Source organism: Zingiber officinale, chromosome 9A (assembly GCF_018446385.1).
Source record: "Zingiber officinale cultivar Zhangliang chromosome 9A, Zo_v1.1, whole genome shotgun sequence".
NCBI lineage: Eukaryota > Viridiplantae > Streptophyta > Magnoliopsida > Zingiberales > Zingiberaceae > Zingiber > Zingiber officinale.
The window spans coordinates 44989765-45061853 of NC_056002.1; positions in this window are offsets into that span (position 1 = coordinate 44989765).

The window sequence follows — 72089 nt, forward strand, 5'->3', positions numbered from 1 at the left end:
CCTTCAAGCAACCGACCACCAAGTGCTTCTCCTCTTCTTCTTCTTCCTCTCCAAGCAATCGGCCACAAGGATATAGCAACCCTTGATGCCGCCAGTCCTAAGGAAGCAAAAGAGGTGACAAGATGAAGGTGGTGCCACCGGCCACAAGAAAGAAGAAAGGAAAGGAGCATGACCGACCACCAAGGAAATAGAGAGGGAATAAGAATAGGTTGTCTATCCATGAGACACTCTCTCTCACTCTTTTATAATCCTTGGTCTTGGTAAAAAAGAAAAGTTTAATTAAAACTTCTTTTTAATCTTTTTATGGCCGGCCACATCATGGTATACTAAAAAGGAAAAACTTTTACAACAAAAATTAAAGCTTCATTTTAAACAATGATGTTTACAAAAGGGAAAGTTTTAAACATAATTAAAACTTCCTTATTTGTTGCCTCACTCTAAAAGAGGAAATTTTAATAACAATTAAAGTCTCTCTTTTAAATTTCCTATTGTACATGGCAATAAAGGAAAGTTTTAAAAATTAATTTCTCTCTTTTAAAACATGTAGACAACTACAAAAAAAGAAAGATTAATTAAAACTTCTTTTTTTAAATCATGGTTATATAAAAGGAAAGTTTTATAAAAAATTAAAATATTTCTTTTAAACATTATAGATAACTACAAATAAGAAAAGATTTTAACAAAATTAAAATCTCTCTTTAATCTTTTGTAGATAGCTATAAAAGGAAAGATTTAAAATCTAAAACTCTTTTTTTAAAACCATGAGGATGACTATAAAAGGAAATTTTAAAAATAAAATTTCTCTTTTAAATCCCTTTCATGAATGGCTATAAAAGGAAAAATTTTAACAAAAATTAAAATATCCTTTAATCTATGTGGTATGCCCCATGCTTGGACACCAAGCATGATTTGGCCGGCCACTACTTGGGTTCCAAGCCTATACTTGGTCGGCCCCCTTGCTCCAAGCAAGGTTGTGTCCAACCCATTACTTGGATAAGAAGTGGACTTAGTGGATACAAGGTTTTATAGAAGCTACAACAGGGACCGAGAGGAGAAATTGATTTTGGTCTCCTGATGAGCTTGAGCTTCCTGTGTTTGCCCCGAACACCCAACTCAAGTTCATCAATAATAACTCATACCACTAAAGAGTTATTATTGAACTACCACACCAATCTCAAATTACATTATGGGTTTCTTCTTATTATGAGTGCATTAATCTCCCTATGTTTAAGATATAGAATGTCCACTAATTAAATGAGTTACTGACAACTCACTTAATTAATATCTAGCTCCAAGAGTAGTACCACTCAACTTCATTGTCATGCCGCACTAGGTTCACCTACAGGGTTTACATGACAATCCTTATAAGCTCCTCAAGGGGACATTATCAACCTAGATTATTAGGACACAGTTTCATTCTATAATCAACAACACACCATATAAATAATATCATTTCCCAACTTATTGGGTCTATTGATTTAACGAGCTAAATCACACCCTTTGATAAATTAAAGAAATAAATATTAAATATACATGCTTGTTATTATATCATAATTAAGAGCACGTACTTCCTTAATAACTTGGTTTTTTTTTCTTATATAGTCAGTATAAAAGAAACTACCTCAAATGGTCATGCTCAATACACTCATAGTATACTAGTGTAATTTTATAGTCTAGATAAACTAATATCAAATTACACTACAACCACTCCAATGGTTTGTCTATTCCATCTTGGTTGTGAGCTACTATTTATAATTTATAAGGATCTGATAACATGATCTTCTGTATGTCTCCTCACACCACGTTATCTACAATATAAATTAAATGGACAACTACACTTAGTATAAATGTATACATTTGACCAATGTGATTCTTATTTCTAAATAAATGTTTATACAAAAGCTAAACTTTTAATATACATTCCAACAATCTCCCACTTATACTAAAAGACTATGTTGTCATATACCCTGCCACACATCTGATTCCCAACCCCTCAATATGCCCATCAAAAGCTCTTACCTTAAGGGTGTCAGTGAAAGGATCTTCTAGGTTATCATCTGATACAATCTAGGTGACAACAACTTCTCCTCGTTTATACGATATCTCATATTAGGTGGTACTTGCGCTCAATGTGTTTACTTGCCTTATGGACTCATGATTTCTTCGAGTTTGCTACCGCACCACTATTATCACAATAAATTGTAATAATTTTTGGGCAAACTAGGAATCATATCTAAGTCCATCATGAAGTTTCTGAGTCATATAACTTCTATGGCTGCCTCAAAGGCTGTCATATACTCAGCTTCCATAGTGGAGTCCGGAAAATCACTTATGCTTAACACTCCTCCATAGCTATGGCTTCCCCTCCTAAAGTAAACACAAAAACCCTAAAGTTTACTTACTATTATCCCTATCAGATTGAAAATCCGAATCCGTGTAACCCACAGGGAGCAAATCGTCTGCCTTGTAAGCTAGCATATAATCTCTAGTCCCTCTCAGGTACTTTAATATATGCTTTACGACAGTCCAATGTCCTTGTCTTGAGTTACTTTGATATCTACTAACCATGCCCACGGCAAAATAGATATCCAGTCTCGTACATAACATCACATACATTAGGCTTCCTATAGCATAAGGAACTGCCTTCATTTCCTCTATCTTTTGATGTCTTAGGAGACATCTCTTTAGATAAAGATACTCCATGCCGAAAAGATAGAAAACCTTTCTTGGAGTCTTGCATGCTAAAACGAGCTAGGATAATTTCGATATATGAAGCTTGGGATAAGGACAACATTCTTTTCTTGCGATCTCTTATTACTTTGATCCCAAGAATATGCCCACATTCTCCCAAGTCCTTCATATCGAATTGCTTGAACAACCATACCCTTACTTCTGACATCACTTTGATATTGTTGCCAACTATCAAAATGTCATCTACGTATAGTACAAGAAATATCACCACGTTTTTGTCACACTTCTTATATACACAACTCATCCGGACACTGAATGAATCCATAAGACTTGGATAACTTCATTAAACCGGATGTTCCAAGATCTCGAAGCTTGCTTCAGTCCAGAAATAGACCAATTGAGCTTACATATAATATGCTCTTTGTCCTTTGCAATGAATCCCTCTGGTTGCTACATATGGATGCTTTCTTCAAGACTTCCATTAAGGAAAGCTGTCTTGACATCCATTTACCAAATCTCATAATCCATATGAGAAGCAATAGATAAAAGTATCTGGATAGACTTAAGCATAGCTACCGGTGAAAAGGTTTCCTCATAATCGATTCCCTCTTTCTGAGTATACCCCTTCGCAACAAGCCTTGCTTTGAAGGTTTCCACCTTCCCATCTATCCCTCTTTTTCTTTTGTAGATCTATTCACACTCAATGGCTTTTACACCATTTGATGGCTCTACAAGCTCTCAGACTTGATTAGAATACATAGATTCTATTTCTGTATTCATTGCTCTTTGCCAAGATGCTGCATCTTTATCTTGGAGTGCTTCGTCATATATCTAGGGATTAGGTTCATGTTCACCAGGGATCAAGTCTAAAGACTCTCTCAAAATATGAATCTTTCAGGTTGCCTAACAACCCTCCCACTACGACGAGGTATTATCTGTAATTGTGCATCATTTGTGACACGTGTTGCAGTTTCTTGTGGTATCTCATCTTGTACTATTGGTACTAGATTAGACGTGTCCTTTATTATTTCCTTAAGAATAATTTTACTCATAGACTTGTGGTTCATAACATAGTCCTCTTCTAAAAATCGGGCATTGGTGCCAACAATGACCTTCTGATCTTTAGGACTATAAATAAATGTTTATACAAAAATCTAGGCTTTTAGTATACATTCCAACAGCCAGCACATCCAATGTAAATCATAGGTTTAGGTTCTTTTACCTCAGTGAAGGGGGGGGGGGGGGGAGGGCAAGAGGAAAAAGAGATGTGCCGATGAAAGAAGAAAAAAAAAGAAAGTAAAAGCGCTAAAATTATTGATAAAAAAATTTATATTGTAGTTATTTTTTAAGCCAAAACAAGTAAAATCTTATATTATAGTTATTTAAAATGGAAAAAACTCAAATTATTTTTTTAATGCATTAACTAATAAGGATAAAATTGAAAATTTATTTGATTCCTATTATTGACGTTGATTTAAACCAAACACCGATAATGCAATCTTGATTTTCATTTCTATTGGCCCCATAATCAAATTCATTACCATTCCGATTCACAAATCTAAACCCAACACCCCCTAATATTTGATGCACAAAGGGGGATTTATGTTATTGGATATAGATTAATTGTGTAGATCTAATAATCCAATTTATTAATATTGATGAACTGTTAATGGATTATGGTCTTTGTGTTAATAGTCCTATAGGATGACATTTGGTACAAAAGGAGAAGTCAAAATCAATTACGCATGTTCTGATTTCTTAACTCTTCTTCTTCCTTCACTCTTTCCCATTGAGATCAAGATCCCATTGTTGTCCAAATCCCGTAGAAGACTTCTACTACATTTGCAAGAATTGCTCTAGTGACAAGGGACAATGACTCTTACGATGGATCCAAGTCAGCTTTCGCTTGCCATTGCATTCGATTTTTTAATGCATCCTATTTTTGACAATTTGATATATATACATCGATTTAGCGTTCAATTCGAGTTTTCCCATTGAATATAGAATTGAATATAGAATATAGAATTGGATATGCATCCTATTTTCCCATTGAATATAGAATTGGAAAACCCTAGGATATAACCTAGATTTCGAGTTTTTTTTGCATCATCCGCGAAGAACATGAATAACAATGAAAATTTAGGTCTTTTCTAGTTGAAAATTCATGTGTAGAAATCAATTTTTCTAATATTAATCGACCGATAGAATTCACCAATTGATTAAATAGCATAAAATTAGACACGAAATGGGATGGAATTGATTGAGTAGTTTGACTGGTGTTCACTAGTCAATTGTTATAAGGACTAATCCATTTATAGTCCCAGAGATGCATACAGAACGTGTCAAAATTGATTGGATAGTTCAACTAGTAATAACTAGTATTTTGACATATTATTCTGTTCTTATACTTAACGTTCTTAATCCTTTCGTATGTTTAAATCATTCGTGATATCATATTTTAAAAGTAGGATTTATCTTGAACTCATTATGATATTTCTTTACATTGATGACATTAATTCTTAAAATGTGAACTTTGTTTTGTAAGGTATTAAGATGAGCCATAGACTCGAGTCAAACCGAATTAATTTTAGCCCAAGGAGTTCTTCAAGAAGAAGTTCAGTTCATTTTGATCCGATTCAGTCCAAACCATTCAACGGTTCATCTCCACTACAAAAAAGGACATTTGCGACTAATTTTATTAAAAAAATTCATCACAAAAAAATTACAACGAAAAGTTTTTCATCAGAAATAAGTTGTCACCAAATTCCTTGATAAAAGAATACAAATTCGTCACATATTTGGCAATAGACTTGTTTTTCATCGCAAAATTCATTGTAATTTTGTGATTAAAATAAAATTTGTCACACAATTCAAATCGAAATTCAACTTGTCCCAAATGCAAATCTGTGATGAAAAAAAATTCATTGTAGATTTACAATGTAAATGGATTCGCCACAGATTTGAAACGAAAATTGATTTGTTGCAAATTTATGATGAAATTTGTTTTAGTCATAAATCGACAACGAATCCATTTTCGTCACAAATTTGTGACAAAAACAAATTTTGTCATAGATTTGTGATAAATTACTGTAGTTATAATAATTCTATAACGAAATTTGTTTGTCGTAAAATTTATTACAAAACTCAATTTTTTTTTTCACAGAATCAGTCCGTTTCTGCATTCTATCATGTGTATACAGACAAACATGTATATTTCAAATAAGATACACAATTCCAATTCAAACATACACATATACAACAGACATATGCATTGACACATCCCGCGGGTAAGGTTGTCCGACGAAAATCGGGCAGCACGTCCCTTGTAGCAGTGACAAATGAAATATGTGTTGGAACCCCAAGGTTGTTTTGGTGTGATCAACAAGTTAAGTTAGGTCCTGTGTGTTTCTAACCTTGTGTCTAAGTGTGCAAGAGCTTAGGAGAACAGGTAGTCGAGCAGAAGACTCAGCTAGCGAGAAGGACGGTAGTCCGAGGGACGAGGTGCTGCGGAAGAGTACACCGGCGGACGAGAAGGAAACGTGCGGTGGTTCCGAGGGACGAAAGCCATAGTAGAAGATTGCTCGGGGAGCAAGAGACGCAGCTAGCGAGAAGGACGGCACGTGGTGCATCCGAGGGACGAAGACTGCGGATGAGTACGCCGCCGGACGAGAAGGAAACAAGCGGTAATTCCGAGGGACGAGAAGCCGGAGGGAAGCCCGCTCGAGAAGACCGAAAGTTGGGTTCGGGTGAGCCCTTTTCCGGATGGCAGAGATCACCCAAGCGAGCGGATCCGGAGGAGAAGAACCGGAACGAGACGGGACTGAACCAGAGAAGAGGTCCCGGACGAAAAAGTCAACACTTGTTGACTTTGGGCTCCGGGGCGCCCGGAACCCTTCCGGGCGCCCGGACCCTGATTTTGACCAGGATCACGATTTACGCGATTTGAACATTGGGGGATAAAGTTTTATCCCCCCAGGGCGCCCGGAACCCTTCTAGGCACCCCGACCAAGGCTATAAATATAGCCTTGGTTCAGAAGCTTTTCATCAATTCAGAACAACTCATTGTAACAACACTTGTACGCTCTCTCTAGTTTAGCTTCTCTAGTTGTGCGCTTCACTGTTGTAAAAGGCTTCTCCGCCCGAAGGAGATAATAGTACGACATTTTACTTGGATTAACAACCTCCCCGGTTGTAACCAAGTCAACTTCCTGTGAGCCTTTACTTTCTGTTTTCTGTTTATTTTATTATTCTGTAAGTGTTCTGTTGAAAGTTCGAGAAGGGTCTTTGTTTATTTTTTTTAGGGCTATTCAACCCCCCTTATAGTCGGCCCAACGGTCCTACAATATGTATACATTGCCCCAAGGCTACTCATAACCCAACAACAACCCACACGGCTGGATATAAAACACAACTATGTAGTTATATACACTGCTCACACGGCTGGAACAAAAAGAGCATAACCACACAGTTTTATAGTAAGCAGCCCATATAGCTGTAGCAAAACACAACTGAAGTCACAAAATAACAAATGCAAAATCACAATACAACTAACTGCGAGCCAACCCGGCTTGACATGACAACATCAAACCAAATACAAGATAACATAAAGCTAAACTTTATACAAAAGATACATATACATGAACAAGTCTAAAGCCAATAATGCGAATAGAAGCAATAACAGAAGAAGTCGCTCGATGTGACATGGGACTGGCAGACATGATCTCCAAGCAACTCCATAAATTCTTTACTTGCTACCTAGCTAAAAAAAACTAATTTATGGGGTGGTGAGTGCTGGGACTCAGTGGATAATAAACAAATAGTGCATGAACATAATAAAGAACTAGAGATACAAAGGTATACAACCTCATAGGGAAAATAGCAGATGCTACAGTGATATAATAATAAATGTCCATACCTGAAACCATATCCTAGGCTAGTAATAGAAGGTCAGGACTAGTAAAGATCAGCTACAATACTGCTCATAACTACAAAGATAACATGTGAGGTATATACATACTACTAACAAGTAAGGCAGTGTTGAGCCACATGCGACAGGTATATAACTCAATATATGTAAACATATCACATGGATACAATAAAACAACTGCATAAGTAAGTAATCAATAACATATGCAGGTATAATAATAACAACGTATGTACGGATGGTCACCCCGCTCACCCCTCTGCACCACGACCTATGTATGGTTGAGAGGTCTGATCAATGACAATTGTATAACACTCAAAGACTGTCACTACTCTCGAGTGACCGAGTGAACAGATGCTGAGTAGCTAACTAGCTACATAGTGAAAGAGGGCCCCTGTTGCTTGTATCTCCACCTACCACTACCCATGAGTGATCGAGTAGGATCGCTACAGAATAAGTGGTATCTCCTCCGGCTATCACTACCCATGAGTGGTCGAGTGTGCGGCGCTAAAACTGACTGACGACTCTCTCACACCATAAGAGACACAATGGTCGTCAGTATACATGCAATGATATGCTACAGAAATCAGGTATACTACAGTAAGCCAACATGCTCAATAAGGTATATAAATAAACAGCAAACAAAGCAAGTAAATCTGGTATCTAGTATCTGCTAAATATCATGGATGGTAAACAAAAGACTGTATAGATACGGATCCGATCAGCTCAAATATCATGTGGATAAGTAACAAGCTCAGAAAAAATACAAGTAGAGTCAAGGTAAATACAATTACTATCCAAATATAGCTCATGCACTAAGGTCAAAGAACTAAATGTTGGAGATCTTTTATGGTCGGCTATAAGGAGGGTTGGATAGACAATGCCCCCAAATCAATCACTTCTTACGTATTTGTTAGCACAGCGGAATACAAACAATATAAACACAAATACATAAGCTAAATACAAAGAAGAAACAAGCAAACCACTACACGTTGTTTAAGGTGGTTCAGAGATAAGACTCCTATTCCACGGTTGTCCGTAAGGTGGACGATCTCGATCCGTCGGTGAATGACTCCTCGGCAAACTCCAGCTAGTTCACGTAGCTTCTTGTGGGTGGAGAAATCTCACCACAACTCTCACAAGAACACTTGAGATGCTAGGGCATAGGGAGACTACTAATAGAGGTTAACCACCTCTATTTCGTCAACCTTAACCAAGCTTCCAAACCTTGGTTATATATGCCACAGGTTGGAAAATCCCAACTACCAGTCGACTGGTAAAAGTATCAGTCGACTGCCCTATGTGGATATTTGACAGTTACAATCCAACGGCTCGATATCAGCTGCTCCAGTCAACTATACCAATCGACTATACTAGTCGACTGTCATTTCCATCAGTCGACTGATACCCCTAGTACAGCCTCTCAACAATCGAACCCTTATTCTTACGACTCACTTGACTCTTCGTTACAACCTTGACCTCTTGCTTTCAAGCCTACTTCCTTTGGCTCTCGTCCCCAATGTTATCCTTTGTGTATGCCTTGAAGTTGCTTCCCTTGGCTCTTGTCCTTGCTGTCTTGTCCACGGTCCCTCGGATGCTCCATCCTTCATTGGACCTGAAGCCATAGTTGAGTCATATGTGTATCCTGCAAACCTACACACACACATACACATATCAAATACAAGGGTGAACATAACTTAAACTCTTTTCCCAAACACCAAAATACATAGTCGCACGGATCATTAGGATTGCTCCAACACTAAACAATCAAGGTAAAAAGTACTCGCCTTTATCTGTCGATCGTTCTAAGTAATACCATGTCGAGATACCCATCTTGAATCAAAGTCCTGAAAATCACATGATGTCTAGTTTAGCTAATCACACTATATATCAACTAGCTAAACTTAGTTCCCAAAACTAATAAGATAACCCACCATTTGCAATAATTATTAGTCAACCCTAATCATTGGTTTACCTCAATTAATCCAATTGATGAATCCTTAATTACAATTCATTCAATTCTACCAACCAGAAATCGCATAAATTCAACCCATCACCACTAATCACAATATCAATCTAATGATTCTGATAACAATCATGAATACTTCTAAATCAACCAATCCACTAATCAATCCAACTAATCCATTATCTCTTATCACCATAATTAATTCCGATTCCATAATCAATCACAACAGGCTTAAATTAATCATCCAGCATCCTATTTGATTTCTTAATCTAACCTAATACAGAATGTAATCAATCTATACTGAGCAAAACTTACCCAACCTAGGAACAGTTGTGCAGAAATGGATCTCCCCCTTTGAATCGCTAATGTTGCACTCCTTGAACAATTTGACCAAAACCTTCTCCCCGGAACAGAAGGTAGGATCAAGCATCAGTCACAAGGAGGAAGGTAGAGATAAAAGAACTCACTGTACCCTTTGTGGATTAAGAAACGCGTCTAGTGGCTATGATTTAGGGGATTCACATCGAAGCAGGGGTGCAATTTGATGGTCAGAGACGCAATGCACAAACGTGCAACAACGAGAGATCAAGGCTTGGGCTGGGATCTCCCCTCTTGGCCGAAGATCAACGACTCAAAGAGAGCCACGGCTAGATGGAACTCAGCGATCAGAGGAGAAGAAAGCAGCTCGGCCGACGGTAGATCGGGGCAAGATGAGCCTGCAATTGGAGTAGGAGAAGAGAGGTTCGGTCGGCTGTGGCAAAACTAGGGCACAACCCTCCAGCGATGGATGAGCTCAGTGGCGATCGAGAATAGGCTTTAATGTGGATCTATGCCAGAGATGAAGAAAGGAGGCTGGCTCTTATGGTCGTCGACGTCGTTAGTCGGTGGCCGACGATCGACGGATCGAAGCGACGCTAGTCACTCGATGGGGGAAGACAACGATCGGGAGAGAATAAGATGAGTCAATGATGAAGAGATGGGGAAGAGGGCGTCGGTGAGATGGGAGAAGGAAGAGATTCAACGATAAAAGATTTGGGAGAGAAGGCACAGTAAATAATGAGCATATATACTTTCGTGAAATTTGATTAAACTCTACGTTAACTCCTAAATTAACTCCCATGTAATATAGTTATTTCAAATAGGCTTTATCAATCTAATAGCTTTATCCCTTAAACGTATCATATGGACTCCGTCTAACTCTAGAAAATTTTTTAAAAATTTCTGACAAATCCAATAAGGTTATTCCTTTGATAATTGAGACAAAAATTGATTTGTCACAAATTTATGATGAAATTAGTTTTTGTCACAAATCGACAACGAATTTATTTTCGTCATAAATCTATGACAAAAACAAATTTGATCGTAGATTTGTGATAAATTATTGTAGTTATGATAATTCTATGACGAAATTTGTTCGTCGTAAAATTTACCGCAAAACTCAATTTTTTTTCATAGAATCGGTCCATTTCTACATTCTATCATGTGTATACAAACAAACCTATATATTTCAAATAAGATACACAATTCCAATTCAAACATACACATATACAACAGATATATGCATACAACATAAAAGATCCATATCAAATGATCCAATAACCAAGTTTAACAAGTCACCGTATACAAAATATTCAATAACCAAATTCAACAAGTCACCATATCCAAAATATCCCATAATAAACAACCTCAAAATGAGGGGAGAATACAAATCAAAATCATCATCCTCTTCTTCCTCGGTAGACACTTCCTTCTCTTTCCTTGCTTCCTCTTCTTCTTTTCCTACACCAGAAAATAAACAAACAAAAAGTATCATTCTTGATAAGAAAGAAAATCCTATAAACTAATACAAAACTAAATATGTAAAAACTTACTTCTTTCGACATGGATTTCAATTTCCACCATCTTCCTTGGCCTCACCAACCCTATTCAAAATAAATTAACAATACTAATAAAAAATACAATCAAATAATAAATGCTCAAAAACATTAATTCTGAGACAAATAGCATGCATACACAACAATTCGATCATCACAATCACCACCACCACCACCATCATCATCATTGTCACCATCATCACTAGAACCGGGAAGAATCTAACTTAGAGCGGAGCTTAACTAAAGATGTTGCATTATAAAGTTCTATTGTTGGCACAATTCACTAATTTCTTGATCTCTTTGCCTCATTTCCTGATCCCTTTGTAATATTATCCTCTTCAAATTATTAACTTATTCAGTCAAGTTATTTGTTTGTGCCTTTACTGCTAGTGTAGTGGAAGAAGATGTACCAGTTACAAGTTTTGCTCAAAGAACTCATTCCCAATATTCTTCTCCCTTTTGGTCTACCACTCGCCTCTAGCCATATACTCATATTATTACCAACAGAGGGCTTAGATCTGTCATTATCATCACCAGCACTCAAACTTCTCTATGCTAACTCTAGTTCATCAAATCTCTCTTGTATTATCATGAGAAAAATTAAAATAAATTTATAATAACAATATAGCTGAGTAATCCAATGTAGTTAATGTTGCTGTAGGAATCACCAGATGATTAAACCTAAGTTTTGATTATGGCAAAAGGTTCAAAGTTAAGGTTTCTTATTACTGTAACATGTTTGATTGAGTATGCAGGAAAGTCCTAAGTGATCTTAGGAAAGGTGAAAGTCCTAGTTGAGGCTAGGCAAAGAAAGCCCTAGTGGATACTAGGTAGGTGGAAAGTCCTAGCTGTGCAACGAAGTTCTGGTCTAGGGATTGGGAAAAGTCTTAGCAGGTCGAGGACGTCAGACAAAATTCTAGGGTCAAGGACACTAAGTGGAAGTCCTGAGGGTCGTAGACAGAGGCAAAAGATTGGACGGGTCGGGGTTCGGATGTCCATTGGAAAGTCCTGAGGTATCAGATGCTGAGCAAAAGTCCAGACGATTTGGAGGATCGATCTAGCAAAAAGTAATCTCTCCTAAGAGGAATAAGTGAGGACGTGCTCCCCGAAAAGGAAATAGTAGGCGTTGGCCTAACTTAGAGTTTCAGCGAAAGTCAAAGTTAGGATCAAACAATCCAAAGTCTATTAAAACTTATTCTGTATATATATTGTTATCTGGACTAACTCTTTTTTTGCAGGAAAGACAAAATTAGAAAAAGGTGGTTCGGGCTCCCAGAGTTGCTCCAGGCACCTAAGTAAGCTTTGATAAGGGAACACCCCCGGGCGGGTGCCTGGCCAGGCACCTTGGCAGTCCGGGCGCCCAGATAGGAAAAATATCATCTTCACATTGAGTTGGAGCGTGATGATTAGCTAATCCACGTCGGCGGTCCAGGCGCCTGGAGGGGGTCCGGGCTCCCGGACATGGATAAACTTCTAGATGAAGTTTCGATGAGAGCTCACCTCGTCAGCATAGTCCAGGTACTCGGGAGGGGGTCTAGGTGCCCGAATAAGGCTATAAAAGGAGGCTTCGACCAGTAGCTCAAGCACATCAATTCTAAGAAGTTTCTCTCCTACGCGCTATTCAAAAAATACTTCTACGAGGCCTAAACGCTGCTCTGACGACTATAGGATTTAAAATTGTTGGTATAATTTTATATTGGAGCAATCCCAATGGTCCGTGCGACCATGTGTTTTGGTGTTTGGGCAAAGGGTTTAAGTTAGGTTCACCCCTGTATTTGATATGTGTATGTGAGTGTGTAGGTTTGCAGGATACACATGTGACTCAGGTTGACGGCTTTGGGTCCAGTGAAGGATGGAGCATCCGAGGGACCATGGACAAGGCAACAAGGACAAGGGCCGAGGGAAGCGACTTCGAGGCATACGCGAAGGATGACATTGGGGATGAGCCACGAGCTTGTATGCATCTGAGGGACGAGAGCCAAAGGAAGCAGGCTTGAAGACAAGAGGTCAAGGTTGCAAAGAAGCGTCAACTGAGTCTAAGGGTGAGGATCCGAGTGCTAAGAGATTGTACTCGGGGTAAAATCCTAGGTTTAGGGTTTTACTGTAGTACTTACTATAACAGTCACTGTAACAATTACTGTAGCAGTAATGTAGCAGTTACTGTATCAGTCGACTGATGTTTTCATCAGTCGACCGGGTAGTCGACTGGGAGCGAACAGAATGATTCTATTTGCTCGACCAGTATGGAGCTGTCGACTGCTAGTTTTGACAGTCGACTGGTATTGAACCGTTGGGATGTAACGGTCGAATTTTCACAGAGGGCAGTCGACTGATGGTTTTAGCAGTCGATTGGTAGGCGGGGTTTTCCAACCCGTGGCCTATATAACCAAAGCTTGGGAGCTTGGTTATATTTGACGAAATTAGTGGTGGTAAACCCTAATTAGTAGTCTACTTGTTCTCAAGTGTTTGTGAGTGTTGTGGTGAGGTTTCTCCACCCACAAGGAGCTACTTGAGATAGATGGAGTTTGTCGGGGGCTAATACATCGACGAATCGGGATCGTCCACCTCAAGGACACGCCGTGGAGTAGGAGTCCTAATCTCCAAACCATGTTAAACGAACGTGTTAGCGGTTTGGTTTGCTTTCTTGTCTTTAGTTTAACTTTCTACTTGCTTTGTTTGCATTTCCGCTTGCGCACTAACATTATAGAAAGAAGCGATCGATTTGGGGGTGTCGTCTATCTAATCCCCCTTCAAGCTGGCCACCGACCCCCCTCACAAGTGGTATCAGAGTGAGGCCGCTCTCCATCGGACTAACCGCCAAGGAAGCTAAGAAGATGATTGGCTTAATAAATCCGCCGAAGTTCAAAAGAGGAAGCTTTTGGGACATCACCTTTTGGATGGTGAATATAAAAAACTTCTTCAAGACGGATTGGAACACAATGATGGTCGTCGAAGAGCCATTTGAAGTCCCGAAAGACAATAAGGGAAAGAAGCTCCGACCACGATATTGGACGGACGAGCAAACCTCACGATCAAAGGAAAACGATAAGGTAATATCAATTTTGGTAGATATTTTGCCTCCTAATGTGTTAAGTGATGTAGGTGAATACAAGAATGCTCACAATTTGTGGATCAAAGTAAAGAAAGTTCTAGGTAAAGAGCTTATTCCTACACAAGATGAAGAAAAATCCGAAGAAACGGATGAAGAAGCTCAAGTAGAGGAGGAGGAACCGGAAGGTGACGAGCACTCAACTTCCGAGGAGGAGAAGGATGAAGAAATGCCATCCACTAGTGTGGATGAAGAAACATCCTCAAGAGTTGAAGAAGAATTCAAGACAAGTGAAGAGGATGAAAAAGAGGTCTTGGAAGTGGTCAACCTAGAAAGCACCTCCACCGAAGTCAAGTCAAAGGACCACATTGTGTACTTCGGGTGCAATAAGAAGGGACACTACAAGAGTAGATGTCCTATGGGTAAGAAAGAGGTATCTCCTAAACTCAATTCAATTCATTTTGAATCTAATTTGAATTGTAGGAAGAAGAAGAAATGGCACATAGTGTGCTTCACGTGTGGTGAGTGGGGTCATTACCACGCAAAATGCCCAAAGAAGAAAGAAATCAAGAAGTTGGCGCATTTGAAGGAGGAGAAAAAGTGGAGGAAGAATGGAGGCTCAAGTCAAAGGGGAACTCCAAAGGTAAAGAGTAAGGTAAACCTAATTTAAATTTGAAATCAAATTTAAATTCATCCATGCATGCTAGAAATAATTGTTATTATTTATCCATGCATAATTTTGACTTTAGATATCATGATAGAAATAGGGTAATTATAGATCATAACCCTAGGAGACCAATTCATGATAAATTTAGAAATGGTAGACCTAAGGAGAACCATGACATTAATCCTAAGAAGGGGAGACATATACCTAGAAAGGGTAGGTCTAGGAATATCCATTGTGGACATGTTGATTCTAGGCTTAGGAACCTAGAAAGGGAAAATCAAGCTTTGAAGGCAAAGCTTGATCGTTTGGAGAAAAATCTAGAAAGATTCAATGTTAGATCTAAGGGTTTGGTCATGGTGTTGGGTAGTAAAAGACCCAACAATGATAGATCGGGTCTAGGATACCGATCTAGTGTCTCCAATGTTAAGGGAAAGTCTTATGCTAGAGTTGCATATGACTATAGCAAGGAGAAGTCAATAAATGGCAAGAGAAAGTCATTTAAAGGTAAGGAGAAATTAACCAAGGACAAGGTGTCCAAAGTTAAGAAAGTTAGGTTTGTAGGCCAAGTGTCACCGGAGGTGCACCGATGTGGCCTAGCCATTGTGAATAAGTCACCTAGGGAGGTGGCTAAGGCTAAAAGCTCTAGGGGGAGCTCAAAGAGTCAATTTGGGACCCATGACAAATGGATCTCAAGTGGATTTTACTTGGGAGTCTAGATTGGGTCATGGAATGTGCCAAGTGGTTTGGAGACGGACTTGAGTCTCAAACCTAGGGTTTTGGCACAATTGAGTTATGTTTCATACTTAGAAATATGACATTGAGGTCATATAGCATGATAATTGATTTTGGATGTATAGATGCCATATAAACCAATGCTAGGGATGTATTGTGGGTTAGTATGGGCAAATACATCAAGAGGAAGCCAAAACTAGGATTTTAGGTCAAGGTTCAATTAAACTTTTTAGCTAGTTTAGAGTTTTGTGTCAATCTTGAGATTTGTGATAAATATATTTTTGTATATATTTTTCCCAAGTAGACATTGATATAATGACCTCTTCACAAAATTTGAGAATTTTTGGAGGTCTGTGAAATTTCTGGTGCATTTCTGAAGTTGGTCAGGAAAGGCTAATTTTTCAGAAATAGCGTACCAGTCGATTGATACAGTTAGCAGTCGATTGGTAATAGTATTTTTGAACACAGAATGTCTCTGTAAGCTCATTTCGATAAGGGCAGTCGACTGGTACTTCTCGTAGCCAACTGATACTAGCCTGAAACTATTTTTCAGTGCTGTTCTTGACCGTGTCAACTCATTTAGATGTATGAGATTCATGGGGGATAAATACACGAGTTTAGGGTCAGTTGGATGATAAGTTTTCAACAATTGGGATATTGTTCGAAAGTTTTTTGGATGTTAGGCAAAGGGGGAGAAGTAAGGTTTAGTTGGGAAAACCTTAGTGTCTTTGCGTAGGGGGAGCCTTGTGATAGGTTCTTAAATATCCCTATTGGAAATTCCTAGCTCATTAGGGAGCATAGGTGTAGGGGAGCCTAAGGATAGGTTCAAATGCATGTTGCATTATTTTTCATTTGGCAGTGTAAGTCCAAGTGTGTAGCCTTGGCAACGTAAGTCCATTTAGCAGTGTAAGTCCAAGTGTGTAGCCTTGGCAACGTAAGTCCATTCAGCGGTGTAAGTCCAAGTGTGTAGCCTTGGCAACATAAGTCCATTGTTTTTAGCATGTTTATTTTCTACTTGTTTTCCCTAACTTAAACGTATTGCCAAACATTAAAAAGGGGGAGATTGTTGGAGCAATCCCAATGGTCCGTGCGACCATGTGTTTTGGTGTTTGGGTAAAGGGTTTAAGTTAGGTTCACCCTTGTATTTGATATGTGTATGTGAGTGTGTAAGTTTGCAGGATAAACATGTGACTCAGGTTGACGGCTTTGGGTCCGGTGAAGGATGGAGCATCCGAGGGACCGTGGACAAGGCAGCAAGGACAAGGGCCGAGGGAAGCGACTTCGAGGCATACGCGAAGGATGACATTGGGGACGAGCTGCAGGCTTGTATGCATCCGAGGGATGAGAGCCAAAGGAAGTAGGCTTAAAGGCAAGAGGTCAAGGTTGCAAAGAAGCATTAAGTGAGTCTAAGGGTGAGGGTCCGTGCTGAGAGATTGTACTCAGGGTAAAATCCTAGGTTTAGGGTTTTACTGTAGCAATTACTGTAGCAGTAATGTAGCAGTTACTGTATCAGTCAACTAATGTTTTCATCAGTCAACTGGTGAAGTCAACCGGGCAGTCGACTGGGAGCGAACAGAATGCTTCTATTCGCTCGACCAGTGTGGAGCAGTCGATTCCTAGTTTTAGCAGTTGACTGGTATCGAGCCGTTGGGATGTAACGGTCGAATTTTCATAGAGGGCAGTCGACTGATGGTTTTAGCAGTCGACTGGTAGGCGGGGTTTTCCAACCCGTGGCCTATATAACCAAAGCTTGGGAGCTTGGTTATAGTTAACGAAATTAGTGGTGGTAAACCCTAATTAGTAGTCTACTTGTTCTCAAGTGTTTGTGAGTATTATGGTGAGGTTTCTCCACCCACAAGGAGCTACTTGAGATAGCCGGAGTTTGTCGGGGGCTAATCCACCGACGGATCGGGATCGTCCACCTCAAGGACACGCCGTGGAGTAGGAGCCCTAATCTCCGAACCACGTTAAACGAATGTGTTAGTAGTTTGGTTTGCTTTTGTTGGTTAGACCTAAGAAAATCGTACCGGTTCGACTGTACAAAAATTTTTTTTACGAGTGTCAAACCTTTCCTTAAATAACCTATTGTGTTCTTTAGAAGTTAAATTAGGAATCGCAGACGGAACTTAACATCATTGATTCCAAATTTAACTTATCAGTTCTTAATTGTTTAGATTTGAATCGCAAGCGGAACTTAACACTATTGATTCAAATCTACCTAAGTTATTAATTCCATAAATATTAATTTTCAAAATTGGCTTCCAGGACTGCATGGCGAGGCACATGGCCTTCTTGGATATGTCAGCAACCACCACCGCCTAGGCAAAACCTTTTAAGGAAAGCTAATATTTATTTCCTTAAATAACTCTAGGTTAACCAAAAAGAACAATCGAATCACAAATTCGAAAAAGAAGAAAACACAAACTCGAAAAACTATTTCGAAAACTCTAGAATCATATGCCTCTTGTGTTTGGTATTTCCAAAAATAACAATACAAAGAAAACTAGTATGATGCGGAAAACAATTACTAGTTATACCTTTCTTTGTAAACAAAATAACCTCTTGATCTTCTACCGTATTCCTCTTCTAACCTCGGATGTTGTGTGGGCAACGATCTTCCGAGACGAGAACCACCAAGCACCTTCTTCTTCCTTCTAGGTTTCGGCCACCACAATTCTCTAAGAAAAGTAGAGGTCCGACCACCACCACCAAGCTCCAAGGGATGCAAGAAACAAAATCTCCTTTCTCTCCTTCTTTTCCTAGCTAGAACCAGCCACCATCAAGTGCACCAAGAGGGGTTGTCGCCGGCCACAAGAAGAAGAGAAGAGGGACAAGCTAAGGCCGGCCACCAAGGAGGAAAAGAGAGGAGAAGAATAATAGAGTCGTTAATCATGAAGGCACCTCTGCCCCTTCCTTTATAATCCTTGGTCTTGGCAAATAAGGAATTTTAAATAAAAAACTTCCTTAATTCTTTTGCCATGAAAAAGAAAATTTATTTAATTAAAAATAATTTTCTCTTCTCAATATACATGGCCGACCACTTATTTCCCCAAAACAAGGAGAGTTTTAATTAAAACAAAAATTAAAACTTCCTAATTTGTCTCCGGAAATTTATAAAAAATTTCTCCAATAATTTTCCCTTCATGGTGGTTTGTAAAAAGGAAATTTTATAAATTAAAATATTTCTTTTAAACATGTGGATAAAAAGAAAGTTATCTCTAAAAATTAAAATCTCTTTTAATCTACAAATAAGGAAAGATATCAAATCTTTTCTTAATCTTTTGTAGAAACTTATAAAAGAGAATATTTAATTTTTAAACTCTCTTTTAAATCATGAACATGGTTAAAAAGGAAAGTTTTCTCAAAATTAAAATCTACCTTTCAATCTACAAATAAGGAAAGATTTCAAATCTTTTTTTGATCTTTTGTAGAAAGCTATAAAAGGAAAGATTTAAATTTTAAACTTTCTTTTAAAACCATGATATCCACATAAGAAATAATTTTAACAAAAAACTTTTTTAATATGATGTGACCGGCCACCTAAGCTTGGGCTCCAAGCTATTGGCCGACCACCTTAAGGCTCAACCTTTAGGCTTGGTCGGCCCTAAGCTTGAGCTTCAAGCTTGGCTTGGCCGACCCCTATTGGTTGGGTAAGAAGGTGGGTATGTGGTGGGTATAAATCTCTATATATAAGAGGCTACGATAGGGACCGAGAGGAGGAATTGGTTTTGGTCTCCTGATGAAATTAAGCATCCCGTGTTCGCCCCGAACACATAACTTAATTTCATCAATAATAATTCATTCCACTAAAGAACTATTATTGAACTACCACACCAATCCCAAATTATATTTTTGGGCTCCTTATTATTATGAGTGTGTTAGTCTCCCTGTGTTTAAGATAATGAATGTCCATTAATTAAATGAGTTACTGACAACTCACTTAATTAATATCTTAGTCCAAGAATAGTACCACTCAACCTTATTGTCATGTCGGACTAAGTCCACCTGCAGGGTTTAACATGACAATCCTTATGAGCTCCTCTTGGGGTCATTCTCAACCTAGATTAGTAGGACACAGATTCCTTCTATAATCAACAATACACACTATAAGTGATGTCATTTCCCAACTTATCGAGCATATTGATTTATCGAGCTAAACCTCACCCTTTGATAAGTCAAAGAAATAAATATTAAATATACATGCTTGTTATTATATTAGGATTAAGAGCACACACTTCCATAATAACTAAGGTCTAGTTCTTTTATTAAGTCAGTATAAAAGAACTTACCTAAAATGGTCTTAATCAATACACTTAGAGTGTACTAGTGTAATTTATTAGTCAAGATAAACTAATACCTAATTACACTACGAATATTCCAATGGTTTGTTCCTTTCCATCTTAGTCGTGAGCAACTGTTTACAATTTATAAAGAACTGATAACATGATCTTCTATGTGTGACACCACATACCATGTTATCTACAATATAAATTAATTGAACAACTACATTTATCATAAATGTAGATATTTGGCCAATATGATTCTTATTTCTAGATAAATATTTATACCAAAAGCTAGGCTTTTAGTATACACTCTAACAATCTCCCACTTATACTAAAAGACTATGCTGCCATATCTGCTGCCATACATCTGATTCCCAACCCTTCAACATGCCCATCAAAAACTCTTGCCTTATGGGCCTTAGTGAAAAGATCTATAGGTCATCATCTGATGCAATTTAGGCGGCAACAACTTCTCCTCGTTTATACGATTTCTCGTATTGGGTGGTACTTGCGCTCTATTATGTTTACTTGCCTTATGAACTTATGGTTTCTTCGAGTTTGCTACTGCACCAAATTATTTTGGGCAAACCAGAAATCATATCTAAGTCTATCTTGAAGTATTTGAGCCATACAGCTTTTATGGCTACCTCAGAAGCTGTCATATACTCAGCTTCTATGGTGGAGTCCGAAAAAGCACCTATGCTTATCGTTCTTCCATAGTTATGACTTTACCTCCTAAAGTAAACACAAAACTCCGAGGTTGACTTACTATTGTCCCTTTCCGATTGGATGTTAAAATTCATGTAACTCACAGGGACCAAATTATCTGCCTTGTAAGCTAACATATAATCTCTAGTGCCTCTAAGGTACTTCAATATATGTTTTACCGTAGACAAATGTCCTTGTCCAGAGTTACTTTGATATCTGTTAACTATGTCCATGGCAAAACAGATATCCAGTCTCGTACACAACATTGCATACATTAGACTTCCTACAGCCGAAGCATAAGGAACTGCTTTCATGTCCTTTATTTCCTTTGATGTCTTAGGAGACATCTCTTTAGATAAAGCTACTCCATGCCTAAAAGGTAAGAAACCTTTCTTGGAGTTCTGCATACTAAAACGAGCTAAGATTGTTTCGATATATGAAGTTTGGGATAAGTAAAATATATTCTTTTCTTGCGATCCCTTTGATCCCAAGAATATATGCATTCTCCCAAGTCCTTCATATCAAATTGTTTGGACAACCATACCCTTACTTCTGACAACACTTTGATATTGTTTCCAACTGCCAAAAATGTTATCTACGTATAGTATAAGAAATACCACCACGTTTCCATCACACTCTTTGTATACACAAGACTCATTCGGTTATTAAATAAATCCAAAGGTCTAGATTACTTCATTAAACCAGATTTTCCAAGACCTTGAAGCTTTGCTTCAGTCCATAGACTGATTGAGCTTGCACACAAGATGCTTCTTTGTTCTTTGCAATGAACCCTTCTGGTTGCTTTATATGGATGTTTTCTTCAAGACTTCCATTAAGGAAAGCTGTCTTGACATCCACTCGCTAAATCTCATAGATAAAAGAATCCGGATAGACTTAAGCATGGCTACCGGTAAAAAGTTTCCTTTTTCAATTAGCCTTGCTTTGAAAGTTTCCACCTTCCCGTCTATCCTCTTTTCCTATTATAGACCTATTTTTACTTAATGGCTTTTACACTATTTGGTGATTCTACAAGCTCCCAGACTTTATTAGAATACATATATTCTAATTCTGTATTCATTGCATTTTGCAAAGATGTTGCATCTTTATCTTGGAGTGCTTCATCATATATCTGGGGATCAGGTTCATGTTTACTCGGGATCAAGTCCGAAGACTCTCCCAAAAACATGAATCTCTCAAGTTGTCTCACAACCCTCCCACTATGACGAGACACTGTTTATGTATCAATTGTGATACGTGTTGTAGTTTATTGTGATATTTCATCTTGTACAGTTGGTACTAGATTAGACATATCCTTTATTATTTTCTTAAGAACAAATTTACTTATGGGCTTATGGTTCATAGTATAGTCCTTTTCTAAAATCGGACATTGATACCAACAATGACCTTCCGATTTTAAGGACTACAAACCTCTTTTCGTTTTTCTAGGATAACTCACAAATAAGTGAACTCATGTCCAACTTTTCAGTGCCTCTCACGTGCTAGACCACCCAAATCCAAATATGCTTCAGACTAGACTTACGTCCATTCTACAATTCTGTGGGAGTATAGAGTTCTGACTTAGAAGGTACTATGTTCACTTCCGTTTCCAGTGTATATCCTTAAAATGAATTTGGTAATTTTCTAAATATCTTATCATTGATCTAATTATTCCATAAGAGTCTTATACCTTCTTTCTACTACACCATTCTGTTGGGGTGTACCAGGTGCAGTTAGTTGAGATTAAATCCCGACTTCTGATAAGTGACTCCTAAACTCTCCTAAGAGGTACTCGTTATTACGATTTCACCGTAGTGACTTGATACTTTTACTTTGATATTACTCCACATTAGCCTAGTTACTCTTTGAACTAATCAAAGCACTTAGACTTGTGGCGTATCAAGTAAATGTATCCTTATCTCGAATAGTCATCTATAAAAGAGACGAAATATTCGAAACAACCTCTTGCCTGGATAGTTAAAGGTCTACACAAATCAAAATGAACCAATTCCAACATATCTTTGGCTTCATACCCCTTAGACTTAAAAGCTTCTCGGTTATTTTTCCTTCCAAGTAAGACTCTCAGGTTGGAAAGATTTCCACTACCAATAAACCCAAAAGTTCATCAGCTACCAATGAATCCTACTTAAGTTAAAATAACCTAGCCTTTGATGCCAAAGATATAATTGGTTCATTTCTGAAGGTTGCTTTTTCTTAATAGTTAGAAGATGTGTTATTAATTTCCATTTATTGCATGTGAGAGTTATTGGATTTATAAATTGTTAACCAACGTACCAGAATAGATATCTTTCCTATTTTCTTGATAACAAGTTTGTTATCAAAATAGATAGAATATCTATTCTTCTATAGTTTAGAAACCGAAATCAAATTCTTTCTAAACTTGGTACGTAAAGATAATTTCTTAAAATCCATATTTTATCCCTATCAGAGGATAAGCATCTCCCACTGCAACAGCTACCATTTTTGCAGTAGTGCTCATGTAGACGGTGACTTCCCCTTCATATAGTTATCGGGTTTCCTGGAACCTCTGCAATGAATTGCAGACATGATTAGTGGCTCCCGTATCTACACACCAGGTACCGGTAGATAACATCTCTAATCATGTATTAACTAATGAATGAAATACACCTATTTTGTTCTTAGCTCTAAGAGGACAGTCTACCTTAAATGTCCAAGTCCTATTTCCAATCATTACAATTGGGACTACTAAGTCTATTCTATAGTATAACAACTAGGGATTGACAAACATTTTAAATCCTAAGAATCACAAAAATATTTGGTCAAGACCAACACCTTAAAATCCCCATGAATTTTGTATGCCACGATCGTGTGGACGTATACAAAAACAAAGAGGAGATTTTATTCATTAATTTTATTATCTCGTCATCCTAACTTTATGACCAATAAAATTAATAGTTGGTCTATCAAATATTTTGGTCAATAACTTTGAATTTGAAATAATATTGATTCCTCAAAACAATATCATTTAAATTCACCAACACCTCAAACACCATGAATTTTGTATGCCACGATAGTGTGGACGTATACAAATTCAAACATTTGTAAGAGGAGGGTTTTACCCATTAATTATCTTGTCAATAAGTCTTTATGACAAATAAAATTACCTCAAACACCGTGAATTTTGTATGCCACGATAGTGTGGACGTATACAAAACCAAACATTTCTAAGAGGAGTTTTTCCCATTAATTTTATTTTCTTGTTATCCTGACAAATGAAATTACCTCATACATCGTGAATTTTGTATGCCACGATAGTGTGGACGTATACAAAAACTCGACATTGGTAAGAGGGGGTTTTAATTTTATTATCTTGTCAACTTATCTTTTTAACAAATTAATAGTTGGTTTTCCTTTGGTCACACAAATAATAGCAGTGACTCCGATGGGGAGGATACTATTAGACGTGCCTAAGTGTATACCATTACTTGACACTAAGTCCATTAATAAGATTATGCCCCTTCCGATGGGGAAGATCACACACTCTTAATTAATTTCCTATAGTCATCCTAAATGGAAGTTTGATCTAGTGATCCACAAACAAACTCATCTGATATAGAGGAAGACACTCAGAGCCAACGCGCAAGTTTGTTTGCATCACTTACAAACCAGTAATGGAGACCGTGGAATTTATTAAAATAAATCTCTCTCCCACTTAGTTATTTAAAGTGAGGAATTTTAAGTTATCCTAGCATACATCACATGCATACACACACATCACAGTAAATAAAGCAATAAATATGGAAATTATTTTCCAACTATTATGGCATTTTCCTGTTACTGTCCTCCATGTGCTCCAACCCTAGCTGCTGCCATCTTTAGCCACCGCCATCGGGTCGAGTTATCGCATCCATCTTGCTTCTTATTCCGCTGCGCCTCTGGTGCTCCAAAAGTACCACGCCTCGCAAGAATCTGATCCGCGACAAAAATAGAATTTTACATATATCGATCCTATAATCCACAAGGGAATGTACATGTATTCTAGATCAAAAATAAAATTCTAAAATCCTAAGGCTAATACAACTCCTGCTGTATTAGTTACATACAATCATGCACACACAAAAATAATGCCCTTGACATGTCCAAGGGTCCAATCACACACAACATCTATAAGCCATAATAGTTGGAGCCTGCAACCACAAAGTTAGCACATCCTACTATTATCATGCCTAAATTATGTATGACATGTGCATAACCTAATTTGAAAACCAAACACACAGAGGCAAACCCTAGCTCTGATACCAATTGTTGATTAGTCCTAAGAAAATCGTACCAGTTCCACTGTACAAAAATTTTTTGTACGAGTGTCAAACCTTTCCGTAAATAACCTATTGTGTTCTTTAGAAGTTAAATTAGGAATCGCAGACGGAACTTAACATCATTGATTCCAAATTTAACTTATCTGTTCTTAATGGTTTAGATTTGAATCGCAAGCGGAACTTAACACTATTGATTCAAATCTACCTAAGTTATTAATTCCATAAATATTAATTTCCAAAATTGGCTTCCAAGACTGCATGGCGAGGCATATGACCTTCTTGGATATGGGAGGAACCACCACCGCCTAGGCAAAGTTTTTTAAGGAAAGCTAATATTTATTTCCTTAAATAACTCTAGGTTAACCAAAAAGAATAATCGAATCACAAATTCGAAAAAGAAGAAAACACAAACTCGAAAAACTATTTCGAAAACTCTAGAATCATATGCCTCTTGTGTTTGGTATTTCCAAAAATAACAATACAAAGAAAACTAGTATGATGCGGAAAACAATTACTAGTTATACCTTTCTTTGTAAACAAAATAACCTCTTGATCTTCTACCGTATTCTTCTTCTAACCTCGGACGTTGTGTGGGCAACGATCTTCCGAGACGAGAACCACCAAGCACCTTCTTCTTCCTTCTAGGTTTCGGCCACCACAGTTCTCTAAGAAAAGTAGAGGTCCGACCACCACCACCAAGCTCCAAGGGATGCAAGAAACAAAATCTCCTTTCTCTCCTTCTTCTCCTAGCTAGAACAGGCCACCATCAAATGCACCAAGAGGGGTTGCCGCCGGCCACAAGAAGAAGAGAAGAGGGAGAAGCTAGGGCCGGCCACCAAGGAGGAAAAGAGAGGAGAAGAATAATAGAGTCGTTAGTCATGAAGGCACCTCTACCCCTTCTTTTATAATCCTTGGTCTTGGCAAATAAGGAATTTTAAATAAAAAACTTCCTTAATTCTTTTACCATGAAAAAGAAAATTTATTTAATTAAAAATAATTTTCTCTTCTCAATATACATGGCCGACCACTTATTTCCCCAAAACAAGGAGAGTTTTAATTACAACTTCCTAATTTGTCTCCGGAAATTTATAAAAAATTTCTCCAATAATTTTCCCTTCATGGTGGTTTGTAAAAAGGAAATTTTATAAATTAAAATCTTTCTTTTAAACATGTGGATAAAAAGAAAGTTATCTCTAAAAATTAAAATCTCTTTTAATCTACAAATAAGGAAAGATATCAAATCTTTTCTTAATCTTTTGTAGAAACTTATAAAAGAGAATATTTAATTTTTAAACTCTCTTTTAAATCATGAACATGGTTAAAAAGGAAAGTTTTCTCAAAATTAAAATCTACCTTTCAATCTACAAATAAGGAAAGATTTCAAATCTTTTTTTGATCTTTTGTAGAAAGCTATAAAAGGAAAGATTTAAATTTTAAACTTTCTTTTAAAACCATGATATCCACATAAGAAATAATTTTAACAAAAAACTTTTTTAATATGATGTGACCGGCCACCTAAGCTTGGGCTCCAAGCTATTGGCCGGCCACCTTAAGGCTCAACCTTTAGGCTTGGCCGACCCTAAGGTTGAGCTTCAAGCTTGGCTTGGCCGACCCCTATTGGTTGGGTAAGAAGGTGGGTATGTGGTGGGTATAAATCTCTATATACAAGAGACTACGATAGGGACCGAGAGGAGGAATTGGTTTTGGTCTCCTGATGAAATTAAGCATCCCATGTTCGCCCCGAACACATAAATTAATTTCATCAATAATAATTCATTCCACTAAAGAACTATTATTGAACTATCGCACCAATCCCAAATTACATTTTTGGGCTCCTTCTTATTATGAGTGTGTTAATCTCCCTGTGTTTAAGATAATGAATGTCCACTAATTAAATGAGTTACTGACAACTCACTTAATTAATATCTTAGTCCAAGAGTAGTACCACTCAACCTTATTGTCATGTCGGACTAAGTCCACCTGCAGGGTTTAACATGACAATCTTTATGAGCTCCTCTTGGGGTCATTCTCAACCTAGATTACTAGGACACAGATTCCTTCTATAATCAATAACACACACTATAAGTGATAACATTTCCCAACTTATCGGGCTTATTGATTTATCGAACTAAATCTCACCCATTGATAAATTAAAGAAATAAATATCAAATATATGTGCTTGTTATTATATTAGGATTAAGAGCACACACTTCCATAATAACTAAGGTCTAGTTCTTTTATCAAGTCAATATAAAAAGAACTTACCTAAAATGGTCCTACTCAATACACTTAGAGTGTACTAGTGTAATTTATTAGTAAAGATAAACTAATACCTAATTACACTACGACTATTCCAATGGTTTGTTCCTTTTCATCTTAGTCGTGAGCAACTGTTTATAATTTATAAAGAACTAATAACATGATCTTCTATGTGTGACACCACATACCATGTTATCTACTGTTGGGTTCGTCGGGCCGCGAAAACCGCTTTTTCGCGTCGCGGAAACCCCGAGTCACCCGAAGCCATGGATCTCGTGCAAAGATTCGTAAACAAAACTTTTCGAAAAACCTTTTCTTGTACGAGTTTGTAAAAACTTTAGATCTACACTAAAGTTAAGATCATTACCCTTGATGCGCGCCTCACGCGAATCCCGCTCGTCCAAATGTTGCCAGATCTCAAGACCGTTAAGCGTACGGTCCTCTAGAAGTATCCACACGGACACACTAGATGGAGGTGACCAAAAACCAAGGTGTGCTAACACCTATGTGGTTCGGCCAAGGAAGGAGGAGAGGGAGAGTGCAAGAAGAACTCTAGGAGGAAGAGGAAGGAATGAATGATAGAATCAATTTTTCAAAAATGAAAATTGTTCTCCACATTCAAGTGGCCGACCACCTTCTAGGAGGTGTAACCCCCACATTAATTCCAATTAATGTGGAGACCATTAAGAGTTGTAACCCCCATGAGATGGCACTCTAGGATGATGTGGATCAACACTATTGGTCCACATCTTGCCACCTCACTAAATGACATGGCAACAAGTGTAACCTCCTCATTTAATGTGGGCCGGCCACATTAAATGCTATGGAGGCTTGTAACCTCCATGAGGTGGCACACATTGATGATGTGGAGCAATTCTATTGGTCCACATCTTGCCAACTCACTAGTGATGTGGCAAAAAGTCAAGTCAAACATGACTTTTTCTCTTCCTCTCAAATCAAGTCAAACTTGATCAAATCTCTCTCATGGTTGATCTAATCCAACCATATGATTCAAGCCAACTTAATATAATGAATCTAATTCATTAAATTAAGTTGATTTAATGAGTTATAATCTAAATTAGACTCATTGTATACATGAATAAACTTGAGTCCAACTCAATTAGCCCAATTTGGATTACTCTTAATCCAATATGATTCATCAAATGAATCTAATCCTCTTAGTTCATCATATGAACCAAATCTCCATCTAATTGTCCTTAGTGTGTGACCCTATAGGTTCTTGTAACGTTGGCAATGCCCTAAACCCATTTAGGAGCATAAGTAATGAGCGGTATCTAGCAACACATCCTTACTACCCAAGTTACAAGAATGTCAAGATCCGACATCACCTTGTGACTACTAATTGTGACTCCTCACAATATATGTCATTGTCCTTCTATCCTAGACATCTAGATTGATCAATATGAGGCATAGACCGTGTCATCCTCTAATCAATCTAAATCTTGAACTCCAAGTAGACTCACTCGATCAAATGAGCTCAACATCTAATGTTGACTCATTTGGGCATGGCCATGCACTTCGTGGTCTAACTCTATCAAGAATATTGATATCGCTCCTGTCATATGGGAGGGATAGATCCCATCTACATCACTCACATCCCTCTGCATAATTCGTTATATACCCAGTAATCGCCTTTATAGTCCACCCAGTTACGGGTAACGTTTGACGAAACCAAAGTACATAACTCCTTATGTAGGGATCCATGGTGACTTCAGGTCTAAGGACTAATAGTCATACTAATAGCCACATGAGAAAGTATATGACACTCATATAACGATCCATGATACTTTCTCATAGCGGGTCATTCAGTATGCATTCTCTAATGCATACCCATGTGTCAGCTTGATATCTCTATATCCATGACTTGTGAGATCAAGTCATCGAGCTGACCTACATGCTAGTCTTATTGTATTAACATTGTCCCTGAATGTTAATACTCGACTAGGAATGATTTAGAGTAGTGTTCCCTATATCATCTCACTATCGATTCAACTAATCGATTGATATAGGTATGAACCTTCTACTCAAGGACGTTATTATACTTAGTCTATTTGGCACTAATACAAATAAGTATAATAACCAAACAAATGCCTTTATTCATATACAAGAATATGATATACATGAGTCCATACAATCATCAAATGATTGGCTCTAGGGCTCTAACTAACAATCTCCCACTAGCACTAGTGCCAATCAGTATAGGCTCTAAGGCCTAATGACCTAGTGTGACTATCATGCTTTCTCTGTGCCAAAGCCTTGGTCAAGGGATCTGCGATGTTAGCTTCTATAGATACTCTGCAAATCTTCACATCTCCTCTATCGATAATCTCTCGAATAAGATGGAAACGTTGTAGAACTGCTGTGAACTCTGCCAGCTCATAGCACTACCATTCAAGTAGAATACAAACCCTGACTGCGATCTATAGTCATCCTGGTCGGTCTGGAAGCTAGCATCACTGTAACCCTTTACAGCTAGCTTATCATTGCCTCCATATATCAAGAAATATTCTTTAGTCCTTCTTAAGTACTTAAGAATATTCTTGACCGCTATCCAGTGACTTTCACCTGGATCTGACTGGTATCTGCTCGTCAAGCTCAAAGCATACGAGACATCAGGTCGAGTACATAGCATGGCGTACATGATCGATCCTATAGCTGAGGCATAAGGGATCTGATCCATGCGGTCTCTCTCTTCTCCAGAAGAGGGACCTTGAGTCTTTAAAAGACTCACGCCATGTGACATCGGCAGAAATCCCTTCTTGGAGTTCTGCATGGCAAACCGTAGGAGTACCTCGTCAATGTATGTACTCTGACTTAGGCCAAGCAATCTCTTAGATCTATCTCTATCGATCTGTATCCCAAGAATGTGGGATGCCTCACCTAAGTCCTTCATTGAGAAGCAATTCCCTAGCCAGGTCTTGACAGACTGAAGCATAGGGATGTAATTCCCAATGAGTAGTATGTCATCCACATACAATATGAGGAAGACAACTATGTTTTCTACAACCTTCTTGTAGACACAAGGCTCATCTTCGTTCTTGATGAAACCAAACTGTTTGATCGCATCATCGAATCGAAGATTCCAGCTCCGAGAATGGCCTCTAGCCATTTCTCGGAATCTGGTCTCATCACAGCTTCCTGATAGGTGGTGGGCTCATCCTCTATGAGCACAATGTCATCATGGTCAGACAAGAGAAATGAGTATCTCTCAGGCTGACGACGTACCCTATCAGACCTGGTTGTTGGTCCTCAACTCCTTGTGGAACAACATCATCCACAACACTTTGTGGTTCCAGTTCAATTTCCATCGAGGCATCAATGCTATTGTTCGCATCTTGAACTTCTTCAAGATCGAACGCGCTCCCACTAGTCTTTCTAGAAATAAAGTCCCTTTCTAGAAAGACCCCAGTCTTTGCCACAACTATCTTATGCTGACTGGGAATGTAGAAGTAATATCCCTTAGTTTCCTTGGGATATCCAATGAAATAGCACTTGTCGGATTTGGATCCTAATTTGTCTGAGACTTGACGTCGTACGTAAGCCTCACAACCCCAAATCCTCATGAAAGACACCTGGGCATCTCTCCCAGTCCATATCCTATATGGTGTCTTTATCACGGCCTTGGATGGAACTCGGTTGAGTATAAAAGTTGCCGTGTCTAGAGCATAACCCCAAAGGTATGTCGGAAGATCAGTGTGACTCATCATAGATCGTACCATATCTAATAAGGTACGATTCCTCCTTTCGGATACACCATTCCACTATGGTGTTCCAGGAGGAGTGAGTTAAGATAAAATCCCACACTCAGCTAAGTAGTCACGAAACTCATGGCTTAAGTATTCACCACCTCGATCTGATCGAAGTACCTTAATACTCTTGCCAAGCTGGTTCTGTACTTCATTATTGAATTCTTTGAACTTTTCAAAGGATTCAGATTTATGTGTCATCAAATACACATAACCATATTTACTGAAGTTATCAGTAAATGTGATGAAGTACCTATAATCACTATGTATGAGTCTTAACAAATCAGTCGCTCTTTCGCTGTGCCCACTAAAGGGAGTCTTGGTCATCTTGCCTCGTAGGCATGACTCGCATATCTCATATGATTCAAAATCAAATGAGTCCAGCAAACCATCCTTATGGAGCTGGGATAAGCGCTTGTCATTTATATGACCTAAGCGACAGTGCCAGAGATAAGTTTGGTTCATGTCATTTGACTTGAACCTCGTGATACTAATGTTATAGATAGGGTTCTCAAGGTCTAGAATATAGTGTCCGTTTATTAGTGGTGCACTACAATAGAACATATCTTTTAAATAAACAGAACAACATTTGTCTTTTATTATAAAAGAGTATCCTTTCTTGTCTAAACAAGAAACTGAAACTTAAGAGCAGGTACATAACAACAATCATCTAAATCTAGTACAAGCCCGGAGGGCGAGATAGCTAATAAGTTCCTACAACAACCCGTGCTCCATTGCCTACTCGTAGGTCCACCTCGCCTTTGCCAATGCTCTGCTATTTCTCGCTGCACATCAAGACAAATGTGAGAAGCACATCCAGATCTAATACCCATGATGTAGAAATAGATAGATTGACTTCTATAACATATATACCTGAGTGGAAGTCTCACGCTTCTTCTTAAGATCCTCCAAGTATACCTTGCAATTCCTCTTCCAGTGCACTGGAAGCAGGTAGCATCCTTGGCGACCCTCCTTTAGGCTTGGTGCCTTGCCTTTGCCCTTGGTTTGAGACTTTCCCTTACCTTTGGGCTTGCCCTTGCCCTTGTGCTTCTGGACCATCAGAATGGGCTTAACCTTCTTAAGGTTAATCTCAGCAGTTCGTAACATACTAAGTAGCTCGGGCAGTGGCTTGTCAATCTCGTTCATGGCAAGGACTGCAAGATCAAGTCAGTGGCCAGCTCTTGGCCAAGTGTGAACCCCAGTCTTTGTAGGTTCTCTATGTACCCAATCATCTTGAGTACATAAGGACCTACAGGATCCCCGTCTGACATCTTGCACTGAAACAGTGCCTTAGAGATCTCAAATCTCTCATGCATCGCTTGTCCCTGATATAGTTGGCGAAGATACTCAACCATATCGTAAGCGCCCATCAACTCATGTTGCTTCTGAAGCTTTGAGTTCATTGTCGTGAGCATTAGACAGGACACATCTAATGCGTCGTCTTGATGCTTCTTGTAAGCATCTCAGGGGCATTGGCAGGAGGAGCCCCCGGATCCAGAACGTACAGCTTACGTTCTTGGGTGAGAACTATTCTCAAGTTCTGTGTCCAGGAAATTCGCTCCGTTGAGCTTGTCCTTCTCAAGGACAGATCGCAGGGAGAAGGAATTCGTGTTCGACGTCATGGTTATCTACAACAGAAAATTTACAGAAATAAATATCATATTCTTTTAAAATCATTTAATTAGGCCTTTAACTAAATGATGCTCCCACTGAATACTATAATTCTTGTGGGACAAGATCCACATCATACTAACCCTTGAGTTAGCTTTGGCTAATACGCCCAAGGCTTAGTATGATCGGTAGATAACGATTACCAATTACATCTCTATGCAACTCTTGTTTATAAAATCAATATCCGCATTTATATTAAAACTCGAGTTAGCTTTGGCTAATACGCCCGAGAGTTAATATAGATGTGATTTTGACCTATCTTTTCCAACCGTTGGAAGAATGCCTATAGTTGACTCGATCCAACCGAGTAACTAGGAATACTCAATCTAATTGAGTTTGTATTCACCCATGCGTTGATAGGCGGGACCAAGATTGTCCCTCCGTACCCTACCAAGATAATATGTATTGCTCTGCTTTCAACAATACATGTGATCGAGGTAGTGATAGGTATCACGGCACGGTTAGGCATTTAGAGTTGGTTCGATCTAGATCTAATCTAATCGAGAAGGATGCATCTTGTACACGACTTAGATCTAATCTAATCGCAAGGGTGCATCATGTGCACGACTTAGATCTAATCTAATCGTTAAGGCACTAATTAATTAATTAATTATTAAACATGCATCAGATACATAACAATTAATTAATTAATCTATTTGTGATTTAGTCATGGCCCTACTACGATCTTCTCAAGCCAATGAGAAGATCGAATGGTCAACCTAGGGTCAACAGCTTCTCCAAGCTCCTCCCTTTGACCACCTTGTGTTGCTCGTGCCCGCCTCGGAACTCCGTCTCGTGTGGATCCTCCACCGCTCCAATTTGTACATTACAATTTGAAACTCGAGTTACATTCGAGTCTAAATCTAATTTACAACCAGAATAAGAGAAAGGCACGACGCGCAGGCCGTGGAAAAAAAATAAAAATACAGCACACACAATCATATGACGGCACGCATGCCGTATTATAAATTACAACACAAATCCAATCTTATTGGGTATTTTGGGCCATGACTATCACAAATTAATATATAATTCAAAATTATATATTTTTCATAATTTTTATGTAATTTTAAAAATAATTTTTACAATTTTTATGAGTAAAATTTCCCGGCGGTCCCGTTTAGCGGTTTCGGGCGCAATCGCTTGCGGGGCCCAGGGGCAGCGCCCCTACCCGCGATCTAACCATCGCGAGGGTTCCTTTGCGATCCAACAGTGCCTAAACCCGCTGTCCCAAAACAATTTGGGTCGAGACATTGCCGTTTTGGAAAAATCTTCCCGGCGGGTTCATTTTTAGCGATTTCGGGTGCAATCGCGAAGCAAATTCCCTTGCGGGGTTAAGGGCAATGCCCCTACCCACGATCTAACCATCGTGAGTTGCTCCTTTGCGATCTAATGGCACCCGACCCCGCTGTCCCAAATGGATTTGGGGCAAAACGAAGCCGTTTAAAAGAAAACTTTCCGGTAGCCGAAGCCTACAAGTGCCGAGACACTTGTGCTTTGCTTCTACGGAAAAATTACTCATAAAAACTCTAAAAACTCAATTTTTACAGAAAATCACAGAAGGTATATTTTTTCATAAAAATACAAACGAACTCGTACAAGTCTTTGCACGTGGCTCTGATACCACTGTTGAGTCCGCTTTTTCACGTCGCGGAAACCCCGAGTCACCCGAAGCCATGGATCTCGTGCAAAGATTCGTAAACAAAACTTTTTGAAAAACCTTTTCTTGACGAGTTTGTAAGAACTTTAGATCTACACTAAAGTTAAGATAATTACCCTTGATGCGCGCCTCACGCGAATCCCGCTCGTCCAAATGTTGCCGGATCTCAAGACCGTCAAGCGTACGGTCCTCTAGAAGTATCCACACGGACACACTAGATGGAGGTGACCAAAAACCAAGGTGTGCTAGCACCTATGTGGTTCGGCCAAGGAAGGAGGAGAGGGAGAGTGCAAGAAGAACTCTAGGAGGAAGAGGAAGGAATGAATGATAGAATCAATTTTTCAAAAATGAAAATTGTTCTCCACATTCAAGTGGCCGGCCACCTTCTAGGAGGTGTAACCCCCACATTAATTCCAATTAATGTGGAGACCATTAAGAGTTGTAACCCCCATGAGGTGGCACTCTAGGATGATGTGGATCAACACTATTGGTCCACATCTTGCCACCTCACTAAATGACATGGCAACAAGTGTAACCTCCTCATTTAATGTGGGCTGGCCACATTAAATGTTATGGAGGCTTGTAACCTCCATGAGGTGACACACATTGATGATGTGGAGCAATTCTATTGGTCCACATCTTGCCAACTCACTAGTGATGTGGCAAAAAGTCAAGTCAAACATGACTTTTTCTCTTCCTCTCAAATCAAGTCAAACTTGATCAAATCTCTCTCATGGTTGATCTAATCCAACCATATGATTCAAGCCAACTTAATATAATGAATCTAATTCATTAAATTAAGTTGATTTAATGAGTCATAATCTAAATTAGACTCATTGTATACATGAATCAACTTGAGTCCAACTCAATTAGCCCAATTTGGATTACTCTTAATCCAATATGATTCATCAAATGAATCTAATCCTCTTAGTTCATCATATGAACCAAATCTCCATCTAATTGTCCTTAGTGTGTGACCCTATAGGTTCTTGTAACGTTGGCAATGCCCTAAACCCATTTAGGAGCATAAGTAATGAGCGGTATCTAGCAACACATCCTTACTACCCAAGTTACAAGAATGTCGAGATCCGACATCACCTTGTGACTACTAATTGTGACTCCTCACAATATATGTCATTGTCCTTCTATCCTAGACATCTAGATTGATCAATATGAGACATAGACCGTGTCATCCTCTAATCAATCTAAATCTTGAACTCCAAGTAGACTCACTCGATCAAATGAGCTCAACATCTAATGTTGACTCATTTGGGCATGGCCATGCACTTCGTGGTCTAACTCTATCAAGAATATTGATGTCGCTCCTGTCATATGGGAGGGATAGATCTCATCTACATCACTCACATCCCTCTGCATAATTTGTTATATACCCAGTAATCGCCTTTATAGTCCACCCAGTTACGGGTGACGTTTGACGAAACCAAAGTACATAACTCCTTATGTAGGGATCCATGGTGACTTCAGGTCTAAGGACTAATAGTCATACTAATAGCCACATGAGAAAGTATATGACACTCATATAACGATCCATGATACTTTCTCATGGCGGGTCATTCAGTATGCATTCTCTAATGCATACCCATGTGTCAGCTTGATATCTCTATATCCATGACTTGTGAGATCAAGTCATCGAGCTGACCTACATGCTAGTCTTATTGTATTAACATTATCCCTGAATGTTAATACTCGACTAGGAATGATTTAGAGTAGTGTTCCCTATATCATCTCACTATCGATTCAACTAATCGATTGATATAGGTATGAACCTTCTACTCAAGGACGCTATTATACTTAGTCTATTTGGCACTAATATAAATAAGTATAATAACCAAACAAATGCCTTTATTCATATACAAGAATATGATATACATGAGTCCATACAATTATCAAATGATTGGCTCTAGGGCTCTAACTAACATCTACAATATAAATTAATTGAACAACTACATTTATCATAAATGTAGATATTTGACCAATGTGATTCTTATTCTTAGATAAATATTTATACCAAAAGCTAAGCTTTTAGTATACACTCTATCAGCTTTCTTATCTTTAGTTTAACTTTCTACTTTCTTTGTTTGTATTTCCGCTTATGCACTAACATTATAGAAAGAAGCGATCGATTTGGGGGTGTCATCTATCCAACCCCCCTTCAAGCCAGCCACCGATCCCCCTACATTTTGTTTTCTGTTTCTAAATCACTATAGTTCTTATACTCAATTCTTGTAACCTTTTTTGAACTACTAGTAGATTGACCATCAAAAGCACTCAAAGAGTGCGGGCCTTGGAGTAGGAGTCATCACAGACTTCGAACCAAGTAAAACCAACTTATGTCATTGTTTTCTTTATTTGTTTTTTAATTTCGCTATGTTTATTCAATCATGTTTTTCAAAAAGTGAAAAAGCCATGAGCGCTTTCGATCTTACAGTTAAGTTCATAAATCTAAACCTTAATTGCTTTAGCTCTATCCCCTCTCCATGTCTTGTCCTTTTAAAAAAAAAATGTGCATGCAAAATTGTCGATGAATAATGGATCCTTCCCCATTTTCTTAGTCTAAAAAAATACTGTTATAAATAATGAAATAGTCTAAAATAGATTAAAAAATTAGTGTTTGAGAAAAATTACCAATCTGTGTGTATATTGATCGATATTGATTGAACTTCCCATATATACCGTAGATGAGTCTCTAGAATTATAAGCTTAATTTATTTTATTCTGTTGATTCCTTTGTTTGCTCTCATCGATTTCCTAAAAATTGGAGATTCTAGCCCAATTTTCCTTAGTGATGCAGGGTGACTTTTTTCCCCTAGTTTTTGCATGAAAGATTATGTTAGATGTGATCACCATATTTTTTATAAAAATTCCTACTTATTTCGAACTCTCTAATTGGCCCCAAGTGAATGCCCATTGCAATGGGAAAAAATTAATTATATATTATCTTTAATTTCATATATAAACTAAAGGGAATAGCTACCTTAAACTCGTTTCACCAGAGCTTTTTGGTGGGTTCTGAAGTACTTGTTTAAGTTATTAAAGCCTCTCTCGAATAGTTATTCACTATTCTATTAATCTCATGAATAACATGTATACAATTTGTAAATCTATCATAAGATTACAAATAAATAATGTTAAATAATTAAGATAGTTAATAAAATATAATATTTTATAAATAAAAAAAATAACAATACATTTAAAATTTAATCTTTAGTACTTACAAATCTCCATAAGGGACTATAGACTCTCAACTATCTTTCCTCTCAGCAAATGAGTGTTTAGGCGAAGGAACTGGCAAAGGTACATGGGAAGGTCATGCAACTGAAGAGGGGGGCATAGATATAGTACTAGGTGCTAAAGTAGACTAACCAAGAACACTTTATCTATGGCCACCACGTTGAGACTGTCAACCAAAATTGTTATGATAAAGTAAATAAAATTTGATGTATAATGAAGAATATGAAAAAATTTACCATATTTAATAATAGATTAGAGAGTGTGTGAAACAAAATACCAAGATGTCACTTCTAATAACCTATAAAAAAAATACAGTGCATTAATAGATAATGTAGGATCAGAGAAGCTCTAGAGGAGGAGGGGGCGAATATCGCTCATTGCTTTTTCACTTTTTTACAAAACTAACTTAGATAGTGTAGGATCAGAGAAGCTCTAGAGGAGGAGGGGGTGAATACCGCTCATTGCTTTTTCACTTTTTTACAAAACTGACTTGAGTTATAGTAGTGAAAATAAGAGAGAAAGAGAGAGAGAAACAAGCTAACACCTTTTTTTTACTCAGTGCATAGCCCAACGACTGCTGGTCCAAGGCTCGTGATCATTGATTGCTTTTGTTGGAAAATCTACTATCAATTCATTTAAGTACCAAAAGCTGAGTATAAATAAATACAAAAACTAATAATACCGATAACAAGAATTAAGTGTAGGCTTGATCGTAGCTGCCTGTGTAGTACTTCGGCATTATAGTAGACTTTCAGAGTAGTGTAGGAGTCATTCAGCATAGAAGATTAATGATCTGAGTTTCTGGACGAAGGTTTCTTTTATAAGGCATTCTAGGCACCTGGATACCTTTCGGGTGCTTAGAGTTGATTTGATCTGATCTAACTCTGTCAGCGATTATCCACCTCCAGACGCCTTGATCCCTTCTTAGCATCTGGATTGTTGATGTGGCTACTGTTAGTATCCCAAGGTAATTTTGATGTGATCAATCAAGTCAGGTTAGGTCCTGTTGTGGTTTAACTCTTGTGTCTAAGTGTGTAAGAACTTAAGAGCACAAGAAGTCAAGTGAAAGACCCAACTAGCGAGAAGGATGACACGAGAGAGAGACGACAGGCTTGGTGCATCCGAGGGACGTGGTGCTGGGAAACAGTACGCGGGCGGACGAGAAGGAGGCGTGTGACATTTTCGAGGGACGAGAAGTCGGAGCGGAAGGTTACTCGAGAAGGCTGAAAAATGGATTCGGGTCAGCCCTACTCCAGATGGCCGAAATCACCTAAGTGAGCAGAACTGGAGTAGAAGACCATACCTAAACAAGTGGAACCAGAGCGGAAGACTCGGACTAAAAAGTCAACTGGAAGTTGACTTTACTGGTCTAAGCGCCCAAACTCCGGGTGCCTAGAACCCTTCCGAGCGCTCAAACCAGTAATTTTATCCAAACATGACGTGGTGAGTTCCGTTGTGATGGGGATAAAAGTTTATCCCCCTCCAGGTGCCTAGAACCCTTCCAGACGTCCCGGCCAGGACTATAAATATAGCCTTGGTCCCAGAATGTCAGAATAATACTTGTAATTGATTCCTCTTTAGTTTTGTTCTGTAATTGAGTCCTTCAACTCCTGTAAGAAGCTTCTCCGCCTAAGGGAGATTGTTTAGTGAACTTCAACTTCCTTAGATTAGCAATCCCCTGATTGCAAGTCAAGTAACCCTTTTGTGCCTCTTCTTGTTCAGTCTCTTATTTTTTTATATGCAAGTATTAGACTAATAAAGCTGTAAAGTTTGAGAAGGGATTTTGTTTATTTTTATTGTGCAGGCTATTCACCCTCCTCTAGTCGATCATCAAAGAACCAACAACTGCATCTTGGCAAAGCTTTATCCTAATCAAGTCTATCACATTTCAAGTGTCTGGATACCTTCCAAGTACTTGGATACTGACATGCACCGATAAATCAAAGATTGTCACCTCATGCTACTATGAGCCGAGGTGATCAGTGCACCTGGATCCTTTCTAGGTGCTTGGATCATCTTAGATCACCTGGATCCCTTCCAAACGCCTAGATCAGTACTTCCAAGCTTTTAATTTTTGCATCATGGAGTTAGCACAAAAAAATAATATGGAAATATAATAGTTTGACAGTCTTTGGACTATCCAATCATGACTTTTAGATTTTACTTAAATCCTAGGTTGGACCGACACCTACTATTCCCTCAATGGGGAATACGCTCTCACCTACTCCTCTTAAGAGAGTTTACTTGTTGCCAAACATCCAGTTCTCTTGACCTCTTTGAATTTTTGCTCAGCATCTGATCTTGACCTTTGGGACTCCTTGCTAGACGTCCAATCCTTGACCCACAAAGACTTCTGCCTGGTGTCTGCAACCCCTAGGGCTTCCCGCCTAATGTCCTTGACCCTCCTGTCCAATGTATTTGTTCTGTCAAGATTTCTATCCAGACCACTCAACCAGTACTTCTTTGCCCAATCCACTCGATCAGAACTTTTTTCCCAATCTACTTGACCAGAACTTCTTTGCCTAGCCTTAACTAGAACTTTCCTATACACTTAGTTAAGCTCGTTAGATCACAATAACCTTTAACTTTGAACCTTTGCCAATATTAAAACACAAGTTTGATTAGTTATTACTTCCAACACCAACAACCTTCTATTTTTTTTATTTATGACAACTTAGTTCAAATTTAAGTAAAACATAACATTTTAAAGATAAATTAATCATAGAAAAACTTTTCAAAGTAAAATAAGGAATTGAATTTTTCAAGACATGCTCCCCTCAATTTAACACTCTCCCCCTAAAAAATTTTGAAAATATACTTTTGACAAGTTTACATTATTTATTTTCAAAAATACTTTAACTTTATCTTATTTCTCCCCCTTTATATATATATATATATATATATATATATATATATATATATAGATATATATAATATATTTAAAAAAATTAGACTTTGAAAATTTTTATAAGTTTAGAAAAAAATTTGCTCAAGTTTTTGTAAAATGGGGATAACTTTGCAAAAATATTTTCCAAAGAATGTTTAAACATAGATAAGTTTTTGAAAACATTTTTCAAGGCAACTTTTTAAAAACAATAAATATTTTTCAAGATTTTTCACGATGAATATTCCAATCCAAGTAACAAGATTGAACAATAATTCACTGTTAAAACAATTTAAGCAAAAAAATTAAGCAAGATTTTCTTATAGTCCAGACATACAAAAAAAATTAAGTAAGATTAATGTTTACGTTATAGTACAAGCATACATTATTTTAAAAAATAAATCATCTAGGAAATTGTCTTTATTAAAGTGTCTAACTTTGTTAATTATCAACCACAGATTTTAATTTAGTTAATTGAATTTCAAATTATATTTAGTTAGAGTTTCAATTAATCAATTTAAAGTTTCAATTGATTTTTATTAATTAATTTAAGTAGGTTAATTAATTAGTTTAGATTTAATTGATTAAATTGGTTTTAATAGATTAAGTTAGATTAATTAAATGAATTTGATTAATCAAGTTTTAATTGATTAATTAGGTTAAGTTGATTAAAATTTTGAGTTAGATTTAATTAATTAATTTGATTAATAAAATTTTAATTTAATTAAATAATTGAGTTGGATTTAATTAAGTTAATTTGATTAATTAAGTTTTAATTTAATTAATTTATTGAGTTAGTAATTTAGATTAATTTAAATTAATTGATTAGAATTTAATTCAATTTCAGGTTTAACCTAGTATAATTAATTATTTAGTTTAGTATTAATTAATTAACTTTGATTAATTACATGAATTTTTGATTAATTTAAAAAAATAGAATTTGATTCATTAAGTAAATTTCAGATTAATTAATTGAATAGGTGTTAACTAAGTTTTAATTAAGTTATTTAATTTTAATAAATTAGATTAATTAGGTTGCATTTGACTGATTAATTAAGTTTGATTAATAGTTTCAATTAAATTAATTAAGTTTAATTAAAATTTTTAATTAAATTAATTAATTTTGATTAAGAGTTTCAATTGATTAATTTGAGTTTGATTAATTAGTTTAGGTTTGATTAATTTAATACTCAATTTAGCTTAAATCCATCTCACCCTTTCCTAGATTTTTAAACCGGGAACATTATAGGTTTTTGTGAAATGATTATTAATCTAATCTTTATTAAGTTAATTAAAAATCTAAGGATGGATTAATATTTGAGTTAAATTCATGTTTAACTATCAGTTAGTTAAATACACATTTTAAAAATTAGCTTCCAGGTTGTGGTGAGGCATAGGGAGCTTCTTGGGTATCAAAGCAACGACTACTTCTAGACAAAATCTTTTTAGAAAATTATATATTTAGTTTTCTTATTGAAAAGCCTTGGTCTAACTAGTCTAGGATGTGGCGAGTTAACTTTAGTTAGTTCCATTTAGCTAAGTAGACAAATAAGGTATGTCTTATCCTACTTAACTCCTAGATCAAACTTTCCTAACATACTATCATTTTATCCCACCCTGGTACTAAGCTGAGAAGTCTCAATTAAGCCTAAGTCTATATCTATGTAACGACCATCCTTCTTACTACTACTCTTTAAGGGCGACCGTTACTTATATAATACTCTACTTACTAGTGTCACTTATGCTATTATTAGCAACACTTAGATTTATCACGGCCCCAGAGGAATTCCTATCGAAAAATTTTGGCAGAGTCTCCCCTGTACCGGTGACAAAATCAACAATACATGCAAAATAATACCATCAGCCACAGGCAGCTGGAACATATATCAAACAACTCACGCAGTAAATAATCCAAAACAAAAGAGAACTATACCAAAAATCATCACACAAGATCACAATTCATCTACTATGTCCTAATAACATCAACATAACATATACCATCCCGAATACTTCTAACATAGCAAAAGGAAAAGAAAACTAAAAGAAACTCTTTTCTAGTCCCAAGGCTTCCATAGTCCAGACATCGCACATCCACCACACATCTCCTTGTCGCCTTCCTTCTGACTATAGCTTCCCTTTACCTTTATCTGCAGTAGGAGGAAATGCAAACTATAAGCAAAATTACTTAGTAAGCGCTATCTAACTCACAAAAACTCGATAAGCATGTATATAACAAAAAGAAACATGCTAAAACTGAATGCTTAAGAAGAAAACTACTCATGCTCATCTATTAGCAATAAATCAAATTAACTGAAATGCTAACATGTAAAGCTACTCATGCTATACAAGAATAAAGATGGAATCATCTAGAAATAAGACTAATCATGCTCAATAAACTCATAAGAAAAGCAAATGAAAACTAATGCTGTATGCTTAGCATTATAAGAGCTAAACTTTACTGGTTCTAAACATAGGTGATACTTGTTTCATTTACTTATAGCCTTATACTTGAAATTAATACTTAACTTTCTTCTTCTTTTTCTTACTTGGGCCCAGACTTAGTACCATCTTATGCGCGCTCTCTAATAGAGACTGAGGTAGCGAGCCTCCAGTCCTATGAGGATAAAGACCTCGGTCTTCCCAGGGCCAAGACCTTGGAATTGGTCACCTGGATTTATTTAACGACAACCTTGGAAGTCGGGTACTAGCATCTTTTAAAAGATTTACTTGTTATCTTTTCTTCTCTAGACCTTGGTTTTTTCTTACTTATAACTCCTCATAATCCTCAAAAAGTTTAATGAAATCTGAAATTGAAGACTACATATCAGCTGTTCATGCGCCTAAGGTGGCAAGGGAAACTAAAACTGGAATGTGAATTAATACTGCTCATACTAATAACAAATGAGGAACACTACTCATACTTGAATTTATAACAAGGAAATAGGAATATGAATTTATACGGTTTGTATTTGCCAACATCAAAGCAAAGGAGATCGTTCATGCTCATCTATTAACAATGGAAACTACTAGTGCTCAACCAATAATAACGAGAACTGTGCATGCCCGATTAAATAGCAAATAAAAGCTACTGGTGCTAACTAATAGCAATAAGGGCTATACTGGAATGCTAAGTTCAAAATCAATAGTTCCATAATTTCATAGGAAAAACTAGTAACAAATGCTCTACTGAATACTCCCAAAACTAGGGCTATACATGTCAAATGCATAGCACAAACAAGACTATAATCTGCTGAAGTTTACACCTATGCAAAGCTTGATATGGTAGCAAAGGAAGTCAACTATTCTGTTAAGAAATGCATTGGCAGATTTTTATTAAGCACATGCTATTAAAAGGGGTGATTGCTATGACAATTTAAATCCCTTCTCCTCTTCTTAATCAACTCACGGCAGCATAAAGGAAATGACCCAAGCCAATATATCTGTCCAGAAATTACAGAATCAATTGAAGCTAAAGCATCATCAATCAAGGCTAAATCCATTAAGCCCTTTCTCCTTCCTAAAGGCCACGACAGAAACTTTGAACTCATCCCTAGGTCACGGCAGATTCAAAAACAAGGAGAAACAAAAACTTGATCCCTAGCAAGCTTAGATTCGGCGCAAACACTATCCTACATGCTCAATTAAACTAAACCAGTTCTTGGTCCCTCTTTGAAACCCACGGCAGAACACCCAAAGCCAAAATCTTTATAGCATGTTTCGGATTCAAGAAGAAAAGCAAGTTCGAAACTACTCCTACCACAGGTGAGCAGCTACTTACTTACTATTCTTGGACTTACAACCGAAGGAAGGGCTGCTAGGGTTCGGAGGGATGAAGATCTCGGCCCCTTCTTGTGCCCGTGCGCTCACCTTGCCGAGAGGAGCTCGGATATGTGAAGAACCCGCGGAGGAGGGAGCTCGCCGGCCGCCGGAGTGAAGCCCTAAGCCTGCTTCTTCGTTTCCGCCGCGAGAGGAGAAGAATCGCCCGGCGTCGCGTGTGAGGAGAAGAAAGGATCGGGGAATTAGGTTTTTAGAGAAAACGTTTCCTTCTTTTATAACTGATGGCTATTTTCGGTTCCTAAGACCCCTTATAATATTTCGCTCCTCTATTTGTTCACAAAAGACCCGTGGCTCACTTGGTTGCCTCACTTCGCTTAAGGCTTATGACTTGTCCGAGGTCTACGGGTCGAACCTCGGCTGGAGCTCTTTATTTTTGCAACTTCTTCCTCTTGGTAAAAATACCAAACGACTTCCAAAAATTACATAAAAATACTCTAAAAATTTCTAAAAATCTCTAGAATATTTTAAAAGCATTTCTAAATATTTTTAAGGACTTTTAGAACTCGAAATAGGGAAAGTTGGGTCGTTACAATCCCCCATACCTTATAAAAAGTTCGTCCTCGAACTTAGAATAACTCTGGATATTTCTGTCTCATGCTGTTCTTATGCTCCCAAGTGACTTCCTCGTGCTTCTGGTTCTGCCAGATGATCTTCACTAGTGGTACTTCTTTATTTCTTAGTCTCTTAACTGCTCTGTCCACTATCTGGGTAGGTCTGCTCTCGTAGCTAAGATCCTCTTGGATCTGCACTGACTGAGGCTCAATCACCTGGCTAGGGTCGTGAATACACTTCCTTAGCATAGAGACATGAAATACATTATGTATTGCTGACATGTCTTGTGGTAAGTCCAGCTTGTAAGCTACCTTCCGAATCCTCTCTATAATCAGGTAAGGTCCTACATAGCGAGGACTTAATTTGTCTTTCTTGCCAAATCTCATCACTCCCTTCATAGGAGCAACCTTGAGAAAGACTTAATCCCCTACTTGGAATTCAAGTGGCCTACGGCGTGTGTCAGCATAACTGTTCTGTCTGCTCTGGGCAGTCTCAATTCTCTGTCTGATTTTCTGGATAGTCTGAGTAGTCTCATCTATCAGCTCTGTCTGAATGCCCAGCTCTACTTCCATTTATTTTCTCTCACCTGCTTCTTGCCAGCAAATGGGTGATCTGCACTTCCTGCCATACAACGCCTCATAAGGTGTCATCTTGATGGTGGCCTGATAGCTATTGTTGTAGGTAAACTCAGCTAAGCATAGATACTTGCACCAACTTCCCTTGAAATCTAGCGCACAAGCTCTGAGCATATCTTCTAAAATCTCATTTACTCGCTCTGTCTGTCCATCAGTCTGAGGATGGAAGGCTGTGTTGAACTTGAGTTTAGTGCCTAGTGCAGTCTGAACATACTCCCAAAAGTGTGAGATGAAGCGCCTATCTCTATCAGAAACGATAGATTTAGGAACTCCATGAAGTCTGATCACCTCCTTAACGTATAGTTGTGCCAACTGCTCTATGGAGTGGGACACCTTGATGGCTAGAAAATGAGCTGACTTAGTCAATCTGTCCACTACTACCCATATTGCGTCATATCCGTTTGTAGTTCTTGGAAGACCTGTTATGAAGTCCATGGATATGTCTTCCCACTTCCACTCTGGTATTGGGAGAGGTTGTAACATTCCTCCTGTTCTCTGGTGTTCTGCTTTGACTCTCTGGCATGTCAGGAAGGTACTGACATATTTAGCAATGTCTCTTTTGAGTCCAGACCACCAGAACCTTTGTTTCAAGTCTTGGTACATCTTGGTGGAACCAGGATGCATGGAGTAAGGAGTACTATGGGCTTCTTCTAAAATCTTCTTTCTCAACTCTTCATCATTGGGGACACAGAGGCGGTTCCCCTGGTAGAGGATTCCACTATCTGATACTCGAAACTCTGAATTTCCCTTTTTCTTTGTATCCCTTACTTGATCTTTTGGATATCTGGATCTTCACTTTGCTTTCTCTGTATATCCTCAAGCAGGGTTGACTCTAAGTTCAATGCTGAGAGTTGCCCATAAATAATTTCAAGTCTGAAATCTGACAACTCCTTCTGCAGTGGCAGGGCTACTGATGACAGAGACATCAGGGATGCACTGGATTTTCTGCTTAGTGCATCTGCCACTTTGTTAGCTTTGCCTGGGTGGTAGAGGATTTCACAGTCATAATCTTTGACCAACTCTAGCCGCCTACGTTGTCTCATGTTTAAGTCCTTCTGAGTGAAGAAGTACTTAAGACTTTGATGGTCTGTGAAGATTCTGCACTGGACTCCATACAAGTAATGTCGCCAGAGTTTTAGTGCAAAGACCACTGCTGCCAGCTCAAGATCATGAGTGGGGTAGTTCTTCTCATAGTCTTTGAGTTGTCTGGAAGCATAACCTATAACTTTTCCTTCTTGCATGAGAACAGCTCCTAGGCCCATCTTGGAAGCATCACTGTAGATGTCAAAACTCTTGTCACTCTCTGGAACGGTCAGAATAGGAGCACTGGTCAGTCTCTTCTTTAACAATTGGAAACTCTACTCACATTTGTCTGACCATTCAAACTTCTTGTTCTTCCTGGTTAAGGCTGTCAGTGGAGAAGCTATCCTGGAAAAGTCCTCCACGAATTTCCTGTAGTACCCAGCTAAACCAAGGAAGCTTCTGATCTCCCTGGCGTTCTTGGGTCTACTCCAGTTGTTGACCGTTTCTATTTTGGCTGGATCTACTTGGATACCTTCTTTAAAAATAATGTGACCTAGAAACGCCACCTGCTCCAACCAGAACTCGCACTTTGAGAACTTAGCATACAGTTGCTTTTGTTGAAGGGTCTGCAGTACTATCCTCAAGTGCGTGTCATGCTCCTCTGGGTTTCTTAAATGACAAATTTATCAAGCTATTCTCTGAACACTCTGTTCATTAAATCCATGAAGACCGCTGGTGCATTAGTCACACCAAAAGGCATGACTACAAACTCGTAGTGTTCGTATCTGGTCCTGAAAGTTGTTCTGGGTATATCTCTTTTTTTCACCTTCAGCTGATGGTACCCAGAGCGCAGGTCTATCTTTGAGAACACTGTTGCCCCTTTCAGCTGATCAAATAAGTCGTCGATCCTGGGAAGGGGGTACTTGTTCTTGATTGTTACTTGATTCAGAGCTCTATAATCTATGCACATCCGCATAGATCCGTCCTTCTTCTTGACAAACAACACAGGAGCTCCCCATGGTGAATGACTAGGGCGGATGAAGCCTTTGTCAAGCAGCTCCTGAAGTTATTCTTGTAACTCTTTCAGCTTTGCTGGAGACATGCGATACGGAGCTTTTGAAATTGGACTGGTACCAGATACCAACTCAATTTCAAACTCCACTTCTCTGTCAAGAGGCAGTCCGGGTAGCTCTTCTGGAAATACTTCTGGATACTCGCATACTACCCGATCATGCTCTTGCTTGAGTCCTTTCTGTTCTTCTGCATTTACTATGTATGCAAGAAAACCAGCACACCCTTTAGCTAACATCTGGTGAGCTACTAGAGAAGTGAGAAGTTTCTGGGTCTTCTTCCTTAGCATTCCCGTGAATTCAAAAGGTGGTTCACCCTCTGGATTGAAGATTACTTTTCTTTTGCGGCAGTCCACTGAAGCACTGTACTTGCTGAGGAAATCCATACCCAAAATGATATCGAAATCCTGCATGGTGAGGACTACCAGGTTAACATATAGCTCTCGGTCTGCAACTCTGACTGGTACGGCCCAAAGCCACTGGTTGGACTCCATGACTTCCCCAGAAGGTAGGGTCGTCAAGAACTTGGAGTTCATACTCTCTGTAGGCACCTGTAATTTACTGGCAAAGGGTACTGATACGAAAGAATGGGTCGCCCCAGTATCATATAGTATAGTAGCTAAATGCTGGAAAATAACTACTTGACCTGTTACAGCCGTGGAGGTACTAGCAGCTTCTTCTTTGGTGAGGGAGAATACTCTAGCGCTGTCAAAGGCTGGAACTGGTGGAGCTTCCAACCTTCCCTGACTGATATAGGGTCCTTCTAATGCTGCTTCCATGTGATATAACTGTGCAGGCTGGCCTCCATATTGCAGTGGCTGTGGCAGTGGCTGAAGTGCTTTGAGCTTGTTAGGATAGTCTTTAGCCATGTGTCCTTCCTGACCACAAGAATAACATCCAGTCTTACCCAAAAGACAGGCTCCTAGATGCATTCTCCCACATTTGGGACAGGGAGGGAACTTGGTCTGCTTGTTGGCTGGTCCTCCCTTCTGGTTACCTCCTGAGTTCCATTGCTTTCTTTTACTACCCTTGCCCTTCCAGTTCTGTTTACTTGACTGCGATTTCTGGCTCCCCACTAACTTATCCTCTATCTTCACTGGCTTGTGCTGTGCTCGTTGTGCTTTGATGTCGTTCAGGTATTGCTCAACAATTAATGCCCTACTGATCATCTCTTCACCAGTCTGGGGCCGATGAGCTCCACTGCTCACGTTCAGTGCTATCTGTGGTCTCAACATTCTGAGCATCAATCTGACTCACTCCTTCTCTGTACTTACTAACTCTGGGCAGAGACGAGCTAGTCTGTTGAACTTCTTGGCTGCTTCTTCTACTGACAGATCACCTTGTTTGAACTCTATAAATTCCTCATAGTGCTTGTTGGTGATCTGTAGGTGAAAGAACTCTTCATAAAACTCTGACTGAAAATCGGCCCAGCTCATCTGATTGGCTGCCCTCTTGGTCTTTATCCTCTCCCACCACATACGAGCATCTCCTGACATGCAGAAAGAGGCGCACTTGACCTTCTCGACTTCTGGCCAATCAAGAAGCTCCATGGTGCTCTCCAGTGTTTTGAACCAAGCCTGGGCATCCCAGGGCTCAGTCGTGCCTGAGAAGCTTTCTGGTTTCAATTTCAGCCACTGTATGAGGTAAGCTTCTTGTCTCTGAGATTCTGTGACGATTCTTTGGGCAACTGGTGGAACCTCAGTTACCACTGGAGTCTCCGCAGTGACAGCTGGGGGAGGGGGAGGAACTGATTGCTGATTTGCTATCAGATTGGCAATTACTTGTTGTTGGTCTGCTACTTGTTTCTGGAGTTGAGCAACAACTTCAGAGAGATTGGGCTCAGTTGAGCCTGGGCCTTCGTTCTCCTAAACCTGGTCCTCAGCACGAACGGTACGGGGGCGTCCTCTTCTTGCCATCTAATTATGCAAAGGAAAGGCCTGATATTTTCTCTACCCTTTCTAAACATACATATTTGTATATGAATAAAGAAAATAGCAAAAACTCTTATCTGACTTAAGCGCTTATAAACAATTACTCTATACTGCAAATAATAATAAAGGAAAGCAATAAAGAAAGAACTTAAATACTTTCTTCCTTGAAGGCGGCAAGGTTGATGCTGATGTGTGTGTGATGCTGGAGAATGGGAACTGCTCTGATACCAACTATAACGACCACCCTTCTTACTACTACTCTCTAAGGGCGACCGTTACTTATATAATACTCTACTTACTAGTGTCACTTATGCTATTATTAACAACACTTAGATTTATCACAGGCCCAGAGGAATTCCTACCGAAAAATTTCGGCAGAGTCTCCCCTGTACCGGTGACAAAATCAACAATACATGCAAAATAATACCATCAGCCACAGGCAGCTGGAACATATATCAAACAACTCACGCAGTAAATAATCCAAAACAAAAGAGAACTATACCAGAAATCATCACACAAGATCACAATTCATCTACTATGTCCTAATAACATCAAGATAACATATACCATCCCGAATACTTCTGACATAGCAAAAGGAAAAGAAAACTAAAAGAAACTTCATCTCACTTGGTTACCAGGATTCATAAACTCTAATACTTAAGCCTGGAGGTTTAGAGTTCGAATCCTGGGGGAGGCAAAAAATCCACTGCCAGGCGTGGAAAGTCCTAGAGAGTAACGACACGGCCGACGGTCGACGACCCGAGGGTCGCCAAATGGGCTGCCAAATGGGTCGGGTCATTACAATAAAAGGCGCCTTTTTATTGTAACGACTCGGCCCATTTGGCGACCCTCGGGTCGTCGACCGTCGACCGTCGGCCGTGCCGTTACTCTCTAGGACTTTCCACCCCTGATTCTCAACCTCCAGGCTTAAGTATTAGAGTTTATGAATCCTGGTAACCAAGTGAGATGATCTCACTTGGTTACCAGGATTCATAAACTCTAATTCTTAAGCCTGGAGGTTTAGAATTCGAATCCTGGGGGAGGCAAAAAATCCACTGCCAAGGGTGGAAAGTCCTAGAGAGTAACGGTACGGCCGACGGTCGACGACCCGAGGGTTGCCAAATGGGTCGGGTCATTACAATCTAATCATTCTAATTTAAACTAAACATGCAAGGCAAAATAGTAAATCAAATCAAACATACATATCAAGAAAAGATAGTTTTCTATTAGCTCCCCCTAGGTCATAACCTCGATAAGGTCTATCTAGGTAATAGATTTGACCCTTTGGTATCCAGTCTAGTTTGGTCTAACTTGATTAATCAAGCTTATTTTAGGGACCCATGCTTGGACTTGATTTCTATTTCAATTTAAATTGACAAGTAATATTTAAATCGAGTGTTAACTTTATATCCTAGTCCGGATTGATTGAATACGACCCTTTGTTTTCTAAGTATCATATCAAGATACTTAGAGCCCTCAGTAAACTGTTCCAATGATTTTCCAAGTTCTTTGACTTGAATTTTTAAGGTAGAATTTTCTTCTTCAAGTTGTTAGACTTGAATTGAAGTTCTACTTTGAACTGGTTCAGCCAAAAGACTTGGGTTAGTCTCCTCCTTAAGGGTTTTTTACTTCCTTTTAGAGCGGATGTTAGACTTAGCTAACTTATGAGTTAAATATGAAATTAAGTTATACAATTTATCTACTAAAGTAGGACTTACAATGGTGTTTGACCTTTCAAAAATGGATATGAATCCATGGCTTGACTCAGACCCAGCTTCTGATTCAGATCCAGGTTCAGGCTCCGTCTCTATCTTGGCCACTTGTACTTGTATCGGTAGTGCCAGAAAACTCGCTTGTTCTTCCTTGTCTGATTTATTAGAGGTGTAACACCCATAGGATCCCTAGCAATTTCATATAAATTATTGCATGATTAAAATGAGCTTTATGTAGACTTTTCAAAAATAAAGAGCAAAAAGAACCAAAAAAAAAAAAAAGGAGGCATGACCAAGGTTTGAACCTTAAACCTCTTGGTAAGTGGTTGTATGTAATAACCAGTAGCCCTAGCAGGGGTGTGCTGTTAAAAAGAGAAGGGAGATTGTAGTTAAGGGTGGTGAAAGTGAAGGCCTCCTTCACTTAGAAAGAAAAGTTTGAGTTTCCTTCTTCCTTCCCAATGAAAAGATAGTTTTGCCTTCTTCCTTCATTTAGTATAAATAAGAGAAAGGAAAGGAAAACTTCATTTTTTTCTTCTTTCTTCCTCCTCCTTCCTTCTCCCACCGAAATCCCAAACCCATCTTCTTCATTGCCGAAACCAAGCTAAGGGGTCTTCTTCCTAGGGAAAAAAAACTTCTCAAGCAAGGGTACTTTTCCTTAGTAAAAGGAAGTAAGTATTTCCTCACTTGCAGTACAAGTAGCTTTCGTATGCTTTATGCTTAAAGGTTGCTTGAAAAACCTAGGGTCTTACCTTGTAAAGTTTCGGCCAAGATAAAGTTAAGAGGTTACCTATGGTTACTAAGAGTTTTCATGCTTCATGTTGTTTAAAAAAAAAGAAAAAAAAGGAAAAAAAAAACTTGGAACTATGCTTTTAGGGTTTCGGCCAAGAAGAAATAAAGGCCTTAGAGGAAGTTGTTAGACCTATACTATGCTTGCTTATGCTTCCTCATGATGTATGATCTTCTATATATTGTTAGTTTAAGTTTCCATGCCTTATGTTGCATTAAAAACCTAGAGTCTTACCTTTAGGTTTCGGCCAAAAGAAATGAAAAGGTTTAGAGAAAGTTTTTAGACCTAAATTATGCTTGCTTATGCTTCCTTATGATGTATGATCTTCTATATATTGTTAGTTTAAGTTCTATGCCTTATGTTGCATTAAAATTTAGAATCATGCTTCTAGAGGTTTCGGCCAAGATTTGAACATTAGGGTTAGAACCTCATTTATGCCTACTAAGAGTCTCACTTGCTATACTATGTATGGTGTAAAAGTTTCATGCTTTAAGTTGTTAAAAGAAAACTAGAATCATGCTTACATGTTTCGGCCAAGACAAGGGAATTAGGTTAAGAAGCTACCTAGAGTTTCTAAGGGACTCACATGTTATGTTAAGTATTATGAGAACTTAGGTTATTGATTCCATGTTTTTATGTTGCTTGAAAACCTAAGATTCATGCTCTCAAGTTTCGGCCAAGACAAGAAAAATGAGGTTAAGGAGCTACCTAGGGTTTCTAAAGGTCTCACATGTTATGTTAAGTATTATGAGAACTTAGGTTATTGATCCCATGTTTTTATGTTGCTTGAAAACCTAAGATTCATGCTCTCAAGTTTCGGCCAAGACAAGAAAAATGAGGTTAAGGAGCTACCTAGGGTTTCTAAAGGCCTCACATGTTATGTTAAGTATTATGAGAACTTAGGTTATTGATCCCATGTTTTTATGTTGCTTGAAAATCTATGATTCATGCTTATATGTTTCGGCCAAGTTATGATTTAAGGTTTGTAGGAAGTTCAAAACCCCAACCATGCATGATAATGACTCTTTATGATGTGATATGGATTTTATGTCACCATGTTACATGTTATGTGCACTTATGTCATCATGTTATGCTTTCTCTATGATATGCTATATGTTATGTGCACTTATGCCATCATGTTATGTTTTCTCTATGATATGCTATATGTTATGCGCATTTTATGCCATCATGTTATGCTTATGCAAGGCTTATGTATGATGAAAAGCCTAAGAGATGCTTCCCTTAAGTTGGGATTAAGAGCACTCTTCATGATATGACAAGAACATGATATGCCATGATATGACAAGAACATGATATGCCATGATATGATAAGAAACATGATATGCTATTTTACTTTTGTATGACTTGTACCGGGGATGGGCTCCTAAGTTGCCCCTAGGTCGATGGTCAAAGATGTTGGAGTGTATACTTAAAAGTTTAGCTTTTGTACACATTTATTTTGAAATAAAGAATCACATAGGTCAAATGTTTACATTTTTTTGTTAAATGTAATTGTTCAATTAATTTATATAGTAGATAACATTGAGTGTGGAGTCACACTTAGAAGATCATGTTGTCGATTCTCTATAAATTATAAACAGTTGCTCACGACTAAGATGGAAAGGAACAAACCATCAGAATAGACGTAGTGTAATTAAGTATTAGTTTATCTTGACTAATAAATTACACTGATACACTTTAAGTGTATTGAGTAGGATCATTTAAGTAAGTTCTTTTTGTACTGACTTAGTAAAAGAACTAGACCTTAGTTATTATGGAAGTGTGTGCTCTTAATCCTAATATAATAACAAGCATGTATATTTAATATTTATTTCTTTGACTTATCAAAGGGTGAGGTTTAGCTCGATAAATCAATATGCCCGATAAGTTGGGAAATGAAATTACTTATAGTATGTGTTGTTGATTATAAAAGGAATCTGTGTCCTAGTTATCTAGGTTGAGAATGCCCCCAAGAGGAGCTCATAAGGATTGCCATGTTAAACCCTGCAGGTGGACCTAGTCCAACATGACAATAAAGTTGAGGGGTACTACTCTTGGAGCTAGATATTAATTAAATGAGTTGTCAGCAACTCACTTAATTAGTGGACATTCATAATTTTAAACACAGGAAGACTAACACACTCATGAAAAGAAGGAGCTCATAATGTAATTTGGGATTGGTGCGGTAGTGCGGTAATAACTCTCTAGTGGAATGAGTTATTATCGATGAACTTGAGTTGTGTGTTCGGGGCGAGCACGAGATACTCAAGCTCATCGGAAGGCCAAAACCAATTTCTCCTCTAGGTCCCTGTTGTAGCCTTAATAATGCCTCAAGTCCATCCAAAGAAACGCCTATCTTGGTGTCCAAGAAGGGGTCGGTTCATTGCTTGGTGACCAAGCAATGGTCGGCCACATATTCTCTAGAAGTGGCCGGCCCTTGCCTTGGGCAAGGGGGCCGACCGTAATATTTAAATTAGGAAAGTTGTTTTTGAATTTTTAAATTTCCTCAGATATTTACAATTTGTAAAAAGAGAGATTTTAAAAATTTATAAAATTTTCCTAATTTAAATTAGGCCACAAGGTTTTCAAAGAGAGTTGTAAAATTTATAAAACTTTCTTTTAAAAAGAAATATTATTAGAGATGTTTTAAATTTTAAAACTTGGTTTTAAATTTTAAAACTTTCCTTTTAATATCCACATTAGAAAAAAAGAGAGTTTGTAAAATTTTATTAGAAGTTTTCTTCTTTTAAAATTTTATAAAAAAATTTTCTTTCTTTCCCTTTTAATAAGTGGTCGGCCACCTTGTTTGGTGCCCAAGCAAGGGGCCGGTCAAATAATTAAACATCAACAAATAGTTGTTTAATTAATAAATCAATCTAGGATTGATTAATTAAAAGGAAAGAAAAAGAAAAAAAATTAAAAGGAAATAGGAATGAGTCTAATTTTTATAAAACTCTTTCCATAATTTTCCGTTGGGAAACTAATATAAAAAGGGGGGAAGGGGAGGCCTTGAGAACATAACAATTGATATTGTGTTGTTGGAGATCATCAAGTGGTCGGCCCCTCTCCCTCTCTTCCCTTTGCTCTCTTTTGCTCCTTTGTGGTGGTGGTGGCCGAATTCTAGAGAAGGAGGAGAAGCTTTCCGGGTGGTGTTCGTCTTGGAGGATCGTCATCCACACGACGTCTAAGAGGAGGCGAGGGATACGGCAGAAGATCTCGAGGTTTTTAGCATACAAGGAAGAGGTATAACTAGTATTTAATTTTCGCATCATACTAGTTAATTTTTATTTGTATAAATACCAAATACAAGAGGCATTCGATTCTTGTTTTTCGAATTTAATTGCGATGTTGTGTTCTTTTTCTTTTTTCCTTGTGATTTGATTGTTCCTTTTGGTTAACCTAGAGTTATATAAGGAAATTAAATATTAACTTTCCTTAAAAGGCTTTGTCTAGTCGGTGGTGGTTGCTCCCATATCCAAGAAGGCCAAGTGCCTCGCCATGCAACACTGGAAGCCAATTTTGGAAACTAATATTTAATTGAATTTATAACCTAGGTGATTTGGATCAAACGTGTTAAGTTATGTCACCATGTTACATGTTATGTGCACTTATGCCATCATGTTATGCTTTCTCTATGATATGCTATATGTTATGTGCACTTATGCCATCATGTTATGTTTTCTCTATGATATGTTATATGTTATGCGCATTTTATGCCATCATGTTATGCTTATGCAAGGCTTATGTATGATGAAAAGCCTAAGAGATGCTTCCCTTAAGTTGGGATTAAGAGCACTCTTCATGATATGACAAGAACATGATATGTCATGATATGACAAGAACATGATATGCCATAATATGATAAGAAACATGATATGCCATGATATGATAAGAAACATGATATGTTATTTTACTTTTGTATGACTTGTACCGGGGATGAGCTCCTAAGTTGCCCCTAGGTCGATGGTCAAAGAAACGGGCCTAGTCAGGGATGGGTTCCTAAGTGCCCCTAGGTCGATGGTCAAGGAAACGAGCCTAGTTCCTAATAGGTTCAAGATTAGCTACCTCGGATCTATTTAGGATGCGCGCAAATTCATGTATGTGGTACAAAGTCAGGCCCTCATGTTGAGATTATGTTTAAGTACTTATATGATATATGTTTTCAAAAGGACATCTTGCATATACTCATTTCATGATACATGTTTTCAAAAGGACATCTTACATATACTTATTTCATGCTAAATGATTTTCTTTATTCTTTAGTAAGATGCTTTTTGAAAATATGTCTATGACGCCTACTACTTTATGTTAATGCTCTCACATGCTATGTTATGATTTGCTTAAATGAGTATGACACTACTTTATGCTAGCATGCAAATTTTATATCTAGATGTTGGTTAAATGAACATGTCACTACTTTATGTTTAAATACATGATTTATGTTTTTGTGAGTAGGAAAGGATCTTACTAAGCCTATGTGCTTATAGTTTAATTTCCCTTGTACTGCAGAAAAGGGAAAAGAATGGTTAAACTAAAAGGGAACAGCAGGAAGGGCAAAGATGTGTGTGGCAGTGGCATGGTGGAATAGATCTGCTTTATGCTTATATGTTTTAAAGCTTTGCATGTGATCCTATTTTGCTACATAATGCTTTTGATGGATGATACTTGATGGTTTATACTCATTATGAACTTTTGTTTTCATGTTCCATGTTAGTATGCTTTATGCTCTAGTAAGTAAAATATCATGTATCACGTAGCAAGTAGTAGATGTTAAATCAAGTTATGAATGCTAGCATGTTCACATGTTAATATGATACATGATTACATTGTTCACATGACATGTTTTTGATATATGCTTTATGATAACGGACATGCTTCCATGATAATATGATTATTAGTTTTTATTTATTTACTTCCGCTGCCATATATGCATGTATGTATGTTTCAAGTAATCCCGTCCTTCGTAAGCAATGGAAGGGCGGGCGTTACAAGAAGATTTCATGTCAGAGATCCCTTCATGTAACTTGATCAGTTTCTTCCATAGATCCTTGGTGCTTGCAAATGGTCTGACTTGGTTTAGATCCTATTTGGTCAGGCTGCATTGTAGGGTTTGAGTCGCCTTAGCATCAACCTTAATCTTCCTCGTCGTTGGTTCATCCCATTTGTCGCAAGGGAGGGGTTCTCCATTTTCAATGGGGAGTGTGAATCCAGTCTGGATGATGATCTATATCTTCACCTAAGTTTTAAGTTGGTACTCTATCTGACCCATCCAATACCTAAAATCATCGCTAGAGTAAAAAGGTGGTCGTGCGGTACTATAACTTTCTTAATGGAGCATTAAAATATCTTGCATGACAAAAACATAAAAAATATACCAAGACTTAGTCTTGGATTAGTAATGTGAGAGTATAAAGATAAAAAAATGGCTAGAGTAGTATTGCACTAATTTTGAGCAATTTATGAAAACTAAAAAAATATTATCAAAAGAGGTGATTTCACCAATTCTAACTAAGAATGAAAAACATAAAACGAACGAGAAATGAAAAAAAAAACATAAATTTTTTTTTGCTCAAATGGCGGTTTCACCAATTCAGAGTGACGCATTCTGATACCAATTATAGAATCTGAGAAGCACTAGAGGAGGAGGGGGGTGAATAACGCTCATCTCTTTTTTTTTATAAAACAAACTCGAGTTATAGTGGCAGAAATAAGAGAGAGAGAGAGAGAGAGAGAGAGAGAGAAGCTAACACCTTTTCTTTTTTTACTTGGTTCACAATCCAATGACTGCTAGTTCAAGGCTCACGATCGTTAATCACTTTCATTGGACAATCCACTATCAATTCGTTTAAGTACAAAAAGTTGAGTATGAATAAATATTGAAATTAATAATAACGATAACAAGAATAAAGTGTAGGCTTGATTGTAATTATCGGAGCAGTACTTTGACGTTATAGCAAACTTTCGGAGTAGAGCAGGAGTTGTTCAACATAGAAGATTGATGATCTGAGATGTTGGTCAAAGGCTTCTTTTATAAGGCATTTTGGGCGCTTTGATACTGTTGGTATAGTTGACACCAATGATCAAACCTGAGTTTTGATAAATGACAAGTGGATTAAAGTTAGATGTGTTGTGTGATCTAACCTTTCTACCAAGTGTTGGGTGCTACTTGGAATACCGTTCTGTTTCCCTTGTACAAAAAGATTTGTACAAGCATAGAACTCTTCCTAGCAACCCATGTGCTCTTCAGAAGTTAAACTTGGATTGGAAACGAAATTTAACATTTTTACTCCAAGTTCGTTCTTCAAAGTTAAATCTAGATTGGAAACGAAACTTAACATTTTTACTCTAAGTTCAACCCTTGTGTTCTTATAAAGTTAAACAATATTACAAAAGTTGATTAAATATTTATTTCAATGATCGATTTCTAGGTTGTAGGCGAGGCACAATGCCTTCTTGGTTATGAGATCATCTACCACTTCCTAGACAAAGCCTTTCAAAGAAATTAAATATTTAAACTTCTCACAGTAACCTTAGGTTTAACTACAGAGACCTCAATCAAAGCACAAGATCGAAACACAAATCGAAGCACAAAAATGAAAACACGAAATCACTAGCCTCTTGTGTTGGTATTTCAGGATCCATACAAAGAAAACAAAACTAGTTGTACTGTGGAATAAATAACTAGTTGTACATTTCTTCGTAGACAAAGATCTCTTGGTCTTCTTGCATATTCCTCTCCTCTTCTTGGCCGTCGTGTGGGCGACGATCTACCAAGATGTAATGACCCGCCTTCTACTAACTAGGCTATAAGGCCAATCGTCACATTATGCTGTGCTAAACTATTCCCTGACCATCTTTAGAACTAGATGCGGAAGCTGGACTAATTAAAATTTTGCTAAGCTGTTAACATTTCTTGGTGCTACATGTACTAAGGAGTGTAATCTAAAGTATACCTAACATATACTACATCCCCTATGGTTAAGGAACTGAAATATATGTTTTCCAGCTGTTATCAGACCTCCCAATCGATCCACGGATCGATTGGAATGGTCGGATCAATCCAGTGATCGATCTAGCCGGCTACTGTATACAGAACATGGGTTGGATCGATCCAATGATAGATCCAGCACGTTACTGTGCTCGGGCAATATTCTGGATCGATCGGCTGGTCGATCCAGATTGGTCAATCGATCCAGTGATCGATCCCAGAGCCTTCTGTTCACGACAGAAATTGCTGGATCGATCGGCGGATCGATCCGGACGCCTACTGTTCGCGAGACCAGATGCCCAATCGATCCTTCGATCGATTGGAAACTCTCGAATCGATCAGCTGATCGATTCGAATTTCTGATTTCGTGCCCAAGGTCTGATTTCAGCACTGCTTCGTGCCTCAAACACAATACAAGTTCTAGAATGATTAATAAACACTCTAACATCATAAAACTAGCGTTCTAAGCATCATAAAGTGCATGGTTAACTAATTCGTAGCAGTGAACATACTAAAGTGCAAATGATAAAATACTGAAAAGTTCTAATATTTAAACAAGGCTTGCTAAAGTTCCCTAAGATCTTCTTTCCAAGTTCCTGTCCACACACATCTTTGCAGCATTGTCCTCCAGCCTCCGCTAATCCATCTTCCCTTTACCTTTATCTGCAGTATAAGGAAAAGAAAGTATCTATAAGCTTTCGCTTAGTAAGAAACCATCTACCTCACTAAAACATGCGTACGATGCAAATATGATTTTAAATCATGCTGTTTGAAAGAATATGCTAAGTATACTGAATAAACTAAACATGGCATGGCATATAAGCATACAATCATGACATATCTAAAGCTGAACATGATATCAATCACAGGTATCAATGGAGAACTAAGCTGATACTAAAAACTGAGCTAAGCTAATACCGAGCTACTGCTAGGACTGTACTGAATTCACGAACTAATTTGTGAAAGGTTGAAAACCATATACATATAGTAAGTAAAAATCCTAAGCATGCTGTTGATGGGCCCTGGCAACTGTACTTGCTGTGCGCGCATCCCTAACTAGACCCGGGATTGCAAGTTTCGAATCTAGTAGGGTTTACTAGGTTAGCTAAACCTAGGGACGACTATGGGAGCCCAACCCAATGGATGTCTAATCCAGTACAGTGCCACTGAAAAGTAAAATACTGTAATAGCTAATACTATTTTGCTGAATCTAGGTTATCTGAACCTAGAACTAGGTTGTCTGAACCTAGAGGCGATTGTGGGAGCCCACCCATTTGGACATCTAGTCTCATAAAAGCTAAAATAAAACTGATCATGCTAATTAACATGTTCTATGGCATTTAACTAAAAGCCCACTGTATCATAAGGCTGTGCTAGGCATTTTGTCGAGCATTTGGCGCTCTCTAACTCTCCTCTCGATCAGGGAGACCACCTCTAGACACCCAGCAGCGTCTAAACCCCTATCTACAGAGGATACACGTGCTCGGCCCATCTAGAGATGCTCACAAATCCCTAAATCTGTGAGAAGAGTTAAAATACACACTATATGCAGACAAAATTCAATAAAACAAATCTAATGCATAAAAGAAAACACGCGAGAGCTACTTATACTGCAGGTGAGGGGTTTCTTACCTTGTGTGCTAGATTTTTTACAAATCTAATCGCTAGAAATTCCGGTAGAGACGACTTCTCGACGACTCGCTCGCGTCCACGTGCTCTACTCGCGGAGGGGAACGTCCTTGTGCCCGAGATGTCACCGGAAGGCACTCCTATGGCCCTAGGGATGAAACCCTAGGCTTGCTTGGGTGTTGGTGCCGAGAGAAAGAGAAGAAGAAGGAGTTGGCGTCGGTGAGGGTTTGGAGAGGGAGAAGTTGCCGAACCAAATAAGAGAAATAACTCAAACCAACTTAAGTTTTAAATTTATATTAAGTGGGTAACTAGGCCCAACACCAATATAAATATAAATGCTTCCCTTCTCTTTCAGCACGGCCCTGCTGGGTTCACCGGTTACTAAGGCTAACTAAAGGTTTAGCGGACCCGAGAGGTCCCGGGTTCAATTCCCGCTTAAGCCTTTTAATTCTTCTAATTATTTTTGCTACTTCCGCTACTCGGAAAATTCCGGAAAAATATCTAATAATTCCAGAAAAATCATAGACTATTCCTAAAATAGTTTTGAGAATTTTCGGGCGTTACAATCCCCCATACCTTATAAAAAAGTCCGTCCTCGAACTTAGAATAATTCTGGGTACTTCTGTCTCATGCTGGCTTCTGTCTCCCAAGTTGTCTCTTCTGCTGTGTGACTGTGCCAAATGACTTTGACTAATGGTACTTCCTTGTTCCGCAATTTCTTAACTGCCCGGTCTATTATCTGAATAGGCCGACTATCATAGCTGAGGTCTTCGCGGATCTGTACCGACAGAGGCTCAATCACCTGGGTGGCATCTGGGGTATGCTTCTTCAGCATGGAGACATGAAATACGTTGTGGACAGCTGACATTTCCTGGGGTAGCTCTAGCTCATATGCTACCTTGCCCACTCTTCTGCTGATAAGGTATGGTCCCACATACCTGGGACTCAGCTTGCCCTTCTTCCCAAAACACATTACTCCCTTCATGGGAGCTACTATGAGGAACACTGAATCCCCAACTGAAAACTCTAAGGGTTTGCGTCGTGTATCAGCATAGCTCTTCTGGCGGCTCTAAGCTGTCTTTATCCTCTGGCGGATCTGCTGTATAGCTGCTGTGGTATCTGCTACTAGATCTGTCTGAAGTTCTAGTGCTTTCTGTTCACCACTCTCATACCAGCAGATTGGAGATCTACACCTCCGCCCATAGAGAGCCTCGTAAGGTGCCATGCCGATAGTGGCCTGATAGCTGTTGTTGTATGCAAATTCTGCTAAGCTCAGATATTTGCACCAACTTCCCTTGAAGTCTAGGGCACACGCTCGGAGCATATCTTCGAGTACTTGATTTACTCGCTCCGTCTGACCATCTGTCTGAGGATGGAATGCTGTGCTGAACTTTAACTTAGTGCCCAACGCTGACTGTACACACTCCCAGAAGTGTGATGTGAATCTGTTGTCTCTGTCTGAAATGATGGTTCGTGGGACTCCATGTAGTCTGACGATCTCCTGGAGATACAACTGAGCTAGCTTCTCCATGGAGTAGGATATCTTGATAGCTAAGAAGTGGGCTGATTTAGTCAACCTGTCGACTATTACCCAGATGGCGTCAAAACCATTCGTGGTTCTGGGCAGTCCCACTATGAAATCCATAGAGATATCCTCCCACTTCCATTCTGGAATCTGTATAGGCTGCAGAACTCCTCCTGGTCGCCTTGACACTCTGACAGGTGAGGCAGATGCTAACATATCTGGCGATGTCTCGCTTCATCCCGGGCCACCAAAAATGTTTCTTCAGGTCTTGATACATTTTGGTGGAACCTGGATGCATCGCATAGGGAGTCTTGTGAGCCTCATCTAAAATCTGTCTCCGTAGCTCCTCCTGATCTAGAACACAGAGTCTGTCACCAAAATACAACACCCCGCTATCGGACACTCTGAATTCTCTACTTTCTGATTCTGCTAGCCCTTGCTGAATTTCAGGGTCCTGCTCCTGAGCTGACCGAATATCACCAAGCAAGGGAGACTCTAGGGTCATAGTAGAGAGCTGTCCAACGATGAGTTCGAGACCGAAATCTACAATCTCCTTCAGTAGGGGCGGTGACAGATAGAGATAATAAGGTAGCACCGATTTTCTGCTTAGTGCGTCGGCTACCTTATTGGCTTTCCTCGGATGGTAGAGGATGTCATATCGTAGTCTTTGACCAGCTCAAGTCATCTCGCTGTCGCATATTCAAATCTTCCGAGTGAAGAAGTACTTCAAACTTTGATGATCTGTATAAACTTGCACCGAGCTCCATATAAGTAATGTCTCCAAATTTTGAGAGCGAACACTACCGCTGCTAGCTCAAGGTCATGAGTAGGGTAATTCTTCTCATAATCCTTGAGTTGTCTCGAGGCATAGGCGATCACCTTGCCTTTTGCATCAATACTGCTCCCAGTCCCAACTTAGAGGCATCACTATAGATGTCAAAGCTGCTGGTGTTGTCTGGTAGAGCTAAAATGGGAGCACCTGGTCAATCTCCTTTAGCTCACTGAAGTTGTTCTCAGCCCTCCGTCCACCGAAATTTCGTTTCTTTCGGTAAGAGTCGCTGGGGAGGCTATCCCGAGAAGTCCTCTACAAACTTTCTCAGAATATCCGCTAATCCCGAAGCTCCGATTTCACTGGCGTTTTAGGTCTCTTCCAGCATTTATCGCTTCTATCTTGCTGGGATCTACCATAATACCATCCTTGAGATGATGTGACCCAGGAAGGACACTGATCTAGCCAAAATTCACATTTCGTGAACTTGGCGATAGCTGGTTCTCTTTGAAGGGTCTGCAATACTAGTTTCAGGTGCTCAATGTTCTTCCTGAGTTCTGAATAGATAAGAATGTCATCGATAAACACAATCACAAACTTATCTAAATACTCCCCGAATACTGTTCATGAGATCCATGAATGTAGCTGGAGCATTGGTCACGCTAAAGGGCATGACTACGAACTCGTAGTGTCCGTATCTGGTCCTGAATCTGTCTTGGGTATATCCCTTCTTTAACCTTCACCATGATAACCTGATCCGAGATCTATCTTAGAGAACACCGCCGCCCTTCACCGGTCGAACAGTCATCGATTCGGAAGGGATACCGTTCTTGATCGTGACTTGGTTCGGTGATCCGTAGTCTATGCACATGCGCATGCTTCCATCCTTCTTCTTCACGAACAATACAGGCCTCCCATGGTGAGTGACTCGGGCGATGAAACCCTTGTCAAGCGGCTCCTATAGTTGCTCCCGAAGTTCCTTCATTCTGCTTGAGCCATGCGATAAGGCGCTTTGGAGATAGGATTCGTACCGGGAATGAGCTCTATCTCAAAGTCAATCTCCGCTCGGTGCTAAGCCCGTAACTCTTCGTGGAAGACCGGTAGTCACATAAGACTCGAACCTCGCTAGTTGCTGGTTCTTGTCTGGGCTGGCGTTGACTACGTGTGCTAGGAATCCGTGACATCCCGAATCCGTAGCTTCGGCTTTCATACTGAGAGAAACTTCTTGGCCTTTCGTTCCCTCGTCAGATTCAAATTGCACCGCCGCCCAGTGGAAGATGACTTTGCTTTACGCACTCTATGGTAGCACCGTATCTGATCGAAAGTCCATTCCAAAGATCACGTCATAGTCGGTCATCTCTAGCACTATCGGATCACAAAAGAGCTCTCTGCTTGCTATGATCTGAGCCAGTGCGTGGATGTCATGATCTCTCCCGAAGGAGTGCCGTCAATGGCCACCGAGTACCTCCGAGGGTCTTTCTAATTTTTCGGAGAACATCCTCGCTATATATGAATGGGTTGCCCCAGATCAAATAGAACCGTAGCACTATATCAAAATGCTAATCGACCTGTGACAACCGCCGAGGCATGGCTACGTCCTCTCCGTGAGTGAGTAGATCCTCGCATTCGCCATAGCCGGAGGGGCTTCTAATCTGCCCGGCCGATAAGTGGACCTTCTAGAGCGGCCCGCATCTGATATAACCGAGTTGGCTGGCCTGCATACTGAATCTGTTGTGGCCGAGGAAGACCGATCTTGTTCGGGCACTGCTTGGCCATGTGCCCTTCTTGTCCACATTCAAAACATCCTCGTGTGCCCTTGCGACAAACCCGTGGAATTTCCACAAGTAGCACACTTTGGATAACCGGGTCGCTTGCTAGATGGTCCTCCTTTTGGGTCACTCCACTTTGCCGTTGGAGTTCCTTTCCAGTTAGAGCTGTGGCCTTACTGTTTTGAGTGTGAGAGTTTCCTTGGCCTTGACTCGAGGAGAATTGCTTCGCCGCTTTATGCCGCTCGTAGTGCTCGTGGTCAAGGCACCGCCACTAACTCCTCTGTGGTTTGGGCCTATGTATGCCACCACCACGTTCATCGCTATCTCCGCCTCGGATCTTGAGCATTAACCGGATTCGTTCCTTCTCTGTGCCGACTAGCTCTGGGCCAACCTGTTGAATTTCTTCACGGCTTCCTCAATCGAAGGTTGCCCGACGAAACTCTGAACTCGCCATAGTGGCGCATTGAACCAGATGTGAAAGAACTCCTCAAGAATTCCTTCTCAAGTCAGCCCATAACATCCGGTGCACCGGGGCTTGCTCGATTCTTTCCCACCACATGCGTCCGGCAGCAGGAGGCACACTTCACCTTCTCGCGTTCTGGCCATCCAGAAGCTCCATTGTCTTTGAACCAGGCTTGTGCATCCCATGGTTCACTAGTGCCCGAGAAGTTCTCTGGCTTGACTCTGCCACTGGATCAGATAGGCTTCCTTTCTTGGCTCACCGGGACCGCTGGTCCGGTATCAGGCCGGCGTCAGAGGGTGAGTGGTGGAACCTCTAAGACTTCCGAGTCGTCCGGCCCGGTGACGACTGGGGGTACTCGATTAGCCTGAGGGTGTCTATCTCTTCGTGCAGCCTAGTCAGAATCGAGCCACTAATGTCGAAGGTCTAGGGGAGGCACCGAACCGCCCGCCTCTTTTGAGCTCCTCGAGCTAGTGCCCTTCTAGTCAAGGCGTCCTCGTGCCATTGCTAAAGACGTAGAGGACAGAACATGAATAACTATTACAATCATAATTGTATAACTATCGTTATCATGTTATATACTATCACATACTATCATGCAGCAGTTTATCTATAAACATGAGCTATACAACAAAGCAAGAAACATAAATAAAGTAGAGGTATTCTTACTTGGAAGCTGTAGGTTCAATGCTGATGTGTGTGTAGGAAGTATGGAAACTGCTCTGATACCACTCTGTAACGACCCGCCTTCTACTAACTAGGCTATAAGGCCGATAGTCACATTATGCTGTGCTAAACTATTCCCTGACCATCTCTAGAACTAGATGCGGAAGCTGGACTAATTAAAATTTTTCTAAGCTGTTAACATTTCTTGGTGCTACATGTACTAAGGAGTGTAATCTAAAGTATACCAAACATATACTACATCCCCTATGGTAAAGGAATTGAAATATATGTTTTCCAGCTGTTATCAGACCTCCCAATCGATCCACAGATCGATTGGAATGGTCGGATCGATCCAGTGATCGATCCAGCCGGCTACTGTATGCGGAACATGGGTTGGATCGATCCAATGATCGATCCAGCACGTTACTGTGCTCGGGCAATATTCTGGATCGATCGGCTGATCGATCCAGATTGGTCAATCAATCCAGTGATCGATCCCAGAGCCTTCTGTTCGCGACAGAAATTGTTGGATCGATCGGCGGATCGATCCGGACGCCTACTGTTCGCAAGACCAGATGCCCAATCGATCCTTCGATCGATTGGAAACTCTCGAATCGATCAGCTGATCGATTCGAGTTTCTGATTTCGTGCCCAAGGTCTGATTTCAGCACTGCTTCGTGCCTCAAACACAATACAAGTTCTAGAATGATTAATAAACACTCTAACATCATAAAACTAGCGTTCTAAGCATCATAAAGTGCATGGTTAACTAATTCGTAGCAGTGAACATACTAAAGTGCAAATGATAAAATACTCAAAAGTTCTAATGTTTAAAAAAGGCTTGCTAAAGTTCCCTAAGATCTTCTTTCCAAGTTCCTGTCCACACACATCTTTGCAGCATTGTCCTCCAGCCTCCGCTAATCCATCTTCCCTTTACCTTTATCTGCAGTATAAGGAAAAGAAAGTATCTATAAGCTTTCGCTTAGTAAGAAACCATCTACCTCACTAAAACATGCGTACGATGCAAATATGATTTTAAATCATGCTGTTTGAAAGAATATGCTAAGTATACTGAATAAACTAAACATGGCATGGCATATAAGCATACAATCATGACATATCTAAAGCTGAACATGATATCAATCACAGGTATCAATGGAGAACTAAGCTGATACTAAAAACTGAGCTAAGCTAATACCGAGCTACTGCTAGGACTGTACTGAATTCACGAACTAATTTGTGAAAGGTTGAAAACCATATACATATAGTAAGTAAAAATACTAAACATGCTGCTGATGGGCCCTGGCAACTGTACTTGCTGTGCGCGCATCCCTAACTAGACCCGGGATTGCAAGTTCCGAATCTAGTAGGGTTTACTAGGTTAGCTAAACCTAGGGACGACTATGGGAGCCCAACCCAATGGATGTCTAATCCAGTACAGTGCCACTGAAAAGTAAAATACTGTAATAGCTAATACTATTTTGCTGAATCTAGGTTATCTGAACCTAGAACTAGGTTGTCTGAACCTAGAGGCGACTGTGGGAGCCCACCCATTTGGACATCTAGTCTCATAAAAGCTGAAATAAAACTGATCATGCTAATTAACATGTTCTATGACATTTAACTAAAAGCCCACTGTATCATAAGGCTGTGCTAGGCATTTTATCGAGCATTTGGCGCTCTCTAACTCTCCTCTCGATCAGGGAGACCACCTCTAGGCACCCAGTAGCGTCTAAACCCCTATCTACAGAGGATACACGTGCTCGGCCCATCTAGAGATGCTCACAAATCCCAAAATCTGTGAGAAGAGTTAAAATACACACTATATGCAGACAAAATTCAATAAAACGAATCTAATGCATAAAAGAAAACACGCGAGAGCTACTTATACTGCAGGTGAGGGGTTTCTTACCTTGTGTGCTAGATTTCTTACAAATCTAATCGCTAGAAATTCCGGTGGAGATGACTTCTCGACGACTCGCTCGCGTCCACGTGCTCTACTCGCGGAGGGGAACGTCCTTGTGCCCGAGATGTCACCGGAAGGCACTCCTATGTCCCTAGGGATGAAACCCTAGGCTTGCTTGGGTGTTGGCGCCGAGAGAAAGAGAAGAAGAAGGAGTTGGCGTCGGTGAGGGTTTGGAGAGGGAGAAGTTGCCGAACCAAATAAGAGAAATAACCCAAACCAACTTAAGTTTTTAATTTATATTAAGTGGGTAACTAGGCCCAACTCCAATATAAATATAAATGTTTCCCTTCTCTTTCAGCATGGCCCTGCTGGGTTCACTGGTTACTAAGGCTAACTAAAGGTTTAGCGGACCCGAGAGGTCCCGGGTTCAATTCCTGCTTAAGCCTTTTTATTCTTCTAATTATTTTTGCTACTTCCGCTACTCGGAAAATTCCGGAAAAATATCTAATAATTCCAGAAAAATCATAGACTATTCCTAAAATAATTTTGAGAATTTTCGGGCGTTACACAAGACAAAAAAACACCCGAACCCTTTTTGTTTCCAAGCCACCTACCACCAAAAGACGCAAAGAAAAGAACGCCTCTTTCTTCTTCTTCTTCTCCTCCAAACTGTCGGCAACCAAGTTGCTTCGTCTCTTCATTTCTTTTCCTCCAAGCTTCGGCCACCAAGAGAAGATGGGGCGCCAACCCTAGAGGGAAGAAAAGGGAAGAAGAAAAGAAGTGGGCGCCAATCCTAGAAGAAAGAAAAGAAAGAATGGGGAGTCAACCTTAAGGGAAAGGAAAGGATTTTTAGTTGTGGAGAGAAACTGATCAATTCTTAATTGAATTGTTGATTATTGTGGCACAACCTCCTCTCCTTTTATAACCCTTTGCCTCAGATAAAAAAGGAGAAAAAGTAATAGATTTTTGTTTAGAAAAATCTCTAGAAAAGAATTAACATAATTCTTTTTAGAAAAATTTCTTAAGAAAGAATTACTATAATCCTTTTTAGAAAATTTCTAAGAAAAAATCAACATAATTCTTTTTAGAAAAATCTCTAGGAAAGAATTAATATAATTCTTTTTAGAAAAATTTTTAAGAAAGAATTAATATAATTTTTTTTAGAAAAATTCAAAGAAAGAATCAACGTAATTCTTTTTAGAAAAATCTTTAATTCTGTTGAGAAAAAAATCTCCCCTTTTTTTTCTTTTCTTTTTATTTTATTTTCTTTCTCTTTTGGTTTGGCTGACCCCTTTCTTGGGCACCAAGCAAGGCTTGGCCGACCCCTTTCTTGGGTAGGAAGCAAGGCTTGGCCGGCCCTTTGCTTGGGCACCAAGCAAGGATGTGGCCGACCCCTTTCTTGGGTAGGAAGCAAGATAAAAATGGGTGAACACGAGGCTTTATAGAGGCTACAACAGGGACGGAGAGGAGGAATTAGTTTTGGCCTCCTAATGGACTTGAGCTTTCTATGTTCGACCCGAACACCCAATTCAAGTTCATCAATAATAACTCATACCACTAAAGAGTTATTATTGAACTACCACACCAATCCCATATTGCAATATGGACTCCTTCTTATCATGAGTGCATTAGTCTCCCTGTGTTTAAGATATTGTATGTCTGTTAATTAAATGAGTTACTGACAACTCACTTAATTAACATCTAGCTCCAAGAGTAGTACCACTCAACCTTATTATCATATTGGACTAAGTCCACCTACAGGGTTTACATGATAATCCTTATGAGCTCCTCAAGGGAGCATCATCAATCTAGATTACTAGGACACAGTTTCCTTTTATAATCAACAACACACCATATAAATAATATTATTTCTCAACTTATCGGGCCTATTGATTTAACTGAATAAATCTCACCCTTTGATAAATTAAAGAAATAAATACTAAGTATATGTGTTTGTTATTATATCGGGATTAAGAGTACGCACATCCATAATAACAGAAGTTTTGTTCTTTTATGCAGTCAGTATAAAAAGAAATAACCACAAATGGTCCTACTCAATACACACATAGTGTATTAGTGCAATTTTATAGTCAAGATAAACTAATATTAAATCACACTACAACCATTCCAATGGTTTGTCCCAATCCATCTTGGTTGTGAGCTATTATTTATAATTTATAAGGAACTGATAATATTATCTTCTGTGTGACATCACACACCATGTTATCTACAATATAAATTAAATGGACAACTGCATTTAACTAAATGCAGACATTTGACCATTGTGATTCTCATTTCAAAATAAATGTTCATACAAAAAGCTAGACTTTTAGTATACATCCTAACATCAAGTGTATATAACTTGAATAGTCTAACAACAGGCTAAAATCTAGCTAGATTTGGAATACCTAATAGCTGGTGTAGAAGTCCAGATAGGTCAAGGAGTGACCTAATATCTGACAGGATGTCCGGCTGGGTCCGCGGGACCTAATAGCTGGCCGAAGTCTAATTGGGTCTATGGACTTAACAACTGGCGGGAAGACCTAGTGGACCGAGGTAGAGTCAAGTGATTCTATAAGGTAAGTAAGGTAAGTCACTAGAGGAGAGTGTGCTAGTAAGAATGAGTCCCAATCTGGGACTTTAGGCACAGGTCTAATTTAGGTCCATTTCTGACTAGATCTTGGTCTTAGGGAGACATGATCTAATTATTATTGCTATTATTGTGCTAATTTTGTTTTGCAAGTTAAATATTTTATATTGAACTAACATATTTTGCTGGGTAAAAGGAGCACAAAATGTCTTGGGTGAATAGTACTCAAGGCGCTTCCCATGCAAAAGCGCCTTGAGCTGGGCGATGGAAGGCGCTTTTGAGAGCTTGAAAGGCGCCTTCTATCAGATAAAATCAGACTTCGTCAACGATAAGAGGCAGCCTATTTGGGATAAGAGTTGGCGAGTTGAAGGTGCCTCCAGTGCTATAGACGGTGCCTTCAACACTCAATAAAATGATATCTCGTCCAAGACTTCCAAATAACTCATACACACTTCCTCTATGAGCTTTTACGTGTTCGTGCGACATTATGACTGCTCTGACTTCATCCTACTACTCTTCTACTCTGTTATGACTGTGCTTGACTACTGTTGAGGAGTCATCCAACACTGAGCTTGATTCGATCATCTACAAGTGTGGGGTAATAAAGTTTCCTTTGTGTACTTAATTATTGCTGAAAAGGAAAATATAGCTTATTACACTTATCCTATCTTTTTTATTGTACTTGTTTTCCTCTTTCCACAGTTCTAAAAGAGGATTATAGTGAATTTTCCATTGATACGATCTATGGGATCATGAGTCTTAGAGTAGGAGTCGTCGAAGGCTTTGAACCAAGGTACCAATCAAGTTCTTGTTTTTTTGTTTCTATTTCTATCTTTTCCGCTGCGTACTTATTTTGTAAAACCAAAATGACAAGTTTTTTAAAATCATGTGATTCACCCTCTCTCACGTGCGTAACAATTCAATAAGTGGTATTAGAGCCCTATTAGCTCTGAATTAGTGTAACCACCAATCAAGTAGGGGGTTTATTTGTCTGTTTTTTTGTTTAAATTTTCGGCTTTAAGTTTTTTCAAATCAATCTAAACTGGCACTGTTGCCTCTTCAGATAAATTTTTCACTTTAATTTTCTTGAATTACTCAAATTGGTGCAATACCAATTGAATCCTTTTTTTTTCTCCCGCACTATTAATCCAAGATCAAGTCTTGATACTCTTTTCTAGTTTTCTATTTCAGTAATCACATGGCACAAAACAAAGGTTTCAGCATCGTGTGCCCGCCACTCTTCACCAGAAATGACTTCCCGTATTAGAAGAGGAGAATGGAAGTATACCTCAAGATGGACATCGACCAGTGGTTCTCGATCCGACGCGGGTACCAGGCATCAGTTAATGAAGCTACCAAAACACTTGTGGATCCAAAGAATTGGAACCTAGTGTAGGATCGAAAGCGCTAGAGGGGGGGGGGTGAATAGTGCTCGTGGCTTTCACGGTGTTTTAAAATAATCGATCGAAGTAAACGTTACGCAGCGGAATAAAAGAAACAACACACGAGCACACTAAAGAATTACTTGGTTCGGAGTCTGTGGCGACTCCTACTCCAA